This window comes from Nuphar pumila, chromosome 2 (assembly GCF_984573655.1).
Source record: "Nuphar pumila chromosome 2, dmNupPumi1.hap1.1, whole genome shotgun sequence".
Classification (NCBI taxonomy): domain Eukaryota; kingdom Viridiplantae; phylum Streptophyta; class Magnoliopsida; order Nymphaeales; family Nymphaeaceae; genus Nuphar; species Nuphar pumila.
Window position 1 is genome coordinate 124,511,281 of NC_143250.1, and position 72,089 is coordinate 124,583,369.

Genomic DNA, 72,089 nt, shown 5'->3' on the forward strand with positions numbered 1-72,089 from the left:
AACTAAAAAGGAAGAAATAAAGCACAATAAGGAATACCCACAAACCTGAAAGTTTTTCTCTGCGCTGCACCTGCGTTGAGAAAGAGAAGAGAGAGAGAGAGAGGGAGAGAGAGAGCAGTTACGGCTGTCACGATTTCAGCTAACTTGTGTATTTAAGTTACATTACAGTTTGGGTCCGGGTCTGGTGTATCCAGACCCGATAAATGAAAAAATTGTTACATGGTTACGTTACATGTTACATGGATTGGGTACATGGATCGGGTCAGATCCTACGCTTTTCACCCCCCCTCAAGTTGATTATGGTTTTGAACCATGAACAACTTGATTTTAAGCATCCAAAAGCGGTCCTTGGTTAACCCTTTGGTAAATATGTCTGCAACCTGTCTTTCAGTGCTGACAAACTCAAGCTCAATCTTTTTTTCTTCAACCTTCTGTCTCACAAAGTGTTGGTCGATCTCAATGTGCTTGGCACGACTGTAATGTACTGGACTGAAAGACATGTTGATGGCACTTTGATTGTCACAGAGCAAGGTAGGAGATCTTTTCTCCTACTTCAGTTAGAAGATGCCTGATCCATGTGACTTCGGCAGTGGCAGCAACCATGGATCTATATTCAGCCTCAGTGCTTGATCTATCGATAGCTTTTTGTTTTCTACTGCTCCAAGAGACTAAATTTCTTCCAATGAAGGCACAATATCCTGATGTAGATCTTCGTTCGTCAGGATCCCCTGCCCAGTCTGCATCACAGTATACAGTAATTTCGTGCTCGTCTTGGCCATATGACTGTGGTAAATATATCAATCCATCTCCAATAGTCCCTTTCAGATATCGAAGGATCCTCTTGACTGCTTCCATATGTCCAGCACGTGGCGCATGCATAAATTGAGACACTTGATTGACTGAATAAACAATATCAGGTCTAGTGAATGTGAGGTATTGTAACATTCCTATTATGCTGCGATACCTGGTGGGGTCATCACACAGATCTCCATCATGAGCGCTAAGTTTTTGATGAAGTACACTCGGAGTTCCCAGAGGTTTGCACTCTTTCATGTCTGCCTTGCTGAGAACGTCTACGGTGTACTTGTGTTGAGTGAGTGTCAAGCCATGAGCCTGGTTATCAACTTCTACACCAAGAAAATAGCGTAGAATTCCAAGATCTTTCATTTTGAACCTTTGACCTAATAAGTCTTTTATTTCTTGGATGTGGTCCGCAGAATTTCCTGTGATGATAATATCATCGACATAAATTAATAATAGAGTGGTCACAGGCGGGCTTTTAAAAATAAACAATGAGTGGTCCAGCATGGAACGTGAAAATCCATGTTTTTGAATCTCTAGCGAGAAGCTATCAAACCAAGAGCGAGATGCTTGCTTCAGGTCTTAGATGACTCTTTTTAGCTTGCATACATGGGTTTTACAATTTTGTTCTTGATATCCAGGGGGTTGTTCCATGTATACTTCTTCCTTCAAATTCCCATGTAAGAATGCATTTTTTACATCAAACTAACTCAAATTCCATCCATGTTCAACAGCCAGGGAGATGATGATTCGAATCATTCCCATTCTTACAACCGGACTAAAAGTCTCATCATAGTCTTGCCCTGCTTCTTGAGTGAATCCTTTTGCTACAAGCCTTGCCTTGTATCGTTCAATGGTTCCATCTGGCTTGTACTTGATTTTGTAGACCCATTTGCATCCGACAACATTTTTATCAGGTGGTCTGGGAACAACTTTCCATGTTCCACATTCATGCAAGGCTTGCATTTCATCGATCATGGCTTCTACCCATTTCATAGAAGCGGCTGCCTGATAATACATGATGGGCTCTTCCTCCTTGTCCTTATTGATGGCAGTTAAAAACAGTTGAAGATCCAAGGAAAAGTTGTTATGACTGACCCACCTGTCAATAGGATGTCGTATGCGGTTTGATTTTCTGGTTGCAAGAGTATGAGAAGACACAGGATTGGCGACTGAGACATGATCTGAATGGCTTGATGTTGTCGGTCTCTGTCTAGAATAGACAATACCTTTGTATCTGCCAGGTACTTCCTCTGCATTCTGTGACCCCGACGTCCCAGTGTTCACAAACAGCTCTCCTTCTTGTTGCACACAGTCTGAGGAACATGCTTCATTGGAGCCAGCAAAAAATTCTGAGCTCAGCCAAGGATAATAAATTTCAGTTGGCATATTCGTTGTGTTAGCTCCGTGATCAAAATTTTGTTCATCAAAGACAACGTTTCTTGAGGTTCTGATGCATTTGTTGGTGGGATCATAACACCTATATCATTTGTAGTCATATGCATATCCCACAAATCTGCACTTTTGGGCCTTGTCTTGAAACTTGTTTCTCAGGAACTGATCGATATGTACATAGCAGACACATCCAAAAACACGCAGATCATAAAAACTAGGATGAGTTCCAAAAAGACAGTGATAAGGAGACTTATTTTCTAGAACAACCATAGGCAGTCTATTTATCACAGGCACGGCAGAATGAAAAGCTTTTGTCCATAGGTTGATGGGAAGATTGCTGTCATGAAGCATACTCATGGCACTTTCAACGATATGCATGTGTTTTCGTTCAGCAATTCCATTTTGTTGAGGGGTGTGAAGACAGGACACCCTTCTTCCTATTTCGTTATTTTGAAGAAAAGAAATAAAATCACGGGATGAGAATTCCCCACCTCCATCACATTGGAAAAATTGAATGGACTCAGAAATTTGATTTTTGACAAGGGAAAGAAAATTTTGAAACAAAGAGAAGACTTCCGACTTTTTTTTTATGAAATATATCCAAGTGTATCGAGAATAGTTATCAACAAATATTAAATAGTATTTGCTTCCAGATCCAGAGGCAATTGGAGCGGGTCCCCATACATCAGAACATATTATCTCAAAAGGTTTTGAAGCTCTCTTATTAATGGAATGAAAAGGCAATACATGACTCTTGCAGGAAAGACAACTGGAACATTTGTGACTTTTCTCATCCCTATTGAGACTTTCTTTCGGAATGAGATTATTAGATACAAGTTTCTCAATAAAATGACTCCCACAATGTGTTAACCGACTATGCCATAAGAATGGCTTATTACATTCAGAAATACTAAAAACATTAGTAGAAGAGGATGAACACGACTCTAATGAGGGCTTGGAATTCAGGTGGACAGGGCGAACAACATGACAATGAGCTTCTTCAAAGACATACATATTGCCTCGTCTCTTTCCTTCAGCGAATGTTTTTCTCGTGCGTAGGTCCTTGACCTGCACAGAGAAGAGAGTGAATTCAACTGAAGCATTATTATCATCAATAAGTTTGGAAACAGAGACAATATTTTTCTTAATGTCAGGAGCATGAAGAACGTCTGAAAGAGTAAGAGTGGAATATGACATGGGAATGACAGTTTTTCCAACATGAGAAACAGGATGGTGGGATCCATCTCCAGTGACAATCTTATTTTTTCCAAAATAAGGAATGGGATTAGAAATTTTACCTGCATCACCTGTCACATGAGTCATTGCCCCTGAGTCGACAAACCAAGTACCTTTATCACTCTGCTTCAATTTCAACTCTGACAAGGCAGATATTAGCAGATCTTTAATCTCTCCACTATTTGATAACTTCCTTTTGTTTTCTGTCTGTGGACCCTTTCCTTTATTCTTTGGATTATGCCAACAATTCGCTTTGATATGCCCCTTTTTGTTACAAAGGAAACAAGTAGGAATGGTTCTTGATCCCTGCGCATGAGCTGACGTATTTGGAGTGAGATGCAGACCACGCCCTTCGTGTCCACTGCGCCCTTGTCCTCGTCCTTGTCCTCTACCATAAGTCACTCCTGTGGCAAAAACTTCTTGGGAATTTGTGTGAATGTGAGATTCCTCATAGAACCCTTTCAGAGTCATCTCATACTGAATCAATTTTGCTCGCAACTCATTAAATGTAGGAAGGGCAGGGAGACACAATAGTGAAGTGACGATCATATTGTAGTCAGATCCCAATCCACTCAGAGTCTGTTGCACCATATCACTGTCACTCACCGTGCATCCTATAACTGCAAGTTGGTCTATGATAGTCTTCATCTTGTTTAGATATTCCATGATGGTCATGGAATCTTTTCTCAGCATTTGAAATTCCCTCTTGAGAAAAACCATTCGTGCCTGCGAAACTTGTGAATATGTTTGAACCAATTTTTTCCAAAGTTGCAGAGCAGTACAATTGTCGGGAATTACAACAAGGACCTCTTGGGACAAGGTGGAAGTGATATATGCAACCACCGACTGATCTTTCCTTTCCCAGTTGAGGTACTCTACATTCTTGACATACACAATTGAACTTACTCCTTTGTCATCTTTTCTTCTCTCGTAACAAATTCGAGTGGAGCGAGAGTGGTTCCATCAAGGTGACCTAAGAGACCTTGACTCCTTATAAAAGGAATGATTTGTCTCTTCCAAATCAAGAAGTTTGAGGTAGTTAACTTTTCAAAAACGAGTTGAGTGAGAAAACTTGAAGAGAGATTGGATGAAGAGGAATGAAGATCCATGAAGAAGAGCTTTAACAAAAAAAGGAACCCCTTTTTGTGTTACCAGAGTACCCACAGAGTGCTCAGTCTGCAGCCAAAGAGGTTTGCTGACTTTTTTTTTTTTTGACGACTGAGAAACTCGAAAATTGGCGACCAGAGGCTGTCAAAAGAAATGCAGACTGTATTCCAAGATTGAGTTTTTTTTTTTTTACTTTTGTAAGGTCGGATATTTAAGTAATGAAAAGAAATTCAGACTGTAATTTTAATGTGGAAGCAATGAGGAACGGAAGAAAAGAATAGAAAAAAAAATCCAGACTATATTTTCAAAGTGGATCCCACTCGTAACAGTCAAAAGGAATATAATACGAGAGAGGGATCCCACTCATAACAGTCAAAAGGAATATAATACGAGAGAGGGGTTCTGAGAGTCGACTCAAAAGAAGTTGTCACACAGCAGGCTGGACATCAAAGGGGTTTAGAATCCCAGATTTGATGTCGCAGGTCTGCCCCGAAAGCACGATCAGACTTGGATATCCAGCCCAGTAGAAGAAGGGATATCGTGAACCAGAATAGGGGATATCGTGAACCAGGTTTCACGTGATTCCCTTACGTGAACAGCTTAGGGATTCACGTGAGGCGTGAATCCACTAAACAGGAGAAGAAAAGACTGAAGAAAAAAAAAGAAAACGAGAGATGGAAATTGGGGATGGAGGTAGAGAAAAAAAATCTAAAGAAGAAAAGAAGATGGGAGATGAACGAAACCTCAAACCTTTGATCTGTCGTACCTTTGGAATCCCCTTCGACCCCAAGATGGATCTATGGCTCTGATACCATGAAAGTTTTTCTCTGCGTTGCACCTGCGTTGAGAAAGAGAAGAGAGGGAGAGAGAGAGCAGTTACGGCTGTCACGATTTCAGTAAATGAAATCGTGACCTAACTTGTGTATTTAAGTTAGGTTACAGTTTGGGTCCGGGTCTGGTGTATCCAGACCCGATAAATGAAAAAATTGTTACATGGTTATGTTACATGTTACATGGATTGGGTACATGGATCGGGTCAGATCCTATGCTTTTCAAAACCAAACCTCTCAGCGTTACCTTTCCTCTCCTTATATCCAACTAAATGTCAAACAGAATTTCGGTAACACACTCAATACAGAACATTTGCTCATTCCCCACCGAGCAAAACACGAATCTATCCACGAATTCACAATTCTAACCCAACACCATCACCAAAAAACGAAATAAAGGGAAAAAGAAGAAGATGGTGGTTTCAGAAACTGAAGAACTCACCTCAGATGAGGATAAAACCAGAGTTTCTCCCAAGAAACTCGAAAACTCAGTTTTCAAAATTCTTACTAGGACTCAACGTGAGGAACCTCGATGCCCGCGTGATTGACCCGGCGAAGGCAATCGAGCGGCTCCACAACAGGATCTCCATGCTGCAAGCGGTCTCCGAGCTTCGGATCCCGTTGGAGAGCGAGACCTTCGGCATCCCCAAGCAGATCGTCATCTACGACACCGAGACACTGAAGACGCTCGTCGGCCTCGAGTACCCGGTGATCGCAAAGCCTATGGTGGCGAACGGGAGCGCAAAGTCGCACAAGATATCGCTCGTCTTCAACCCGGCGGGGCTCACTAAGCTGAAGCCCCCACTGGTGCTGCAGGAGTTCGTAAACCATGGCGGGGTCATCTTCAAGGTGTACGTCGCTCGTCTTCAACCCGGCGGGGCTCACTAAGCTGAAGCCCCCACTGGTGCTGCAGGAGTTCGTAAACCATGGCGGGGTCATCTTCAAGGTGTACGTCGCTTGCGGGGAGGGGTACTATGAGTCGATGGGTCTCTGAGAGAGCATGATGCCCCCCCGAGCTTCGTGGAGGAGATCGCAAGGGGGTGCGGAGGGCGATGGGGCTCAAAGTGGCATGCCCGTCGAGACGAAATGAACGTTCCCCTCATCCTTGTTACTTTTGTAACAGGGGGGGTGGAACGAAAAGATCATGTTTATAAGGACGCGGTGGACGCGCGGAACGCCGTCCGTCGCATCCAGCGTTTGTTGAAAATCATCATTCTCAGCGAGATTTTCGTCTGAATCACGTTGGGAACGGCGCATCAAGCATACCCTTATGCTACAAAGATTAACAATCCATCTCTAAAACAATCTTGAAGGTAGATAAATAGGAGTTTCGCTAGCATGATAGTAGTAAGAGAGAGTTCTCTATGGCTTAAACAACTTTTCTAGGAAGCCTTTTGCTGGTCCCTTCACACGTGAATCTTGATATCCCCTTTGTCGGGCTAGAGAGCATTGATTTCTTGTTTCTTTGGGATCAGAGAAATATTGATTCAAATCATCACCTATTACTCTTGACCTTTACACTTCTTTGGGAAATGGTCCCAAATGAATAGGTATTGAAGCTATAATTGTAAAACACGGTTGAATCTATCGGGTTATGGCATTCCTTTTGACATGCGAATAAGCTAGATGAGTTGCTTCCAAAGATAGTAGGTCACAAGCAAGGCTACTTCTTTTGAAATGAGAAGAATAATGTAGTCAAATTAGGGAAAGTCCGTAGATTTTTCAACTCTTGGGAGGAGCAGGAAAAGATAGATTTCTTCCTTCTCCAGCTCTTGCTCATCAAGGCAGATTGTGGATCAATATCACAGAATGTGGTCAGTATCGATTGCCTATGCCCAAAAGTGATGCTGTCACCTTGTCCATAGGGACCTCTTGTCATACTACCACTGCGACTCCCACTAAATAGCCATGAGCCACCCAAGAAGCAAGTTGTACAATGAATGGTTGGAACAGTACGGAGACAAGGGTCAAATACCATGCCAAACATTGAAAGTTGAGTTCTCATGTTGCATGCTGCTTCAAGTTCTGCTTTAGGAGAACGGCCACTCCCCAATAATCGCACGTGAGTTCCCATGCATACGACTCAAATGGCTAGCAAAGGCCCTTTCCTTCGAAAAAAGTTATCCAAAAATGAATTTGACCTAATTGATTCAAAATGTTCCATTCTTGGATAATTGCGATGAATCTAGATCACCTTGTGATATAGTCCAAATTCTAGAGGACCCTGCTCCCGATCTATTATCAAGCAAAGTGGATCTTAGTGTAGAGGATCTTGATCCACACTTAGGCCCAAATTGATTTAAGTACTGGGTACTCAAATCCATATTCATATTCATTCCCCCAAGGAACTTGGATGAATCAAACTAATGTTGCTACAAATCCAAGATCCATGGTCCATGCAATTGATCATGACCCATTCTGATGCAGAGCATCAAGAGAAAGAAGCGGATTTGGATCTCAATCCAAATATCCAGACCCGTTCCGGATATCGCTACCCAAGGCGATCCACACACTTGCAGGACATCCCTGGTCCTAGTGGATCTCCCAGTTAGGCGATGCTCATCGTGCTCCTTTAATTGTTTTGATTCCATTGTGGAATCATACTTTGGACTTTGTTTTAGCAATAATTATTTCATGTAATCGTTTCTTTCTTTTTTAGGAGCCGGATTCTATTGATCCGGATAGTTCTAGTACCCTATAGGATCTTTTTGTGGTACTAGAGGGTGTATGGGGTCCAAGGGTAGTTTTTATTTTTTTGCAAATGCCCTTTTCTTTTGTGTTGGTGCAGGATCCAGTTCGCAGCTGATTTGGATCTTGATCATGATCTGTCTCTATAAAAGGGTGCCCTAGGTGGCGCCACCTTGGTGTGATCCATCTTGGACCTCATTCAAAATATGTTGACCAGTCCAAAGTCAAATTAGGCTGTTGGAGTGAGTTAATAGCTCTTGGCAAAAACGAAGCCTTGCACGCTTGTTTTTTGCGCAAGGCTTGGGAAGGCCCAGTGTCTCTTTATTGTGGCTCTTCCCAAGCAAAGGAGGCTTTAATTAGAGAGGTCGACCAGGAGGGAGGAAAGGGGGCTTCTTCATTTTCGTTTTTGGTGATGTGGTTGGTGCTAGACTGAGAAAAATCAAGTTTTTTGTGTGGTTGGTGCTTGAGAAAAGCTTTTGAGTGTGGATGTTTGGTGGAAGGTTGCTTGGAGAAGAAGGTGAAATCGTGTATCACCTTGTGAGTGTGGAGAGTGAGCTTTTAAGAAGTCATTCTCGTGGTGGATGTGATAACTTGTTCGTGGTGGCTGAAATCCAATCCTACGGTTCGTGGTTCGTTTATGGCGTCGGTTGCTTCACAACGGCAGCCATTATCATCTTCACTCCGAATATTATCCTTGGTTTCTTCGTTCTAGTCTTTTGCTCTCTTATTCACATTTGTGTTGCGATTGTTCGTGAGTTATCATTACTAAACTATATTGAATCATTAGAGAGTTGTGAATGCATGTTAGAAGTATTTTTATGTTATGGATTGTCTATTTTGATCTTGAGTTATTTTGGGTTGTTGAGGTGTGTGAATGAACTCGGGTTACTTCAAAAAGACCAAATCGTTGTTCCGTGATAACAAAGACATCTCTGCTAAAACATCCGTGTCGGATTCGTTTCTGAACGGATTTTTGCGTTCTTTAGCTTTCCGGAAATCTAAGAAGATTGTCTCCAACTTTGTAGTTGAAACTATTTCATGATTCGGTCGTTTGAAGCCCTGAAAATTGTTGTAAAAGTCTCGCACTGACAGTGACCCACTGTGATTAATTTGGTTCAGAACACTCCTAGTAGTGTTCGGTATTTTGTCGTTATCAGAAGTTTAACTGCATGAAATTTAAAAAATTTCGATTCTATGAAAAGCTAAGATCAAAACCCACATCTTTCATGTTTGGTGATTTTATTGAATCATTGTCTTTGTATTCCGAAAATATCAATTTTTGTTGTCATCGAATACTTGAATGTTAATTCCTGCAACAATATTTTTATATCATCCCGGATATTCAAAAATTCGTAAAGGATCGTAGAAAATTTTAAAAATTACAATCTTTAGTGTTCTGGAAAGGTTGAGATCTGACCTTCCTTTCGTGAGTTGTGAGTCTTCACAAACTCCAACGTTTGAGGGGTCAAAAATCGCTTCAAACAATCTGTCCCTGAAATACGATAATCTGTGTTGGACTCGTTTAGCATTCCCGGTGTCGAGTCCGTTGATCGAACATTCCTGCTCTGAATCTGGTGTTTCTAGATTCGTTGGAAAGCTGTGTGAATCACACACAACTTTCATTTGAACCGCCTCTGTCGAAACAGAGTGCACAGATCCCGAAAATATGTTTTCCAGAGTTCTGTTCGGACTCTGCATCATATCAGCTTCCGCTTGCATTTGGATTTGTTTGGATCTTGGATCGTGGATCGTGGATCGGTGTGTACCGAGTCCATTGTAACATTGCATCATTTTGATATCAAAGCGAGGGTTGTCGAATTTCTTATATCGACACGATTCCTGGTGTTGTGGGAGGTCAATTTTTTTCTTTTTGAATCCATGCTCCATGTCAAGGAGAACAAGCTATAGGAGTCATAGCGAGCGTAACCCTGAAAATGAAATCTATGACCTTAAGTATGGAACTCAAAATTTGCAGTATAAAATCGAAGATCTAAGTCGTAGGATGAAAGATTTTACCAAGGAGCGAGAGAGAGCATCCGAGCGAAGTCAGTGCAGTTCACGAGAAACACGTAAGACATATTATTATGACTCTAATGAAGAATTTGAGTCAGAACGGAATAAGAAAGCTCGAAATCTGCAAAGTCAACTTTGCGCTGAGCAAATGCGAATTGTAGGGATACAATTGAAGCTTTGTGAACTGGAATTAGGGGAAGAGCTTCATCACAGATTGGATGCGCAGAGGGAATCGAGGCAGAGCCCTTGTATGCCTGTCTCATCCTTTAGGCCCCAACCCAACCCCACCTCATTTAAAATCGATAATTCTAATTCTAGGGTTAGGTTTGAGAAAATCTCGTGTGTGAGTTGTGAGAACAAAGAAATTTTGATTCTTCTGACTTAGGATCTCAATAATTCGAAGATGTCATAATGAAAAATGAGGATTGGGATAGCAAAAAAGAGTCCCAGTACGAAGAAATTAATCGCACTCTTCTTATTTTCACAAAGGATCCTCCCGAGGAGCCTTTTCGTGAAATGGTTGGTGGACCGATATTCGATGAGAAAATCAAGAAGGAAACCTGATGCAATGCTACGGTGGACTCGGTACACACCGATCCACGATCCAGTATCCAAACAAATCCAAATGCATGCGAAAACTTATACGATGTAGAGTCCGAACAGAACTCTGAAAAATAGATTTTCGGAACATGTGCACTCTGTTTCAACAGAAGCGGCCCAAATAAAAGTTGTATGTGATTCGCACAGCTTTCCAACAAATCCGAAAACACCAGATTCGGAGCAGGAATGTCCGATCCACAGACTCGACACCGGGACTGCTAAACGAGTCCAACACAGATTATCGATTTTCAGAGGCAGACTGTTTAAAGCGATTTTTGACCCTTCAAACGTTGGAGTTTGTGAAAACTCACAACTGACGAAATGAAGGTCAGATCCAAACCTTTCCAGAACACTAAAGTTCGCAATTTTCCAATGTTTTTACAATCCTCTACAAATTTTTGAATATCCAAAATGATATAAAAAATATTGTTGCAGGAATAAAAATTCAAATATTAGATAACAGCAGAAATTGATATTTTTGGAGTACAACAACAATGAGTCAACAAAATCTTCAAACATGAAAGTTGTAGGTTTCGATCTTAGCTTTTCACAGAATCAAAAAATTCTAAATTTCATGGAGGGAATCTTTAGATAACGACAAAACACTAAATACTACTAGGAGTGTTCTGAACCAAATTAATAACAGTGTATCACTGTCAGTCCGAGACTTTGACAGCAATTTTCAGGGCTTTAAACGACTGAATCATGAAATAGTCTCAATTACAAAGTTGGAGACAATCGTGTTAGCTTTCCGGGAAGCTAAAGAATGCGAAAATCCGTTCAAAAACGTGTATGACACGGTTGTTTTATCAAAGACTTCTCTGTTATCACGGAACTGCGATTTGGCCTTTTTGAAAACATCCGAGTTCATGCATACATGGCAATAACCCAAGAAAAAATTAATTTCAAATAGACAATCGATGACGTAAAAGACCTCTAATATGCATTCACCAAACAACAACGATCCAGTTATAGCTTAGCAACAATATGTAACGAAAACCGCAAGATACAAATGATAATAGTAACAAAGGGAAAAGAACAAAGAACCAATGACGATATCCGGCTTGAAGCGGATAATGGTCGTCGTTGGGAAGCAACCGACGCCAAAGGAGAACCACGAACAGTAGGGATGGATGAACAACCACCACGAACAAACTTAGAACAGCCACCACGAATAGAACCTCTTCACAAGAGCACCTTCCACGCAAAAACGAAGTTCGTTTTTTCTTTCACACCAAGATAGCTTTTTTTTTAGCACCAATCACACCAAAACTTGATTTTTCCTCACTTTAGCACCAGCCACACAACCAAAAACGAAAATGAAGAAGCCCCCTAACCCTTGGTCTACCTCCCTAGTTAAGCAATTAAGTTGCTTGGGAAGAGCCACAATAAAGAGGCCTTGGGCCATCCCAAGCTTTGCACCAAAAATGAGTGTGCAAGCCTAGATTTTGTCAAATGCTAATAACTCCACCAATAGACCATTTTTTACTTTGGGCTGGTCAATATGAATTCAAATGAGGTCCAAGATGGACCACACTAAAGTGGCGCCACCTAGGACCCCCCTCATGAAGATAGATCAAGATCTGGATCTAAATAGACTACGAATTGGATCCCGCACCAACACTAAGAGAGAAGCGAATTTGCGAAAAAAAAATAAAAACTACCCTTGGACCCCATACACCCTCTAGTACCACAAAAAGATCCTACAGGATACCAGAACTATCCGGATTCATAGAATCCGACTCCTAAAAAAAATAAAAATTACATGAAATAACTATTGCTAAAACAAAGTCCAAAATATGATTCCATAATGGAATCAAAACAATAAAAAGAGCACGATGAGCATCGCCTAACTGGGAGATCCACTAGGACCAAGGATGTCCTGCAAGCGTGTGGATCGCCTTGGGTAGCGATGTCCGGAACGGGTCTGGATATTTGGATTGGGATCCAAATCCGCTTCTGTCTCTGGATGCTCTGCATCAAAACCTCACCTGAACTTGCAGATGTTCCTATGAGTGTGTTCATTTATGATTCAATCTTTGAAGAGATGAATGCAAAACATACCCTCGTTAGAGAGACCAATGAGTTGTTTGATCTGTCTTCACTTTCTGACATAGAAGATCGTGAAGAACGATCTCACTTCATTTTTTACAACCCTTTATTCATAGAGAACCCCGAAGGTTGTCTAAGCTGGTTCGAGGACAACTTCATCTTTGATAATCCACTCTATGGCGATGTTGATGAAGACATCAAAGATGAAGAAGCATTTGCGTGTGAGGATGTTATCGATGACTTCACACTTGTCATTCATAATTCCATTTGTGAGAATGATGTCGAAATCGAAAAGCTCAATCCAAGCCTTGATGTGTTTATGGACATCCTTATCAATGAACCCAACATTTTTGAAAACTCTCATGGTGAACCGATGGATGTTACAGTTTACCCCCGCGTTGCATCTGACATGATTGTCGACATTGTTCTGACAAGTCTCATTAGTATATCCATTGTCGAGTCAATGGTCAAAAAGGTGGATTTTATTGATAAGAATCAACAAGACATGTGTGTCAATGAGTGCTTAGATGTTGAAACTCCTTTTGCGGAGTTGAATTTAGAGTCTCATTTTAGTCATGACGCAATAGGTCTAGTTGGAATAAAAAACTCAAATCTTGTTTATGACCACCAGGGTTTAATGGATAATGTTGATTTTGTCTCTTTGATAAATCCTAATAGTATATTTGGTATGTTGTTACTTTATGTTGCTTGTGACTCATCATGTGATTTTCAAACCAATAGCGCAAAATTTGCAATTTTGAATCACATGCTATATAGTCAATTGATATTTGTTTTTGACCCAAATTTTGGTATTATCTGCAGAGCGTTGATGCAAGGTAAGATCATTAAATATAATGTCTTAGATGCTTTTGAGATTCAATTTCATTGTTCTGCTTTGTATTTGTCTGAATTACATTTTATAGAGCATATTGCATTGCATCAAATATTTTTGTCATTCCAATATTGAATCTTTTGCCATGTTTACTTCACTTCTATTTGATTTGAACAGTGTCTACGCTGATTATATTTTGAACTTGTGCAGGGATTATGGAGTGACGCTTGAGCAGATACAGGTTCCAAGGACGAAGCCTTTCGACCCAGGGGGGAATGATGCAGAGCATCCAGAGACAAAAGCGGATTTGAATCCTAATCCAAATATCCAGACCCGTTCCGGACATCGCTACCCAAGGCGATCCACATGCTTGCAGGACATCCCTGGTCCTAGTGGATCTCCCAGTTAGGCGATGCTCGTCGTGCTCCTTTTATTATTTTGATTCCATTGTGGAATCATACTTTGGACTTTTTTTTAGCAATAATTATTTCATGTAATCGTTTTTTTATTTTTTAGGAGTCAGATTTTACGGATCCGAATAGTTCTGGTACCCTGTAGAATCTTTTTGTAGTACTAGAGGGTGTATGGGGTCTAAGGGTAATTTTTATTTTTTTGCAAATGCGCTTCTCTTTTGTGTTGGTGCAAGATCCAGTTCGCAGCTTATTTGGATATGGATCATGATCTGTCTCCATAAAGGGGGGTCCTAGGTGGCGCCACCTTGGTGTGGTCCATCTTGGACCTCATTAAAAATATATTGACCAGTCCAAAGTCAAATTGGGTTGTTGGAGTGAGTTAATAGCTCTTGGCAAAAACGAAGCCTTGCACGCTCGTTTTTGGCGCAAGGCTTGGGAAGGCCCAGTGTCTCTTTATTGTGGCTCTTCCCAAGAAAAGGAGGTTTTAATTAGAGAGGTCGACCAGGAGGAAAGGGGGCTTCTTCATTTTCGTTTTTGGTGGTGTGGCTGGTGCTAGACTGAGAAAAATCAAGTTTTTGGTCTAGTTGGTGCTTGAGAAAAGCTTTTGAGTGTGGATGTTTGGTGGAAGGTTGCTTGGAGAAGAAGGTGAAATCGTGTATCACCTTGTGAGTGTGGAGAGTGAGCTTTTAAGAAGTCATTCTCGTGGTGGATGTGATAACTTGTTCGTGGTGGCTGAAATCCAATCCTACGGTTCGTGGTTCGTTTGTGGCGTCGGTTGCTTCACAACGACAGCCATTATCATCTTCACTCCGGATATTATCCTTGGTTTCTTCGTTCTAGTCTTTTGCTCTCTTATTCACATTTGTGTTGCGATTGTTCATGAGTTATCATTACTAAACTGTATTTAATCATTAGAGAGTTGTGAATGCATGTTAGAAGTGTTTTTATATTATGGATTGTCTATTTTGATCTTGAGTTATTTTGGGTTGTTGAGGTGTGTGAATGAACTCGGGTTACTTCAAAAAGACCAAATCGTTGTTTTGTGATAACATAGACATCTCTGCTAAAACATCCGTGTCAGATTCGTTTCTGAATGGATTTTTGCGTTCTTTAGCTTTTCGGAAAGCTAAGAAGATTGTCTCCAACTTTGTACTTGAGACTATTTCATGATTCGGTCGTTTGAAGCCCTGAAAATTGCTGTAAAAGTCTCAGACTGACAGTGACCCACTGTGATTAATTTGGTTCAAAACACTCCTAGTAGTGTTCGGTATTTTGCCGTTATCTGAAGATTCACTGCATGAAATTTAGAATTTTTCGATTCTGTAAAAAGCTAAGATCGAAACTCACATCTTTCATGTTTGGTGATTTTATTGAATCATTGTCTTTGTATTCCGAAAATATCAATTTTTGTTTTCATCGAATGCTTGAATGTTAATTCCTGCAACAATATTTTTATATCATCCCGGATATTCAAAAATTCGTAGAGGAAAGTAGAAAATTCCAAAAATTACAATCTTTAGTGTTCTAAAAAGGTTGGGATCTGACCTTCCTTTCGTCAGTTGTGAGTTTTCACAAACTCCAACGTTTAAGGGGTCAAAAATTGCTTCAAACAATCTGTCCTTGAAATACGATAATCTGTGTTGGACTCGTTTAGCAGTCCCGGTGTTGAATCCGTTGATCGAACATTCATGCTTCGAATCTGGTGTTTCTAGATTCGTTGGAAAGTTGTGCAAATCACGCACAACTTTCATTTGAACAGACTCTGTCGAAACAGAGTGCACAGGTCCCGAAAATCTGTTTTCCAGAGTTCTGTTCGGACTCTGCATCATATCAGCTTCCGCTTGCGTTTGGATTTGTTTGGATCTTAGACCGTGGATTGGTGTGTACCGAGTCCATCGTAACATTGCATCACATTCTCTATAAATCCAAGATCCATGGTCCATGCAATTGATCATGACTCATTCTCTATAAATCCAAGATCCATTTTGCAATGGAACCCACCCCTAAGGGGTTTTTTAAATTCAACAATGGATCAAATGATAGTTCTATTGTCCTAAGATAAAGAATCAAGTGATGAAATTTGTGTGTCAATGCCTCGTATGTCAAGGCAATAAATAGGATGCAATTAAGCGAGTCGGTTCATACCTTGCTCATATTGGATCATGCATGGTTCGACATAGCCATGGATTTCATAAAGTCTTACCTCCTTCCAACTGTAAGGAAGACATCTATATAGTCGTTGATAGGTTGACTAAGTTTACCCACATCATGGCCTTACCCCGAAAATATTTTACTCAAACCATAGTTGAGACCTTTCACCAAAATATCGATAAACTCTATAGAATGCCCAAATCATAGTTTATGATTAAGGCTCCCTCTTCACCAATCATTTCTGGAAGGAATACTTCAACCTACTAGGAACCAAAAAAAAATTTAGCACAACTTACTACCCTCAAACCGATGGACAAACAGAAGTAGTAAACTGAATCCTAGAAACCTACCTTCGATGTTTCACCCAAGAAAGACCCAAGTCATGTACCTACTACCTACCTTGGGCCGAGTGGTCCTACGATATCTCATACAATTCCTCAATTAAAATGACCTTATATAAAGCCATGTATGGACAAAATCCACCTAAATCCCTAGCCTATGAAGGAGGAAGTGTTAAATCTATCAAAGTGGACAGGCAGCTGAAACAAAGAGATGAGGTCCTGCGTGAACTCAAGGACAACTTGGCTAAGGCACAAAATAGAATGAAGCAATTGCATGACAGCAACAGAAAGAACCATGAATTTCAGCCAGAAGATTGGATAGGGTTAAAAAAAGACCTAAAGAGCAAAAACCAGATCAAAAGAAGACAGACCATAAGCTCTCACCTCCATATTCTGAACCATATCAAATCTTGGAGCGAGTTGGACCCGTAGGCTACAAGCTGAAGTTACCACCAACTTATCATATCCTAAAAGGCAGGTAAGCTAAGGGACCCTACTGGCAGCCTGACAGATACTGGGATGCACACTACTAGACACTCAAATCAAACGGGGGCTCAACACGAAAAGGTAACTACACTAGTGACCGAGATGAGGCGTTTCACACTGCTAAGGGAGGTTTTTGACCCTCGCTAAGAATCTGGCCTTGGATCACTCAAACACTTTGCTACGGCGTTTCACCGAACGGTTGGTGAGCGCCCGAAAACAATGATGGATTGCGTACTAGAGGGTACGGGTTTCGCATGAACGGATCGTGAATCAACTTCCTGTTCACTCAAAGAACCTCTGAACGACACAGAAACGTGTGAAAAATTGATCCAATGACATCAGACCTATGGACACTAAACAGGCCACCGTTCAGCAGGGTGATAGTCCTGTTTAGCAGCAGGCGTTCAACAGGGATGTCCCAACCTGAACATGTCCCACTTAAAAGTTTTGTTCAGTGTTGAACAGACTAGCAGCAAGCGTCAAACAGGTTCAGACAGGAACCAATTGACGCTGTAAATCAGCAGGACATACAGTAGTTTACAATTTTTTTAAACAGAGAATTTTTTTTTAAAAGCTAAACCATCTTTATATTAAACAAATTTTCACAACAAACTAAAATGGCGTGTGCAGTATCATAGAAAGAACCAATCAGAACACACACATTCTTGTTTTCATAAAGTTAATCAAACATGATCATCAACATGGAATCTGCTGTAGTTTTAACACAGAGCAGATGCAAATCAAACAAACTTGTACGCAAGAATTAATATTGTTGATGGAAAAGAAGATCAGTTCAGAAAAATATTTAACAACAATAATTTCATATGTTCATTTTCTGCAAACAGACTCTCCAATAATCTTAACGTTAACAGGACTTTCAAATCACAAAACATAACAATCAAAGTTATCTATGTTCAGCAGTAATCAAGAAAATCGACCAAAGGGGGAATGAAAAGCTTAGCTCTGGCGTCTAACATGCTGGCCAAGCGATCTTTCCTTTGATCCTTTCACAGTACGTCGGCAGGCCTCACGTCCCCACCGAGAACCTCCACAATAGTGCACGTCACGACCGCCACCACGAAGGAATAATGGGAGTTCTCTCACTCGTACGCACCTTCAAGTGGTAGAGCTCTTCTTCTCAAGGAAGTAAAACCAACACACAAAAAACTACTAACGTTTTCTAGGGTTCATCCTTTTAAAAACCAAAGGAGAGGAGGAGGAATGTATGTTTTAGGGCATTGGAGAGTCGCCCAACTCTGCCCAATGGGTTGGGTCCAACAGCTCTATTACCGCTTAATAAGGGTTCTCTTGTGCCCAATAGGTGGATTTAGGACACCAAGTCCAATCATTTTAAAACTAAAATAAAATATATCCTAGAACCCCATACACATCTTAACGAGCTACTGGATTTAGATTTAAACCCGATGACTTAATAAAAAAAAAACAATCCTAATTCAAACTCAAAAATCAGAAATAATTTCTAAATCCTTAAAAACAATTTTTTGAATAAAAAATAATGCCCAATGTATCCAAAATAAAATCTGAAAGTTTCAAATTTATCCAAAAATACCGTAAATTAGGTGTTTTGGTCTGTGGGCTTGGTTTAAGTTGGGCGCAAACGTGTCTTCATCATGTTCTCTTCGAGCTCACCCAGATGTACTACATCAGTTCCCCCGAGGTCAAAGGCTTCATCCTCAAATCCTATGCCTTACTAGTTGGATTACCATAATACCTGAAAAAACATTCAGCAATAAATATTTTGGATGAAACATTCAACCTGTAAACTAACTTTATAAATTTAACGGGAACGATACAATGACTCACAAAAATTTCATATGTAAGCGGAGCCAAAATAAGCAGACCACAAGGTTCAGAAATTACCTTTTGTTGGCTTTCATTAAAATACCTGTGGACTTTTCAAATGTTTAAAAATAGACAAAATAGAGTATGTCCTTACTGCAATGACCTTCCCTCATTACTTCTGCAAAAAGACTAAATTGCAAAGGATAATCTGGACTACGCAAACAAGTTTCCTTCCAGAAAATCTCATCAAGGAGAGAGTGTTTAACAACTTATCCTTGAGATAAGGCTAACAAAATATTAAAAATTTCTAGATCACCAATAGGCAATGAAAAGAGTTTATCGACCATCATAACCAAGAAAATAAATGATTTTCTACTACAAACATCACATGATAATTCAAAACTCATTTCTGAACAAGAAAAAGTGAAAGGAGTAAAACATAATCTAAAAGCCATCAATTCAAAAGATTTGTTAATTCTAAAAACCAACTTGAATGTGCAATTAACCAAAGATATTGATACGCCACTGAAATAAGGAATAAAGTGATAGCTAACAGAAACTAAATCATGTAAACTACGAACATATATGAAAAATTCAATTCGCAAGTGAGATAAATGATCAGAAACCATAGACAAACAACATGCAGGCACTTCACACGTGTTCTTCCATTTCATGTCTATCTATAAGGGCAGTATGGGTTAACTAAGCTATGTTTTGGTTTGGTTAATGGAGTAGGTAGGTCTCTAGAAGGTTCTAACACATTTTTTTCGCGTTAATGTTCAAATGAGTAGGTGTTGATCTGACCATTGTGAATTACAGATCTATCAAATTGCCATGACCTACCTAAAATGAGATGACTTGTATCCATCAGTAAGACATCACACCAAACTTGAATGAAATATGTATTTCCCACAGAAAATCTAACTAAACATTGGCTAGTGACCTTGACCTCTATATTCTTTTGAAGCCATGACATTTGATATGGCTTAGGGTGTTTTTGGGTTTCTAGTTTCAATTTGTTGACAGCTTCTACAGAAATGGTATTCTCATGACACCCTGAGTCTATGATGAACCTACTGAAATGAAATGGGGATCTTCGAAACACGTGCTTTGATTGACAAGAGCAAGTGTCAAGAATGACACTAAAGCACAACCCTTAAAAAGGGTATAACTGGAAACAAAATAAAAATAAAAATGTATTCTTTATTGATATGAAAAACCAATTGCTTAAGAAGCATTGGGGTAAAATACAAGAGGGGCTGCACCCCTTTATATACACAGTTGAAAGAGGACTCAATAGAGCTGTTGGGCACAGTCCAACAGCTCTATTTAGAGCTGTTGGAATGTGTCAGTCCAACAGCTCTATTAAGAGCTGTTGGACTGTGTCAGTCCAACAGCTCTATTGCTAGTCAAGTCTGGACAGGACTTGACTAGCAACAGTCATTCTAGTTCAAACTGAACTAGATGACATAAAGACAAAAAAATAAAAATAAAGGAAAAAAAATACAGAAAAGAAAGAAATTAAAAATGTATTTATATATATATAATAATATAATATTATTATATATACATATATGTACAGTTTTACATTTTAACACTCCCCCTCAAACTTACGGTACAATGAGCGAAAGTTTGTCTAAGAGAAAGTGAAATCGGGGAGCAGCGAGAGGCTTTGTAAAGAAGTCTGCTAACTGATATTCTGAAGTGACATATGGCAGATCAATTATCCCGTGTAGATATTCCTCTCTGACGTAGTGACAATCCATTTCGATGTGTTTGGTGCGTTCGTGGAATGTTCTGTTACTGGCAATGTAGATCGCACTTTTGTTGTCACAACACATTTGTGAAGCCTTTGTTGCTTCAACTCCCATGTCAGCAAGCAGTCGTCGGAGCCAAACTACTTCCATGGTCGTGGTTGCCATGGCTCTGTATTCAGCTTCGGTGGATGAGAGAGATACCTTCTGCTGCTTTTTACACCTCCACGAGATTAATGATTCCCCTAAAAAGACACAAAAGCCAGTGGTTGAGTGTCTGTTATTGGGATCACCTCCCCAATCAGCATCAGTATATGCAATTAAATCAAGAGAAGAGGAGGAAGATAAGAAAAGTCCTCGTGAAAGAGAGGACTTGATGTATCTGATAATACGCATGACTGCTCCCATATGAACAGAAGTAGGAGCATGTTGAAATTGACTTGCTGTATGAACAGCATGTGCTATATCTGGTCTGGTAATGGATAGATAGGAAAGTGCCCCGACAAGCTGTCTGTAAGGAGTAGGGTCTGCAAGAAGTTCTCCATCATCAATCTTCATTTTAACATTAACAACTTCTGGAGTGTCAACTTTCTTATCATCAGTAATACCAGACCTAAAAACAATATCAAAAGCAAATTTAGTCTGAGATAATAAATATCCTCTAGGAGAATAAGCAACTTCAATGCCTAAAAAATATCTCAACAAGCCCAAATCAGTCATTTCAAAATGAGATTTAAGAAGTGTTTTGATTGTTTTAACTCCCTGTTTATCGCTTCCGGTGATGATCATATCATCCACATAGAGAAGAAGCACAATGATCCCTGCATCAGAATTCTTAATAAACAAAGCAGTGTCAGTTAAACAGAATTGAAAACCAATATCAATCATAACACGACTAAACCTATCATACCAAGCTTTTGGTGCTTGTTTAAGTCCATAAAGAGCTTTTTCTAAGCGAAGGACTTTACCCTTAGGAATACTTAGACCAGGAGGGGGTTCCATATATATTTCTTCAACTAGCTTTTCATTTAAAAAAGCATTTTTGACATCCATTTGAAAAATAGACCATTTTTTGATAGAAGCTAAGGCAATTAAGGTTCGGACAGTAGTCATACGAGCCACCGAAGCAAAGGTTTCTTCATAATCAATCCCATATTCTTGGGCATAACCTTTGGCTACTAAACGGGCTTTATATCTTTCAAGAGTACCATCACTCTTGGTTTTAATTTTATAAACCCATCGACATCCTATAGTTTTCTTCCCTGGAGGAAGATCTTGAATATTCCATGTAGAAGCCTTTTCAAGTGCATCTAATTCAGCTTTCATGGCTTCTATCCATTTGATATCATTTTTTGCTTGAAAATATGTGGATGGTTCTTCATATGAGTGAATTAATGCAATAACTGCCCTATATGTGGGTGAGAAAGACTCGTATGATACAAACTTTTCTGGAGGCCTCGAGATTCGGGATGATTGTCTAGTTGGAATGTTAGAATATTTCTCAAGTGCACATGGAGTATTAGACTCTTGTCGCCTGGAATATTGAATACTAGTATCTCTATGAACTTCTTCATTTTCAACATTAAGATCAATAATTCTTTGATCATCATCAAAGTTACAATCAAGGTCATATTCATCAGATGTTGATGTTAGATCTAGCAAAAAGGAGTACTCAGTGACGTCTTTTAATTTTCTAAAATCAAAGAAGCTCTCCTTTTCAAGAAAGGAAACATTTCTAGACACATATAGTTTATTATTTTTGAAGTCAAAACATCTATAACCTTTCTGGTTTTCAGCATATCCTAAAAAGGCACAGGGAATCGCACGAGGGGAAAGTTTATCATTTTTGTCAGTAAATATGAAACATTTGCACCCAAATATTCTTAATCTAGAGTAGTCTGGAGAAATGTTCATTAGTTTTTCAATGGGAGTGATATTTTGTAACGAAGAAGATGGCATCCTATTAATGAGATAGGTGGCAGTTAAGGCAGCTTCTGCCCAAAAGTCTTTAGAGACTTGATTTGCTATTAATAAAGTTCTAGTGGTTTCTATAATATGGCGATGTTTTCGTTCTGCCAGTCCATTTTGTTGAGGTGTATAAGGACAAGATCTTTGATGTGTGATGCCATGCAATTTAAGATAATTTTGAAAATCTGTGGATAAAAACTCTCCCCCTGAATCTGTGCGAAAAATAGTAATATCATTTTGAAATTTGTTTTTAACCATATTATGAAAAGTTTGAAAGTATGAAAATACTTCAGACTTATGTTTGAGAAAGTACATCCACGTATGTCGGGAGAAATCATCGACAAAAATAACATAGTAAACAAATCCTCCTTTAGAAATTACTGGTGCAGGACCCCAAACATCCGAGTGTATTAATTCAAGTGGTCTTGAAGAGAAAAAGGTTCTGTTCTGAAATGGTAATCTTTTCATTTTGCCGAGAATACAATCTTTACAATCAAATGATTCAGAGTTACAAAATTTTCCTAGATTTGGAAAATGTTGGATTTTGGCTATATGTGGGTGACCAAGTCTCTTATGCCACAGTTCCAACTCTATTTTTTGAATATTATAACAAAAAGCTTTCTTCGGCATTTCCAAAAAATCCATGTAATAGAGTCCTCCTTCTCTATGGCCTTCCCCAATCAGCTTGCCTGACTGGCGATCCTGTACCCAACAACCATGAGAAGAAAAAGAAATATTACACCCATAATCAGAAATTTGAGATACAGATAAAAGATTTAAATTTAATTTGGGAACATGTCTAATTTCTGGAATAAAAAAATTTTTTGTTTTATAAATTTTTTCAAAATTTCCTATTCCTTCTATTTCAAGAGAAGTCCCATCAACAGTAAAGACCTTTGACACACTTGTTTTATTTTTAACACATTTGGATAGACTTTGATTATTTGGGGTCATATGAAAAGATGCACCAGAGTCAAGAAGCCAAGAAATTTTACCTAAATCAGAAAAAGATGAGGCTGCTGCGCCGGTTGAAGCTTCAGATGAGGAAGAGGCACCTTTGATGAGAGGCTGAAGAATCTCCATTAGTTGGGCCAGGGAAACTGGTGCATCCTGATCTTTAGGCTCCGATCCAGCAATTGCAGCTCTTTTTTCTCTCAGCTCCTTAAGTTTGGGACATTGTGACCTGTAGTGTCCCGGTTCATGACAGTGATGACAAATAACTTTCTTCTTATCATAGTCACCATTTTGTCGGTTAAAGTGAGGAGGCCTATATGATCGAACATGATTCCCTGGTCTAGACACGGCTAAAACGGAATCATCTTCAATTTTTAAAGAACCTTTCCGGAGACGATTTTCTTCCATTGTTAACTCTTCAATAGTTTCAACAATAGAAGGAATTTTTCCCCGGTGAAGTAGGGCCGATTTAGTGGTTTCAAATTCCGGCCTTAATCCAGTGATAAACTGGTAAAAATGTTCAGCATCGAGTTGTTTCTGACGAAGCTCGATGTCTTCGGCACAATGCCACTTTGGTTCTAAAAGGGAAAGTTCTTCCCAAAGTTCGGACAACCCATTGTAATATTCACGAATAGTTTTGTCTCCTTGTGTCATCATTCGAACTTTTTCTTGGAGGTTGCACACGTGTGCAATATCTTTAAGGGAATACATATTCTTAAGGTATTCCCATGCCTTATCGGCATGATCAAATTTGGCAAGACTTGAGCATTTTTTAATGTCAACGCTATTGATAAGCCATGACATTATCTTCGCATGAGATATTCTCCATTCTTTCCATTTCTTCTCGTATGAGGCAATAGCCTTGATTTTCTCTTCTTCCGATAGAGGGACCTCTTTATCTCCCTCCTTTTTAGTAAGAGATAGCTTAGGTTCCGAATCGGAACCATCCACAATCCCCCATAAGCCTTTTCCCCATATATGGTGCTTCATAATTGAAGCCCATGTTACATAGTTCGTATCGCTTAGTTTCATAGGCATGATGGTGACTTTATCATTGTCATCCATCGATTACAAGGAGAGAAAGAATAGGGATAGAAGAGAAACAAGAAGGAAAATGAGAAAGAAAAAAAAAAAAACAATACAACAAGATGTGAAATCTTCTCCAATGAAGTGATAAAACACTTCTCTTCAAGTGGCGAACACTTTTGCAAACGGGCACGGAAACCGAGGCAGCTTTTCCTCAAGATTTAGTACTTCCGCGGCTCTGATACCATGAAATGAAATGGGGATCTTCGAAACACGTGCTTTGATTGACAAGAGCAAGTGTCAAGAATGACACTAAAGCACAACCCTTAAAAAGGGTATAACTGGAAACAAAATAAAAATAAAAATGTATTCTTTATTGATATGAAAAACCAATTGCTTAAGAAGCATTGGGGTAAAATACAAGAGGGGCTGCACCCCTTTATATACACAGCTGAAAGAGGACTCAATAGAGCTGTTGGGCACAGTCCAACAGCTCTATTTAGAGCTGTTGGAATGTGTCAGTCCAACAGCTCTATTAAGAGTTGTTGGACTGTGTCTGTCCAACAGCTCTATTGCTAGTCAAGTCTGGACAGGACTTGACTAGCAAGAGTCATTCTAGTTCAAACTGAACTAGATGACATAAAGACAAAAAAATAAAAATAAAGGAAAAAAAATACAGAAAAGAAAGAAATTAAAAATGTATTTATATATATATAATAATATAATATTATTATATATACATATATGTACAGTTTTACATTTTAACACCTACAGACCTTTTCATTTATAGTACATGCAGAATGAAATATGTTGGTTCTCAGCCACTCATCGCCTAACTCTTGTCAAGGTGCTAAACGAAGTCGATGGACGAGTAACGCTTCCCCTTGGTCTGCATACAAAATTTCTTCTATAGGTTCTTCCTCCACTTCCTCATCATAGATGGGTTCATCCTCAATATCCTACAATGGTTCTCTTCGGGCCTCATCCATAAACAATGCCTTCGATCGGCATTCTATTGCTTAGTGTCCCATACCACCACAAGAATAGCATTTAACATTAGTGTTTGACCCGGATGGTTGTGTTTGGGCTTGTGATGGGTTATGAACTTATGAGATGCTTGATGTTTACTCGATGTGGGAACTTATGTAGGTCAACTACAAGGAACAAGTTTGCTAGATTGTGCAGGGGGTGCACTGCTAGGAACCTTAGCCACAGGGGTTGCTCTACTGATTGACCTTCTTTGTAATGATTTTTCCCAAAGTTTGGCATGTTGGTGTGCCTTATTAACGGTCTAGCAATCCACAAAATTAAGCATGTCTTGAATTTGGGAATTCAAGCCACCAATGTATTTTGAGTCGAGTTTATCCTTGCCTTCCTTCAGATTGTTTCGCACCATGAGTTCATGAAACTCGTCAATGTATTGATCTACATTGTGTGTCCCTTGCTTCAAATTTTTGTACCTCTGATAAAGTTCTCGATGATAATTGTGAGGAAGGAATTGGGTGTGAAGCTTGCACTCCATGTGCACCCACTCTGTAATAGGGGCACTTCCTTGGTTTTGCTAGGTTTGTCTTACCTGGAGCCACCAAGCCATTGCCCTGTCTTTGAGGCAAATGGTGACTAGACCAACTCGCTTAGGCTTTGGGATTTCCTTGAAGTTCATAACCTCATTGACATTGTATAACCAATCCAGGAACTCTTCACAGCACCTAAAAAATTTAAAAATTTGAAACTTAATTCTTGCAGCCCAGTCGTTCTGACGAACATGGCTATATGGCCTTCAAAATGAGGCCGACGAACTCAATGAGAGGCAATCATCATCATCTTCATTAATTACATGTGTTCGCTCAACCTCTAACGCCGCAATATGTTGCATCATAGTATCCAACTGGCATCGGAGCTCATTGTTTTGCAGACGTAACTCTTGGGTTATGTCGTCTTCTTCTCTCTCCATATGACCACCTTGACCCCGCCTTTCCCTATGCATCGAAATATATCAGACCGTGTTGAATTGAGAAACTCGGCAAGCCATGACAGCACACCTAAAAGGCAGGTAAGATAAGGGATGCCCTAGTTGCGGCCTGACACACACAAATATTAGGATGTGCACTACTAGACACTCAAATCTAGCAAGGGCTCAACACGAAAAGGTAACTACGCTAATGCTAGTGACTGAGATGAGGTGTTTCACACGGCTAAGGGAGGTTTTTGACCCTCACTAGGAATCTGGCCTTGGATCACTCAAACACCTCGCTTGGGCATTTCACCGAATGGCTGGTGAGCACCCCCAAAACAATGATGGGTTGCGTACTAGAGGCTTCAGGTTTCGCACAAATGGATCATGAATCAACTTCTTGTTCACTCAGATAACCTTCGAATGACTTAGAAACGTGTGTGAGAAATTGATCCAATGACGTCAGACCTGTGGATGCTAAACAGGCCACCGTTCAGCAGGGTGATAGTCCTGTTTAGCGACAGGCATTCAACAGGGATGTCCCAACCTGAACACGTCCCACTTCAAAATTTTGTTCAGTGTTGAACAAACTAGCAGCAAACGTCAAACAGGTTCCAACAGGAACCAATTGACGTTGTAAATCAGCAGGACCTACAATAGTTTACATTAATTTTAACCAGAAAATTTCAGAGGATTTTTTTAACAGCTAAACAATCTTTATGTTAAACAGATTCTCACAACAAACTGAAATGGCGTGTGCAGTGCCATGGAAAGAAGCAATCAGAACACGCATCCCTCTTTTCACACAGTTAATCAAGCATGATCATCAAGATGGAATCTGTTACAGTTTCAACACAGGGCAGATGCAAGTCAGACAACCAACCTGTACACAGGAATTAATATGGACGATGGAAAAGAATATCAGTTCAGAAAAAATATTTAACAGTAATTTCATATGTTCATTTTCTGCAAACAGACTCTCCAATAATCTTAATGCTGACGAGGCTTTCAAATCTCAAAACAAAACAATCCAAGTTGTCTACGTCAAGCAGTAATTAAGAAAATCGACCAAAGGGGGAACAGAAAGCTTAGCTACGGCATCCAACACGCTGGCCAAGTGATGTCTCCTTTGATCCTTGACATCATCTCCAACTCTCTCTCTCTCTCTCTCTCTCTCTCTCTGAGTTGTCCAAAGTGAATGAGCTGGAGAAATATAGAATGACTAAAAGTGAAAAAAACTAAACTAAGCCTAGTCAAAATTTTAGAGACTTATAAGGAGAAGGCTAAGAAAAGTTGTCTAGTTTTAGATAGCAGTTTATGAGCGCTTTTGGAGATGAAGGGGCTGCTGGAGATCTCTTATTCTTCTATATATGGGTATGTTATTGAATTGAATAAAGACTCTCATCAAAGCTCTTAATGTCGCTTTTTCTCTCCAACATTCTCCCTCTCTCTATAATACTTCTCTCCCATCACCAACTCAACCAAGCTTTCTAGAGACCCAAGCTTATTCGACCCAAGCTTAGGAAGCACCCCGACACCAAGTCTAACCCATAATTACCCAAACCTAGTGAGATTTTGTTTGTTGTTAATAACAAAATTTTGGCATACTTGCATAAGTCCAAGCAGGTTATATGTTCCCCCCCGGAACACATAGGTGCGTGTTCTCGGGTCTAAATGAGTGCCACGTATGTAAGCACGTGGGACTCGTTTCCCCTTGTGTGTCTCCATCACTTAGCATCAAAGTCCGGTGCATTTGCAAAGACTTAAGTATCCTTTCCCGCCATTAGCACCATGAAACGACATTTCTAGTAATGTACCAAAATCTCCTCTAACCAGAAAATGGAGGATAACCTTATGTTTTCGCCCTAAACAGTAAACACCTCTGCTTGAAGAGTCTCAACATCGAAATATGTCACTCTCTCCGTTCCGGATCACCCTTACACCTCTGAAGGAGCACCCTTTGTCATCGTATGTTGTTGCGGAAGCACCCTTTATCGTCGTCTGCTGTTGCCAGAACACTTTTTACCGTCGTCTACTGTCGAACCACCTATTACCGTCGTCTATTGTCGGACCACTCTTTATCGTGCAACTGATGATCTATCATATATTAAATCAACAAGAGCAGATGCAAAAGTATACTCTGCAGGTGGTAGCTTCATGTTCTTCTGCAGAAGTTCCGACAACAACTCTATATCAGGGGTCAGATCTCACAGATCATTTGCAAGCAAACAAGCTCATTCGTAATGGCAGCCCATTGCACCATTCAAATCGATACAGTTTCTAAGATGTTTGTTACGTTCAATATTGTTTCAATTGTTGGTTGTACATACTCATCAAAGAGAAATAATTGAAGATCTTTACAAAGAATGGGTTGACCCTGCCAAAGGAAAGGTGATTCAGTTATTTGTAATGATCTTCGAGTTATTATTTGCCATGCCAACCAAGGTAACGATTTATAGTATTAGCATGCTTTGACATGATTCATATGACAAATATCATAATAATTGACACTAGCAAACACATAATATCTATTTACAATGATTCATACATCAAATAATGTACAGCGATGTTAATAGAAATTGCTAACTGAGCAACGATTTGATCACACTAATCGATGTACATATCGCATAATATACTACAAATCGATACGACAATTCAGCATAATCGCTTATTCATATTACAAATTGATACGATAAACCTAAGTATTGTTATGCCTCACAAACCTTGGACAACAACAATCGTGATGACTTCATAAATCATAAATATAAATCGCGGAGCCTGATCCATCAGATATTGAAGCTGAAAACCAAACGAAGAAGGATGAGGAAGAACTAAAGATGAAGAAGAAGAAGAAGGATGACGAAGACAAGGAAAAGCAAAGAAAGAAGGAGTAGAATAACTGCATTCCTCATTATTAAACTGCATTCTCTCTACGGGAACAGAGTCAAGTGTACTACCATGTAGACTTGAGGTGCTTGCACCTTTGTCAGGTGCACTATCATGATCATCTACTTCTGAAATATTCAAGTCAAGAGTGAATCCAATGCCAGCACCCTTCTTATCATGTGAATCATTAGTGCACATATTCAATTCTTCAGGTGCGTCGATAGTACGGATGTTCGTTGCGCCAAGACTTCCCTATGATTGAGATACGTCATCTTCACTGCAACTAGCTGATATGCTCAACACTATCATGTGCAAAATATCAATTTGTGTTAGCCAGCGCATACGTTTACTATGATTTATTCAAGATGCATATAATAACGGCTATTGATTAGTTAAGCATAATAGTTTACAAATCGATATTAAGAAACAACACCGTATCTAACAAATCGATACTCGAAAACACATAATATCTTACAAATCGATAAACAACAATTCAACATAATATATTACAAATCGATATTAACAAACAAAACAATATCTCATAAATTGATACTAGAAAATACATAATATCTTACAAATCGATATACGGCAATTCAGCATAATATATTACAAATCAATATTAATAAACAAAACAATATCTCACAAATTGATACTAGAAAACACATAATATCTTATAAATCGATATACGGCAATTCAATATAATATATTACAAATCGATATTAACAACCAAAACAATATCTCACAAATTGTTACTATAAAACACATAATAGTTTACAAATCGATATACGACAATTCAACATAATATTACAAATCGACATCAACAAACAAAACAATATCTCACAAATCGATATACATGTTACTACAACCGCAATTTGTGTTACATTGCATATACTGAGTGAATGGACGATACCAAGTGGGGTAGAGACCCTTGCTCAAATATGTAACCAAGCATTCTTGTCAACAGATCCCAGCGTCTTACAAATGTCTTCAAGTTTCCAACCGTTCAAACGATATAATCTACCTACAATAACAAAACAACGCCTTAATGACACTCACGATGACACGTTTTTCAACAATAACATGATGACATGGAAAGGTACTCATGACACTTTAATGACAATTGTTGGAATGTTTGTGCGTCATTGCTTTTTTCCATACTACCTAACGAAAATGAAGAAGAAGAGAAGATTGTAAAAAGAGATGGTCGACAAATTCCCCTTTGACGCCCACCAATGATCGAAGCAGTCGTTCAATTTATAGTTATCTCCACGAGGTTGGAATGAACCAGGAAAAGTTTTCTAACACAAGGCAGGAACGAGAAGGCGACCATGGGTTGTAGCACAAGCTAAAAACAAAGGTGGAACATGCAAATCTATATACGGAGAGCGAGAGGACATTTTTGTCCAACGCATATCTATCTTACGGGAGGACAATTCCGTCAAAAGCATATCTACCTTTTTTTGTATGTTATTTTATTATAAAGTCATCGTGGGCAACATTGGCATATGAATTATCATGGGTCCCAAGATATTCTTCCGTACATACAGGAACACGCGAATTTGTGTTCCGAGGAGAACACACAACACCCTCTCTGCATAAGTCATATCTCCCAAACCGTGTGAAATCTGGAGATAAAATTTTGACCATAAACTCTTTCATGTGTCTTCTTTCTACTCATAAAATTTCATGAATATAGAGTAACCCAGTAAAGAAGAATTAATTTTCTATCCAACCTTGTCAGAGCCAAAACACAGTCCAAAACCCAAAAAATCTTAAAATTTTGACATCCCTTCTTAAGCTTATATCTCCCAAACTCTGTAGATTTTAGATCTGAATTTTAGTCAAGATCTAGTTTCACGTGTCTATAGCCTACCTTTAAATTTTTATATTGTTCTACAAACCATTTGGGAGAACCATGTTTGTTTTCTCAGGTTTGTCAAAACCAAACATAACCTGACCCACCTGCCCTAAGTTCATTGAGCCCAGCCACCGTATCAATGGCCAAGGCTAGGTTGGTAACAGTTGGACCTCCAAAATGGCTGCTAACCTAAGACTAAGTCCATGTCCAGCAAAGAGATTGAAGACAAGAGGGAACAAAAGGCATGTATTTCAAATGTAATGAAAAATAGACTAAAGATCACAAATGTAAGGCGTACCACATCTCTATGGTAGATGATAACGAAGATACATGGGTAGAATGAGGAGGATAGTTATAAAGTGGGTGGTTCTAATGAGGAACATGGGTCAGAGATCTCATATCATGTTTTAGCTAGTGTATTCATCCCAAACTTAATGAGGTTAATGGGAAAATTAAGTGGACTTGATATTCACGTGTTGGTGGATACCAGTTATTTCTACAACTTTATGCATAGTGAGGTTGCTAGGGGTGTTGGTTGTGCCATTGTGAAGCACGAGGGGTTTGAGGTAATGGTTGGTTATGAAAGTCACCTAAAATGTAAGGGATGCTATGGAAAACACAAGATCAAAGTGGACCTCTACTTGTTGTCGTTTAAAGGTTCAGATCAAAGTAATGGTCCATTCGAACATTATATATGTACCGATGTTTTAAGATCAATAGTTCATATTTAATATGATATATCTTATGTATTCTGTACTATTATAAAAAGTTTCAAAATATAGCATATTTGTAAAAAAAAAGCATGATTTATTGTTTCCCTCCAAAAGTGCTTTGAAAAAGTATAGTCACATATCTAAGAGGGAGAAATTTTTTTGTTGGTTTAAATAGAGTGTTTATTCTCTATTCTTTATTTTGGTAAACCTTGTGTGTTAAGGTGACTTGCGAACGCTGTTGCGCTTTGCGTAGGAACAGACGCGATGTTTGCACATTAGCGTGTGTACGCAAGGGCACTTAAGGCACAAAGTGGCATTTTGATGGTGCACTTTTCACTTTGCATGCTTGCAACAGTGCAAGGTGCGTGTGAGGTGTTGAGGTCCGCTTTGATCAAGCTATTTTTTGACTTCCCATTTTTTGAATAGTCTAGCCGTTTGAAAGACTTTAAAAATGCATTTATATAACGTTTATGGGAAATTGTAACTGTTGAACGATTTTAAAGGTCCTTAATCATTAGTCAAAGGTAAGTGACCGTTCAGGGTCATTTTCGTCCAATTTTAAAACCATTAGATTTATGGTCTTTGTTTTCATTTAGCACAAAAACGTCTTGGCTTTCCTAAAGTTTATAAATTTCTTTATTTTGTTGTCTTTTGGATCATCGGATATTCTGATTCTCAAGCTTTCTCTTTCTATTCTTTTGTTCTCGATTTGGCTTGCCAAATTCAAGTATACGAGAGGTCACGTGATCTTGCGAAGCAGTGACTCTCTTCATGTTCAAGCCTAGTTGTATCCTAGGAACTCACACATGAGCTCACTCACTTTCTGAAAAAACATTAAAATTGCATAGGGTCAGACAAGACTTGTCTTAGTAGGGTAAAGTTATACTAAACATATAACCTAGAATTCATGAGCAAGAATTGCTTCAGATTTCCATGCATTTAACAAATCAATTACGGTAAATTTCAACAAGTATTGTAAATATCTCAAGTAAGCATGCAATTGCAAAAGTTGACATTTATTCATTATTCATTCAACTTAAACAAGTAAAAAATGCATGAACAGTTAAAAATGCATGTACTTGTCAATGCAGAAGCCTTTTATATGCATGAACCGATTCTTATCTTTAATTATCTTTTTTTTCTTATATAATGCATGGCATGCATTTCTAATATACACATACTTAGGTTCTTCTTCGTAGCCCCATGTGTAAACACATGCATATACCTGGATCAGGGTCGTGGCATAGGAAGTATTTTCATACATAGGTGACTTTGGCCTGGTCGGGCATCTTTCACCAGTACTGGGTGAAGGACAACAAGTATGAGAGAAGCGTTCAACAACACCATCCTGATGCATCAGATTTCTACTCATGAGTTTATTCTCCTTACGATGTAGTCTACTGCAGAGAGTTTTCCATATCTTCATAGTTAGGGAGGAACAACCTTTCATGCTCAAAGATATATTCTCACAAAGTTATTTGTATTGCTTGCCCTATCCTTGCAAGCCCTTACTTTAGTGTTACATGTTTCACTTATTTATATTAAATGTCTTACATGCAATACCATATTAGAATCCATCAACGATAATTCAGCTACTTCATAACCAATGGATACGAGTTTAGAATATTGCATTCGATAACATACTCGTATTTCTTACTTTGCAAACATGTGCACATATACATAAATAATATGATAAACTTTTATAACTTTTCATGCACAACATCAAATACAATTAAGCATCCACACATGTCATATTGTGCAAACTCAGATCTTTGTTAACCCATTTTTGGAAAGCCAATTAAAAATTATAAAAACTGAATTACACTCTCCCAATTTTACTTTGAATGTCCCTATGTCTCAGAAAAACAATTCAAGAAGCAGAATTGAAAATTTTGTTATAATAAAATCAAAAAATTTCTGGGACTAAACCCTGTTCAGGAAAAATACAAGACAGATCTTGTCATCTGCAGAAATTTATCTCGCTTTAAATTTCTCTAGGCCTATAGAGAACTTTTTATAAAACCATTTTTACAGTATCAGCTTATACAGGTTAGCTTTCACCCAGAATTTTTTCAATTTATTTTGATTAGTCTTGGTTGGGTTTATACAACCATAAAAAATATGGGTTGGAACAGTCCTGTAGGTAGGGCAAAAAACCTATGCTCTATTGCAATAGATGTTTCAGCCTTAATACAAATCTAAATAAACCAAAACAAGATTCAAAATTTAAGCCCTGGATGTGTAAAATACTCTAGTATTTTTATTTTAATTTATTGACTTCATTTTTATAGATATATTGATTTATTTCTAAAATAGGTTAGAATAAAAAAATAAGGATAGTAAAGCCAAGATTCAAACTCATGCAAGATCTATCAAGCAAGAACAAGATTCATGATAAAAATTGATACAATTATGATTTTTGATACTCTAAACATTGTTACATCATAATATAATGCATATTTGATCAGATTCATGTTACTCTTGCAAAAAAATAACATACATCATTCAAGAATCACAAAATCTTCAAGAAATAACTTAAATATGATGTCATCTATATAAGAATCATAAGAAACCCTAAATAATAATGAAAACATAGATTCTTTATGCAATAACATACTGTTTAATCATACTAAACATGAAATAATCCATCATACATGCTCAGATCAACTTTCTTTATTAAAAATATTAAAACCCTAAAAATGTTTTTTGTCAAAACCTTCTTTAAAATGATTTTTTGCATACAAGAACATGGATTCATGCATATGACGAATTTTTAGAACTTATAAAACTTGTATTTCATCAATAAAATCTAATATTAACCTATTAAATATGCTAAAACAAATAAGATCTAACAAATAACAAGAAAGAACCTTTCCCCAAAATTGCAAAAGTCTAACTCTATCTGACTGTTATAGAAGATAATTTTTTTTTAGTCAGTGTGGGCAAAGTTGAATTTTTCACAGTTTGTAAAAAATTTTGTCAGCTTTCCAATGCCGTAAACCGTTCATAAAAATTTATTTGTATGAGGGAGTTACAAATGTTTTGGTTCAGACATATACTCTTTTGTTCTGACTGTCACATATTTGTCCTTAGTCCATAAACCGGGCTCAAGATTTCAAAATAGATGCAAAATTTTGTTGGCTTGACAATACAATAAACTGTTTATTAAAACTCTTTCGAACAAGGGAGATACAAGCGATTTATCAGTCGGGTGTCAGGTCAGAAATACGTAATTACCAAAAAAAATTCTAAGAAACCAGATAATACAAAACATGTATTTTCCTATGAAAACGACTATGGAAATCATTCTAATTTTACAACACATCAGTATGAACATAATCTACTAATCCAAATCAAAATATACAGAAAAATAGTTGGGTAATATACGTATTTTGCAGCTTTATGATTTTATTTTTTAAGGAATTGGTTTTGAGAGAAAATGATTTTTAGAGGGTTTTTCTTTCAAAAACCCTTTTCTATCACATGCATAGTCAGACATAAGCCAAACCCACATGTGGGAGGCATGTTTTAGGGTCTATACCTATGAAAAATCAAAAGAATTCATACCCATAAATTTCGTTTTATGTGTAGAGTATAGAACTTCTTACCTTAATTGGGTTCTCAAACATAGATTGGTCTTCATCTCTCATCTTCAAACTTTAAAAGAGCTTCAATGGCTGCTGAAAAATCTTTAAGAATAAAGAAAAAAGGAAGAGAAAGATGAAGAAAGAAGACATACAATTCTAATGAGAATAAGAGAGGAAGAGGGAACTAATATTGTTAATCCCCCTTATGAGGATTTCTATTTATAAACGGACTTAGAAAAGAGTCACATCTCCAGTATAAGAGGTTAATATTTATTAATATATTTTATTAATAAAATAACTAAATAAATTATAGGTCTTAAGTTATTAATTTTTGAAATTAACTAAGCTAGAGAAGAAAAGTAAGGACTTCTTATCCTATCTCGGCTCTAGTGATAAATAGTTGATTTGATAGCCCTCAAAATATAGATCATCGTGGTGGTCTTAGTTTTAATCATGCTCACACAAATCAGTAAAAAAATTAGTCAACATTGAATAGCGTTAATTTTTGACCTACAATTAGGCATGGACTTCAGTCGATGATAAAATGCTCAAATCAACACCAATTTGGGTATGTAAGTAGTTGATTTTGATGCCTTCAAAATGAGGAGCGTTAAGGTTGACTCTAATTTAATAGATAAATCACTTATTAGCCAAAATTTCTGTCAAAACTTTAATAACATTTTTCAGAGCGTCTGACCCTATGGATTGAATCCAATGATATATTATTCAAAATATCATGAGTTATATCTAATCTAATCTATCCTTAAATTGATCTAAATGTTATGGATTATATCCAACTTAATTGGGTTTGATCCAAATATGATTAGTTAAATCCACTACCTAATTTAAGGTTCAAATCCATATAAATTTTTTTTATGATTAAATTTTAATTTCATGCCTAATTAAATTAAAATTCAATTCTTTATAAATTCAAATATAAAATTAGATGAAATGGCATTAAATGACTTTGAATTAGGCTTAAATGTAAATAGATTTCATTTATAAATTTCAATTTTTTATGTATTTAAATTATTTATTTTAAATATTCCTAAATAGGATGATTCAAATTTTTGAGAAATAATTTTTGAAAAATTATAACTCAATATGATCGATGAGACCTTTGGGCGTATAGGGGTGTTTCTTACACTTAGAAAATTTTGTCTAAGTCTGACATACTCTACACTCAACATAAATTATCATTATCTAGACTGTTTAATTTGTTTTCTAAAAATGATGTTTTCTCATAAACAAACTTCAAACGTGATCTCTACTAGGGTCAGTAGGGCCCAATGTCGTTTTGAGTGTTTTATTTTATTAAATTCTGATCTTTTTCATAAATTTGATTCTGAATGCGAATTTTATAAAAATCAGCTCGAATCAACTTTAAGTTTTTATACGATATTTTTTATAATTCCTCTTAGGCTAATTTATATTTTTATACTTCTTTCTCATAAAAAATATTGTTTATTTATTAGAATTACCATAATGAATCATATGTATTATTTTTGAACTAAATTTAAAAACATAGATTCAATTTCAACAAAAATACAATTTATTATATTTTTCAAACTTGAATTAACATTCGATTAAGTCTTAATTTAGATTTGAATCAAACTCAAATCTAATTATAATATTTGAGACATATTTATTAAATCCAAATTAAAATTCAAACCTGATTAAAAATTGAAACCCTAATTCAGAATAATATTTTTACTAAAAATTTATTTGGAATCCCAATAAATCTTTAAATTATAAATCAATTCTCATCTTAATCTTAAATAATATTTTTTTGCCTTAATTCAATGTTATTTCTCATAAAATATTAAATTTTTTGGGGTTTTACAGGAGTAACCTGAAGGTTTTGTAGTACTAGGGCAAGAACGCAAAGTTTGCAAACTTGAGAAATCCTTATATGGATTAAAGCAAGCCCCTAAGCAATGGCATAAGAAATTTAATAGTTCTCTGATAAATAATGATTTCAAAATACATGATGTTGATAAGTATATTTACAGTAAAGTAGATTGTAATTTTATTATTATTATTTGTTTATAGATTGATGATATGCTTGTTTTGGGTTCTAATAGTTAATGTGTAAATAAAAAAAGATTTTTATTTTTCATGTTTTGTATGAAAGATTTGGGTGTTGCAGATGTTATTTTAGGAATCAAAATTGTGAGAAATAATAATGGCATTGCATTATGCCAATCACATTATATTGAGAAAATTCTTACAAAGTATGAATATATTGATTATTCACCTTCATACACTTCATATGATCCAAATTTAAAATTTACTCCTAATAATGGTGTAAGTGTTCAACAATTAAAACATGCAAGTATTATATGTAGTCATATGTATGCAATGAATTACATAAGGCCTGATATAGTCTATACAATGAGCAAGGTGTGTAGATATACTAATAATCCTGAACATCAACATTGAAACAGTGAGAACAAGATTCTTAGATATCTTAAACATACTTTAGACTACAGAATCCACTATATTGAGTTTCCTGTTATTATTGAAGGGTATAGTGATGCAAGTTGAAACATTGAATTTAAAGATTTAAAATCTATGAGTGATTGGGTTTTTACCCTTTGGTGGAGGAGTAGTTGCACGGGGGTCTAAGAAGCAAACATTTATAACTCATTCTATAATGAAATATGAGTTTATTGTTTTGGCATCTTTTTGTAGAGAAACTCAATGGCTTAAGAATATGCTAATAAATATTCTACTAGGTGAGAAGCCCATACATGCTATTTCAATGTTTTGTGATAGCCAATCAACTATGTATAAAGTAGGTAATATGAAATACAATGGTAAGTTTAGACATATTAGTCTATGACATAGTTTATAAGATAAATGATTGATAATAATATTATATCATTGAAATATGTAAAGTCATGTCGAAACTTGGCAGACCCATTTACGAAAGGTCTTTTGAGAGATGTCATGAGTAAAACATCGAGGAGAATGTGAATTAAGCCGATTAAGTCACCGTCTAAAGATACCCAACTTAGAGCACTGAAAATCCCACAAGCCTAAGTTCAATGGAAAGCAAATTGATAAATGACAGGTATTGAGCATATTTATATGAGCCCATTCTTGGTGTGTGCTCATGAGCTGTAACTAATGTGAAAGTTAAGCTAATAGCTCTTAATGAATTTGTAGGCCTTAAGACTAAGACGTATGTTATAAAACACTTAGACAAACTCACCTATGTGAGTATAGAAGTGTGAGTCACTTCTTATGAGAATGAACAATTATCTAGAGTACTCATGAATCCAAGCAAGCATAAGACTCTAAATATGCCAAGTTGAAATCAACACAAGTGAATTTTTGAAAACCTATGTGTGATTGAAAACTCGGTTAACAACATAATGAGATAAGTTCAAGGTAAGTCTACTTAGCACCTTGGTTAATTCAGGTTTTCTTTCACTAAGTGAGGATTCAAGTCCTGCAGACACTCTCACTAATGCTAAGTTTTCTATGCAAGCCAAATATATTTTGAAACTAGTAAATGATTGTTGGAAAAAGTTTCAAAATATAGCATATTTGTAAAAGTTTTTCGTGATTTATTGTTTCCCATCAAAAGTGCTTTGAAAATGATTAGTCCCATATTTAAGAGGGATAGATTTTTCTGTTGGTTTAAATAGAGTGTTTGTTCTCTGTTCTTTACTTTGGCAATCCTTGTGTGTTAGGGTGACTTGCGGACGTTGTTGCGCTTCACATAGGAATAGATGCGTGTGTGCACAAGGGCACTTAAGGCACAATATGAAATTTTGATGGCACACTTTGCACTTCGCATGCGCCCGCTTTAACCAAACCATTTTCGGTCACCAATTGTTCCAACATATACAATATGCATAATATATATTTTTTATTAAGCACTAGCTTAAATGAGCTGAATCAGGTTAAACTAACCATAGTTAGGGATGACAGTGGACAGAGATAACACGGAATCGGTCCGAACCTGCCTCATTGGAGCAGGAATGGAGGTGAAAATAAAAATCCAGATGGACTTACGCTTTTCCCTGCCCCCACCTTGCCTCATTCTCGAATTCCGTTAGTAAAATGATTAAAATATTATTAGTTATTTAATAAAATTACATATAACTTATATATATTCCTAATAATAAACGAGGATGAGATAAAAAACGAAAATGAGAATGGGGACGAAGACGAGGATTGTAAATTTGAGACGCGATAGGGGTGGAGGTCCAAAGTCCCCCATCACAGGGATGGACTGGGGATGAAGGTCGCTATTTTGAGACGGAACGGTGATGAAGACCTTGTCCCCTTCACCCGCACCCGTCCACTACCGTCCCTAGCCATAGTGGCTGTTCAAACCGGCTCGTTTATGAGTCTGAGCTCACTTAATGAACGGGCGAACACGGATCGGTCATAGACCGAGCCGATCCCGATTTGAGCTAGGGCTGATCCGACTCGTTGTGCTGGCCCGTCTATTTTGCAAATCGGCTATAAGGCGGGGATCAATTTGCAAAAAATCCTTTCTTTTTAATTTGCGTTTCCTCTTCTCTTTCTCCCTCTTTCCTTTCACCGGTGGCTGCTGAAGGGCTTTGCTTCTCTTGTAAGTCCTTTTTTTTCTCCCTTTATATGTGTCCAGTCATTTTAAGTATGCGTGAATTACGGGAAAAACATTATGCATATTAATATTTCTTCCTTCTCAAATGCTTATGTGCACAACCTGCATTAAATGAAAGTTGGTCGGTGTGCTTACAAAGTTTCTCATGGAGGGGCTTTAGGTGCACCCGCTCAGCTTATCCACAGAAAGTAGCATAAGTGGAGAAATTGCAATAGGGTATGGGAGTTACTTCTAGTCTCAAGGATTTCATTCATGCTGGTTTCATTTTTAGGTCATTTGATTTGTTTGCTAATCATTAGGTCCATTTGTGATATTTCAGTAGGATTCGTGCTTGGTTTGGGGGATGCCCTGTAGGTTCAGATTATTGCCCCGTCTCTCTCTTTAACTTGATAAGATTTGTATTGACCAAACAATTTCATGAGTTGGGTAAGTTCAAGTATGTGAAGATATTGAGTTTATCCCTTAGATCTTTGTTCTTATGTCTGAATTCACTCAATTTCATTTGAGTTTAGTCATGCTTGCGGTTGGATTCAACTAGATTTTCATTTCATGATTTCCTTTTTTTTTTCATTTTCTTTTTTCTTAGCTGTGATGACAAAAGCGTGAGGTTAACTTTAGTTATTGGCCAAAAAAAAAAAAACTAGATGCTGCGAAGGTGGAGCAGAAACTGTTCTGACACTGAGATTTCTCTGTTTGGCCAGTGGTATTTTCAGCAGACACTTCATTGTTGTAGCTTCTTCTTTGATGACCCTACCTAAGGGCTAAGGGACAGTTTTGATGAAAGAAACAATGTTATAAACTTTGGATTGAAAACAAATAGGAGCACGATTAAAAATTGAATAACTTATTTAAAACCATTGAAACTGCGAATGGAATGTTAAAGCAAAAATTGATGGAATGGTCACCCTGGTTCACCAGAAAAAACACACTGCAAATGTGACCCTTAAAAGTTGTAATTAAGCATTTGAGGTTGGATACAACAATGAGGTATGAATATTCCTCTAGAGCACTACAGTTTTTCTGTGAATGATGCATTCTTCAACTATTGTTAGGCGACCTGATCCCTTTTTCTTGCCCTTGTGCATCAATTCTATTGATTGTGTCCTTGTATCCACTAAAACAGGTTGGGGGAAATAGATGAGGTCTTGTTACATTGTCGATCATCTGCAGTGTATGTATTTTTGGCTCCTCTCGAATACTATCGGTCAGGTTTCCGCTTGAAACTATAATATCTTCTTTTGACTGGTCCCAGGTCAATGCCAACAATGCACGATGTCTAGGAGTAAACAATTCATAAGACACAAAATACGGAGGAATAGGAACTCTAGAGCTTTTACTTATCTGAGTAGAAGATGGATGATAGGAAGACAAATTAGATGGAACATCTAAGACCGAGTGATCAAGTTCGGTTGATGAATGAAATCTTAACAATGCTGAATCAGATTTAAGAGAGGAAGAGTTTGAGAAGCAAACCAAGAAAGAAGATGAAGAGTAACTTCATTGAGTAGCTATTAGGGTTACAACAAGATAAAAAAGGGGTGTCGACCCCCATAGAGCCCACTACAAGACAAAACAAGATAGTGGAGTAGTGAGATATAAGTTAGTTTAGAGTAATACCATATACTAGAATGTATGTACAAAATGATACAAAAAAGGGTATTACACACAAATAAAACTATGACATTTCCTCAACACTTCCTCTCAAGCTTGACGTGACGAGAATACAATTAACCTAAGCTTGAACAAGAATGATTGGAAAGCCTTAAAGGGTAAATTTTTTGTAAAATAATCAACTATCTGGCTCTGAGTTCCAATGTATGCCAATGCTATAACTCCATCACGAGTAAAGTGACAATCTATCTCAATGTGCTTAGTCCTCTCATGAAATTCTAGATTTTTGGCGATATGGATAGCATTCTGCGGTGTTTATGTTTACTCTCATGTCCTGCAATAACCTCAACCAAATGATTTCTACAATCACTTGAGCTATTGCACGATATTCTGCCTCAGTAGTGGACAAAGCAATTCTTTATTACTTCTTGCTCTTCTATGATATTAACGATTCTCTTAAAAACACAGAGAACCCTAAGGTAGAATGCCTATCCTTAGAAGCTCCCCCAAAATCTGCATCAGAATATGCATTCAATTCCAATGATGGTGTAGCATAATAGAACAATTCATAATGTATGGTACACATAACATATCTAATAATACTCATAATTGCTGCCAAATGAGATGATTTAGGGGCACTCATAAACTGACCTACCATATGAACTGCAAACATAATATCTGGCCGTGAAATGGTCAAGTAAATCAAACTCCCAATTAACTGCCTATAAACTGTAGGGTCAGGTCACTGAGAAGTTCACGACTCGTATGCTTTAATTTGCAGTTAGCTTCTATAGGAGTATTCACTTGCTTTGTATCATTTGCAAGTCTTGCCTTCCCAATCAATTTTGTTGAATATTTGTGCGAAGTCAACAAAAATTCTCGTTTGGAGTATAAAATTTCAAGACTCAGAAAATATTTCAATTTTCCTAAATCTTTTATTTCAAAGTTTTGGGTTAACTGCATCTTTACTCTGGCAATCATTGCCCTATCATCTCTAACAATAATCATATCATCTACATAAAACAAAAGAAGACACCGACCTTTAGCAGAAGATGTCACAAACATGGCTGGCTCATGATAACTTTGTCTGAATCCCAACCTCATCATTGTAACACTGAATTTCTCAAACCAAGCTCTTAGAGCTTGTTTCAACCCATACAATGTTTTTTTCCCTCTATACACCCTGACTTCCTTATCAACAATTCCTTGAGGTAGCTCCATATACACTTCTTCCTCCAAGTCCCCATTTAGAAAGATAGTCTTCACATTCATCTGCTATAGTTCACATCCTCTTGCTGCAACCACAACTAGCAGGGTCCTAATAGTAGTCATATGGGTCATTGTGCAAAGGTTTCAGAAAAGTCTATCCCACTGCTAATTATATCCCTTTGCTACAATACGAACCTTATATATCTTTCAAGAGACCCATCTGCTTTAGTTTTGATCTTATACACCCACCTACAACCAACTACATTTTTGCCTTGAGGCAGTTCAACCAACTCCCATGCTTTCATTCTCTCCAAAGCTTCGAACTCCTTTGCCATTGCCTTTTACCACTCTGGATCTGATGCAGCCTCAACATAGGATTTTGGTTCACTATAGGACTAAATCATAGCTAGAAGTGCTTAATGAGTAGAAAAAAAAGAATCATAGAAAACAAATCTAGGGGGAGGAACAGAGGGTCTAGGACTACTATGCACCCGAGGATCAAGAGGGGACAATGGTGTTGACTCGTGAGGATCAACTTGGAGGACATCGGGACTTGTCTCAATCAAGGGCTCTTCTCCTTAATCACGCTGCTCCAAAAAGGACTATACAGGATCCTGTAATGATCTTCTGCTCTATGTGATACATTCCTTGTCATTCCTTCTATCAGAAGTCTGTGCCAAAGGCACCAAAAAGAATAAAGTAAACTCCATAGTCTTCTTTGACTCATTTTGATTGTACAATTACACATGTTCTCAAAATTCTACATGATGTGATGTCCACACTTTCCTACTTACGGGATCAAAACATTTATATCCTTTTTGTCCTTCAGGATATCCTATAAAACAACACTCTACTGCCTTAGGGGACAACTTATCTCTGAATTGCTGAGAAACTAGAAGTCTAGAACAAAACATGTAATTCTAAATACCCTTAGCATGTCATAATCTGGTTCTTTTCCAAGCAGTCTCTTACGGGGAGAGATCTTCCCAATTACCTTGGAAGGCATTTGATTTATCAAATATGCAACTGTGCTTACCAAGGTTGTATGTATCATATCGTAACCCGTATCGGTCAAGCCCATACACCGTATCGTATCATAAATTTTAATATATATATATATATTTAAATAAAAAATTAAGAAAATAAGAAAAATTTAGCAAAAATCAACACATGAGACAATAATGAATTGCATAAAATACAACCATAAAATCACATGTGAAGCATTTATGTCTCTATAAGCCGCATAAGACTGTCACGAAATGGTGTGGATTCCAATGCACTCTAAGATGATCTCCAAGATTCAAAAACATTATACAAAACTTAAGAATTGAAATACACATATCAAAATATAAAAAGATAATTTTATTGATAAAGGACATTAAAAGAAATACAAAAATAAAATTACATTCAAGCCTCACTGCAATACACTCAACGAAAAATACTGAAAAACTGATGCAGTCCACGTTGGAGGAGAGGAGAAAAAAATGGCCCACTGTGAATCGGTGGGACTGATCTTCTTTATTAAACTCAGAAATGCTTCAATAAACGATAGGAAAATGCAATAACAGGGGAGGAAGTAAAGAAAAAAAAACAGTAAACAAGTAAATGAACAGGAAACTGCTGGAAGGAAAAGACGGCTGGAGCTTTTCAGTAATCTCTGCTTCACGCAACCCTAGGCAGGGCCTTTTAAAGGTTGTTTACTGGACCGGGTCGTGGGTCCAGATCTGGATCCGACCCACGATCCGGGTCAGTCTCTCTTTGCAGCTGGTTCTGGGGCGTGCGAGCTCCACCACGCCTGACGTAGGTGCGCAGGGGTACCGCCCTGCGTCGTGGCTCCGTCCCTGCAAGTGAGTCATATGCGCGAAGTCCTTCATCTGCCCTTTGTGGCAGATCGGGTGGCACGATGGACCCAATCGGGTCCTGCCCTGCATCATTCTCCCCTGGTTGGGAAGAAGTCAGCTCTGTCGACTTGTTGTTGCCACAATAAGCATATAGATCAGCCACATTGAAAATAGGGGAAATATGCCAATCATCGGGCAGCTCAAGGAGGTAAGCATTCGAACCCAATCGCTGAAGGATCCTAAAAGGGCCATACTTCTTAGGACTTAATTTGCTATAGGTGCCTATAGGAAAACGCTCTGGACGCAGATACACCCAGACAAGTTGACCGACCTCGAAATGGACATCACGACGACCCTGATCTACAAAAGCTTTGTAGGTCTCATAGCTTTCAACAAGTTTGACCCGGACTTGTCTGTGAATGTCACGCATATACTCAACGGCATCAAAGGCATCCGGAGCTGAGAGATCTGACACAGGGGCTAGGTCAACGACATGGGTGGGAGACCGACCATACACTACTTGGAACGGAGATTTACCAGTAGAACGGTTAATGGAGTTGTTATAGGCGAACTCGGCTTAGGGCAATACGAGATCCCAAGTCTTGACATTTTCGCCCACTAGGCTCCGTAACAAATTTCCTAAGGTGCGGTTCACAACTTCGGTTTGGCCATCAGTCTGGGGATGATACGCACTACTGAACTGAAGCTTAGTTTTCAACAGGGCCCATAACGATTTCCAAAAGTGGCTCATAAAACGCGTGTCGCGATCGGAATTGATTGTGTGAGGTAGACCGTGGAAACGGGCAACATCCTTGAAATAATATGAGGCGACTAAAGAGGCATCGGTGGTGCGCTTGCACGGGACAAAGATAGCCATTTTGGAGAACCGGTCAACAACTACTAAAATTGAATCAAAACGACGTGGTGTGCGGGGAAGGCCCACGATAAAATCCATGGATACATGCTCCCACGGTCGTTCAGGTATGGGTAACGGGGTGTACAGACCACTATTCTGACGATGACCCTTGGACACTTGACACACATGACAGCCTTGGATGAACTTGACAACATCTTTGCGCATTTTGGGCCAAAAGTATCGTTCATCTAAGAGAGCGAACGTCTTATCATGCCCGAAATGCCCTGCTAATCCTCCTTCATGTAATTCAGAAATCAACTGAAGTCTAAGGGAGAAATTGGGCACACATAATTGGTTACCACGGAAGAGGTAACCATTATGAATACAAAAACGGGGGTCGAGGTTGCGATCTGAAGAAGTGCACCCTTCCCAGACTTTGTGAAAATCAGGGTCCGTAGGGTATAAATCTTTGCATTGCTCAAAACCAATGACCTGTACCGACATAGTCATCAGAAGGCTGTTCTTCTTACTAAGAGCGTCAGCCACCTTGTTCAGGGTACCCGATTGATGCCGAAGCGAAAAGGTGTACTCTTGCAAGAAGCTGACCCACTTGGCATGACGAGCACTAATGCCTCATGGTCCGTGTACAAGACAAATTCCTTATAAATGAGATAATGTCTCCAATAACGAAGGGCTTGTACAACGGCATAGAACTCAACATCGTAGGTGGAGTATTGGCACCTGGCCTGAGTCAGCTTCTCGCTAAAGAAGGCAATGGCACTACGATTCTGACTCAGGACGGCGCCAATCCCCACTTTAGAGGCATCACATTCAACCTCAAAGACTGCACTAAAATCTGGGAGGGCTAAAACAGGAGCACTGGTCATTTTGTCCTTGATGATCGTAAAGGCTTTGCTAGCCGCTGGTGTCCAATGAAAACTAGTACCTTTTAGGCACTCCGTGATAGAGGCTATAAGGGTACTAAAATTTCTCACGAAACGTCGGTAACAAGTGGCTAACCCGTGGAAACTACGGATCTCTCCTATAGTCTTTGGGGTAGGCCAATCGAGAATCGCGCGGACTTTAGCAGGGTCGGCCTTGACGCCATCAGATGACACAATAAACCCTAAGAACACGACACTGGATGTCATAAACTCACACTTCTTGGCATTGGCATACAAATTTTCCTTTCTCAAAATATCTAAGACTTGACGCAGGTGACTCAAATGCTCGGACAATGAGGAACTATAGATCAAAATGTCGTCAAAGTAGACAACAACAAACTTCCCAATACACGGACGCAAGACCTGGGTCATCATGTTCATAAAGGTACTTGGGGCATTAGACAACCCAAACGGCATGACTAACCATTCGTACAATCCATCACGCGTCTTGAATGCTGTTTTCCACTCGTCCCCTTCGCGTATACGAATCTGGTGATACCCGCTTTTTAGGTCTATTTTAGAGAAAATGGAGGCACCAGATAACATATCAAACATATCGTCCAAACGAGGAATGGGAAAACGGTATTTGACTGTGATGCGATTGATCACACGACTATCGACACACATGCGCATGGACCCATCTTTCTTAGGAGTAAGTAAGGCGGGAACGACACAAGGACTAACACTCTCGCGGATGAAACCCTTTTGCATCAATTGCTGAACCTGTCTTAATAACTCAGTATGCTCAGTGGGGTTCATGCGATATGCGGGAAGGTTGGGTAGACTCGACCCTGGCACAAAGTCAATGGCATGCTGAACTACCCTTGCCGAAGGTAATCCATCAGGTAATTCATCCGGCATAATGTCGCGGAACTCCTCTAGAAGAGGGGCAACGTCCGCGGGAATGGACACGGACGAACTCATCACTGGCTTTGCCACTAGGGCATAACAATAGCCATCTTCCTGGCAGTGGTCCAGGAAGAGCCGGTACGAGAGTCCTGCGATTCGGGGAACTCGCTCAGGTTTGTCTACAGTGGGGAAACCAGTCTCCCTGATGGGTAGAAGGACTATTCTATGGCCATTAAAGACAAAGGAGTAGGTGTTCTTGCGGCCATCGTGAGTTGTCTGGCGATCGAACTGCCAGGGACGTCCCAAGAGAATGTGACACGCGTGCATAGGGGCTACATCACACCACACCTCATCGTGGTAGTGTTCCCCCATGGAAAACCGGACTAGGCATCGCTGAGTGATGGGAACCTCATTTCCTTTCTTGAACCAGGCCATCTTGTAGGGTTGGGACAACTTTTCTGTGTTAAGTTTCAAGGTAGACACCACACTCTCAGACACCATGTTCTCACAAGCTCCAGTATCAATGATGACGTCACATGCGTTCCCTTCACAGTTGCACCGGGTCCTAAAAATGTTATTCCTTAGCCATTTCGATGGGGCCGATTCTCGGGGTGTGGTCAACACATGACGGATGGACAACAAACTTTCGACGTTGCCGTCGAACTCTATGACTCCCCTCTTATCATCAACCTCAACTAATGAATTATCATCACTATCACTCTCACTTGCGGACTCGACAATCCCTTCAACCAGATGGGTGTTCTTGCTCACGGTCGGACACTTGGACGCGACATGTCCTAATTCTTGACACCTAAAGCAACGAAGGGTCGACTCAGTAGGTTTGGCTTTGGACCGGGTGTGGAAAGCTGGACCGGACTGGTCAGGTTTGCCAAGGTCTGTTCTAGGTTTTGAATCACTAGGGGAGCTTGCTCCCCTGGTTGGGAAACTTGGCTTGGGTCGGCTGGTGGGCTCATTACGGGTAGTCCGATATTCCTGCCTCCGCTTCAGCTTGTCCTCGATGTTCATGGCATAACTGCTGGCTTGATCTAATGTTTCCACTGTGACACAACTAAAATCATCAGAGATAGCAGGGCAGAGACCCGAAATGTACCTCGTGACCTGCTGACGAGCTGTTTCCTCGATCTGCACACGCAGGGAAAGGCGATGGAACTCCGCAGTGTACTCTGCTACAGTTCGGGAACCTTGGCGCAGGGTCAGGTACTCCTTGTTGGCTCGCTCGGCGTGATCCGAAGGCACGAACTTTGACTGCATCAGTCTTTGCATTTCCTCCCACGACTGTACGCGCTCTAATCCCTGCCGCTCCCTTGATCGTTGTAGCTCCACCCACCATGTCTGTGCTAGGCCTCTCAATCGCGTAGAAGCTAACGAGACACGACGATGTTCAACAACTGTGTGATAATCGAAGAAGAACTGCACTGCATAAGACCAGTCGAAAAACTGCTCCGCGTCGAATCGCCCCGCAAACTCCGGAAGATCCAGTTTCACGCCATAAGTGGAGGAGTGGTCTGGTGCTCTCTGTTGTCGCGGCTCCACCATTCCGGCAGGATGCTCGTTCCAGAAAAGGTCGTCGTCCCAGGCTGCTTCATTGTTTGTAGGGCGGTATTGCTCGCCGGGATGTTGGTGCTGTCGAACTCTCCCTATGGGGGGTCGGTGGTCAGGGTGCGCCGGTTCTTGCTGACATTGCCTCGGTCTGGTTTGCCTGGGGGCGGGCACCATCTGCGGCCGGTATTGTGGTACTGGAATGACGGGAAGGCCAATGTAGGGGGGAGGGTTCGGGTGAGTTTCTGGTTCCTGGCGGGTAAAGTTGGTATAATATGGTTGTGGGTTAGGAGTATGGTGTTGGGCTGGAGGTTGAGTTGGGTTTTGGGTCAGGGTTGGGTAAACAGGTGGATTTGGGTTTGGGTATGGGTATGGGTAGGGTGTCTGGTGGTGATATGGATGGTTCGATTCGCCCGATGGGATATGGGTCAGGCCCGCTCCTACACTACTCGTCGGACCCAGATATGAGTGGGTTGGATCGATGTTCGAGTTGTGGGGATAAGAAGCTTGGTTTGAACTTGATCCCCGATCCATAGCATTATGGGTCTGGTTTTGACCCGGCTCAAATCCAAACTGGAGCTCCGTCCGGGTCCGATATGGGTTAGGGTCGGTCTGGGGTATATGTTGAGGGTCAGAACTAATGGGTTGGTTCTGGTTCGGGGCTGCCCGCGAACCGGAACCAACTAGGTAGGCTGGGTAAGGGGTGTCTAGACCCAAACCCGTTCCCTGAGACCTAATGGTTGGTCCCAGCGAAACAGGCCTGGGTCCTGTTGCATTACAAGCTGGATTGGGTCCTCTTGGATCTGGGCCCATCAACAAAGGTTCGCCAACTCCAGCTCGCAGGGATGCGGCTACGGAGCCTCCCCGTGTGGGGTCGGGGAAGAGATGCACGTCTCTCCCAAGCTGGGCTGATAGGACCGGGCCAGCAGCAGGGTCCAGCGTGACGCTGGGCCCCTGCCGACCCAGCTCACTCTGCGACACAGCCCGAGCGAGGCCCTGCCACGACCCTGGGCCCGCAGGTGGACCCAGCGCAACATTGGGGTCCTGCAGGCTCGGGTTGACCCTCAGCGCACTTGCTGTTGCGCCTGGCCACGCACCCTGGCCTGCAAGTGGACCCAGCGTACCGCTGGGGCCCTGCAGGCTCGGGTCCACCTGTGAAATAGGCGCAGTCACCCGTTGTCGGGAGTGGGGTGCTCTTACCAGGGCATCGTTGTTCGCCGGGATCCCCTGGTGCTGTCGAGAGATGTCCGGACCATACATGGATGCTGGAACTACTGGGTAGCCCGGACCATTCATGGAGGCTGAAACAGGCACATTCACTCGCCGTAGGGGTATCGGCTGGGATGATTCAGCCCCTTGGAGGTTCAGATTTGCAGACACGCCATCAGCGAAGTCTGCATCTGGTGCTGCGCACGGCCCCTTGCGCGACTCGAGTGCTGTCAAGCGATTATCCATCCCATCCAGCCTTTTCGATAGGCCTGCAACATCCCGAGTCACGCGCAACACATTCTCTTGTATTTTCGTCAACACCTCCATGACACGCAGCATGGGATCTTCGCTGCTCGCCTCCTCACGCACTTCGCCTTGTACCGGATCGGTTCCCTCCTCAAGAGCCATACCGCTGATGAAGGTGGAACGCCCGCTGCTCTGATACCACTTTGATGCAGTCCACGTTGGAGGAGAGGAGAAAAAAATGGCCCACTATGAATCAGTGGGACTGATCTTCTTTATTAAACTCAGAAATGCTTCAATAAACGATAGGAAAATGCAATAACAGGGGAGGAAGTAAAGAAAAAAAACAGTAAACAAGTAAATGAACAGGAAACTGCTGGAAGGAAAAGATGGCTGGAGCTTTTCAGTAATCTCTGCTTCACGCAACCCTAGGCAGGGCCTTTTAAAGGTTGTTTACTGGACCGGGTCGTGGGTCCAGATCTAGATCCGACCCACGATCCGGGTCAGTCTCTCTTTGCAGCTGGTTCTGGGGCGTGCGAGCTCCACCACGCCTGACGTAGGTGCGCAGGGGTACCTCCCTGCGTCGTGGCTCCGTCCCTGCAAGTGAGTCATATGCGCGAAGTCCTTCATCTGCCCTTTGTGGCAGATCGGGTGGCACGATGGACCCAATCGGGTCCTGCCCTGCATCAAAAACCCTAATACCACCTTGTGCAACACAGACATGTTAATCACTTTCCCATGTGAAAGTGATTCCACCTTCCAAACATGCAGTAAAAGTTATGATTTGCAAATGTTGATCTGTTGATCGCTTACTGTAAACATATCAACATGTGACATGGTAAACTAATTGATACCAAAAAACAAAGTCATGCTAAAGTTTCTGCATATGGTTGGGTTTTTATGTAAAGTTGATTTCTTGTGCTAATGGTCCTGTTTAGCTCTGGAGAACAATGGGTAAAGCTGGCAAGCTTTCTAACCATCTACATGTGCCAGGCAGTTCCATTTGTCCTTATATTTCTAACTATTAGAAAATAAAGGAGTTAAAATCAGGTTAGAGGACCTCTTACAGGATGAAGCCAATAGTTCCTTCCCTTTAGAAGAGTTTGTTTGCATATTATTTTTGTAATCAGATGGGGAATGTCTTACAAACTAGGGATTTCATTCCTTCCAGATTTGCTTGCTTTTTTGTGTGTTTTCTTAATGTTTCATCTTGCTTACATCGCTTTTCTCACTATTTCTGAACAGGTGGCTTTACATTTGCACATTAACATTTTCCTATCATTTCTTTCCATTTGGTATTACACTTTTGCTAGATTGTTATTTTTGTAACTATATGAAAAATGTAATTCCCTACCAAAGTAGGAAATTGATCATTCATGTAACTCTCTTCTTACTATTTCTGAAAGTGGCAGACATGGAGAATATTGGTTCTTGCCCATCATTTGCTTCAGGCCAAAAACTTGCAAAGGGATAGCAGTTTGGTGGCACTGAAGTACTGTTCTCTTTCATATTTAGGTCATCTACAGTACGAAGGAAGATGCTAGGGAAGGAAATGAATGTTGTTTGTAATCTTGAAAAGGGAAATTCTGTAAGGGCTACCAAGCACCGTAGGCTCTTTGAATCAATTTAGTGAATCATTTTCCTAACTAGTGATCACCTCACCACCAAGAAAACGACTGCTCACCAAATGAGTGTTGATGTCGCAATTCACAGTGGTGGTTGCCACTGTAAACGCATCCGGTGGCAAGTTGAAGCTCCTCGACACGTCATTGCATGGAAATGCAACTGTTCTGACTGTTCCATGCGAGGCAATATTCATTTCATTGTTCCAGCATCAAAGTTCAAGCTGCTCGATGAGTCTTGTAAGCAGTGGCTAACCACTTACACCTTTGGCAGCCATACAGCAAAGCATACATTCTGTAAAGTTTGCGGCATCACTTCATTTTACATCCCAAGGTCCAACCCAGATGGCATTGCTGTAACAGTCAACTGTGTTGATCCAGGTACACTGTACCATGTTGAAATCAGACATTTTGCTGGTAGGAACTGGGAGGCTTCTTATGAAGCAACGTCCATAAGTTCGTGTTCAAAATCAGAGTGAAAAAAATCTGTTTTGATATGGTTGTGTAGCCAGTGGTTTCAAAGCAAAAACCTGAGTTCTGGTGTTATTGAATTTGGTTTTGAAAGCTGCAGGTGGTGGATTATGTTGCCCTTCAAGTTGGGTTTCCTTGCTGTCCTTGAGCGATGAGTTAGATAAATAAGATTTAGCCCTTTCTAACTTTCAAATGGTAGACAAGCATAAATGTAATATCATGTGTTTTTTCATAGTTTTAAATTATGAAATTCTTAAATTTTAGCCAAGTGTTTTATAAAGTTGATAAAAACATAGAAAATATCCTTAATTATAGGCAACGTTAGCTGGGTTTGGGCATGGCTCAGGCCCACTGATAAGTCCAAAACGATGTGAATAATATTTGATAAAACCAATTTTTAACTTTTAAAATTAAGCAAAATTCAGGTTAAATTTAGGTAAAATTTGAAGATGAAAATTAGGTAATTATATCATTAGATGTGTTTCATAATTTTAAGAATATTGATATTTTATTTTTTTGAAATCGGGTTACTGTTGGCTTGAAAATCATATTTTTTAAAAATGACCCGTTTTTATTTTTATTATTTTTTAGATTGGATTGGATCGGATTTATTTGATCTAAGTTAATATGAATTTGGATCTAATTCAAGACTCATGATAAATAGGATCTAGTCCAGGTTGGGATTCATATGGATTTGGATCTTGGATTCGAAATTCAAGTTTAACCAATTTAAAATTTTAAATTCAGTCTAAAGGTTAAATTAAGTAAGAATTTCACGTTGAGAGGACTTTCAGAGGGGGAAGACATCCTCTAGAATATTTTTAAAATTTATTATTTAATAATAAATATATTAATTAATGAATTTTATTTATCTAGATAAGATGGAGTTTTATATTTGGTAGAACTTTACCTAGTAAGGGGTTCTAGATGAGGCGTCACCCTCTAGATAGATCTTAAAATTGGTTTATATATATATATATATATATATAAAATCTAGAAAGTTTATTTAAGGGTTAGATCTTTTTCTCTCTCTAGAATCTATATTCTAGAGAGAGAGAGAGGGAGAAAGAGGGAGTGAGTAAAACTATAACGACCTAAATTCATTCTCATGAAAAGTGATTTTTTTTTAAACAATTGCGAAAACCAAAACCCAAGGATCCAGGTTTTTAAAGACTTAACTTTCAAACCACAAGTGATCTTTACATTGAATCAACCAATCAAATAGCTAACTTTATTAATCAATAAATCAATGTCTTAGAACAGAATTAAATTAAAGTGTAAAATCATAGAGCCACACTGTCTAGAAATAACAGAAGTCACGCGATCTCGCAGGCTTTCTGTGACAGTCATCTCCATCACTGAGCTTCAGGTCCTAAGAAAAACATTAAAAATACTGGGTAAGAATCAAAGATTCTTTGTATGAATTCTTTTAAAAATTCAAATAGATAAGAAATGAGAATAAATTAAATTCATGCAAAATATTCAAAGGAATATAAGAATAACAATCTCATAATTCGTTTGTCATTCAAGCATTTAAAAACAAATATCATGCAATAACAATTTCTCATATGAAACATAACAAGTAAGAATGCATGAACTAATGCAGAACAATAAGAATGTATGATTCAATGTATATGCATGAATAAATTATTAAATTATTATTAGAGTTCTCTTTTGCATGCATGTCTCTATTAAATGCACATAAGTTTAGTTCAACTGTTCATTAAACCCGTGAATACTCAAAATGAGCACAACAATTCTCGATGTCCAAGATGAGTTCTCAGTTATAGCTTAACACATAATTTATATTTTATTATTGGGTTCAATACTTGTTCTTTGATTTATATCAGAAATCAACATCATCCATCGAAATAATAGAAATCAACATCTAATGTTGAGACACTAGAGAAATCAACATTCACTGATGTCACTTTCTTGGTATACCAATAACAACAGTTGTATCACAATACCACCTTAAGTAAAGTTGCTAAAAACTCTCTAAAATCGTGGTCCAGAGACGAACCACCATATTGGATTCAGGAGCACAAGCACACACAGAGTTTTAGTATCCTCATATTTTTCCAAAATTGCCATTCAGAATTCCCACACTGTGGAAGAGACATGTAGGAAGAAAATTAATTACACTATTTATCTCTTTTATTTTTTTAACAAAAGTTAAGTTTTTTACACAAAAAATGTTTTGCAAATCAATATGCAAAACCCAACACGAGACCTGACCCGTTATAATTTAACAGTGCAATTAAATTAGAAATTCAATAATTTCAAGAATGAATTTTGCAATGCATAAACACTAATCTTGGATCTACATATACTCTTGACCCACATGGCCTACAATGGTTCACATCTAACTACCAATGCATTTTATGCAAAATTCTTAGTGAGCATGCACACGCCGTCATTAAAACATGTCCACAATGCACATTCATTCACACACAATACGAATCTATATATAAAATAAATTGCATATGCATACGAACAAATGCTTGCAACATGCATTTTTCTTTCATGATCCATCTTATATATAACATCCAAACATGCATATAATCATGTTAATGCAACATCAAAATAACTTCAGAAATTACGTGTTAACGATATGCACATTTATGTCAACATGATATTTAGTTGCATGAGCATATATAGCCAATCTAAATATAGAGTAGGACACATAATTCTGCAGCCCATGTGCATGTGACCTGGAGCATAGTAGAAATATGAAATCTGGTTCACGTGCAAAAAGTTGTTTACATAAAAGTCTCTCTCGTGTTTTCATTAAAAAAAAATTAAAGTAAATATTCAACAATCACTGCAAACCTGGGAGATCTAAAAATTTTCAAAAGAAAATGCACATGTATAAACCAGCACCCCCCACGTATCCCATGTGTGTCCGTGTAATTGAACTGTAACACCCATTTACAAAAAGAATAGGCTAAGGGTGTAAAACTCAATTAAAAAGTTATTTTTTTCATATATAACATTTGTGCTTGCGCATACTGATTACCTACTCATGAGAAAATCATAACCCATGTGAATGAGGTGCATGATTTCGAGCATAACGACCAATAGGATCAGCCCATACACCGGCTAGTAAAACAGATGGTAAAACATGATTTCCAATTGCCGACTGTTAGCTGGTCATAACAAAACAATCATGGACAGATCTGAACCAGATCTGTCCACCCTAATGTGAGTCGGCAGCTCGATCATTTGCTGCATTACCAGCACAACAACATGTTAACATCATGCTGTGTGTTGGTTGGTAACATGATGTCAGCAACATATTGCTTCTATAGAAATTTGCAGCAACACGCTGTTGACACTAGTGGATATTCATAACAAGTTTTGCATCTTGATGCTACTAAAAACAATATTTCCTTTTTACCAATCGGGTGTCGATATTAGACTGGTTTTGACAGTCTATCACTGTCCAACAAAAGACGTTGATATAACATAAACATGTCAGCTTCAAACAACACTTTATCATGAACATAGATAGTGCTGAAAAAAAATAAATCTGCTGAACAATATTAAAAACACATTCAATATGACCGTTCTTAAAAATACATTCAATATGACAACTCTTAAAAATAAGCACAGGTTGATGAAAGTTTTGCAAACATAATTATTTCTAGAAATCGTTTTTTAACAGTCATAGATTTTCTGCACATATCTAAACATAGTTTGATGATAGTTTGCAAACATAGTTAGTTTCAGAAATCGTATTTAACAGTCATTGGTTAAGAAACCGTAATTTGATGATGTCAGCACTATGTTATTAATGGGTTCACGTCTAGTAACAGAAAATACATGAAAGGAACCTATGAAGAATAATGAGAAGATAACTTTAATGCAAAAGAAATAACAATATAAAGGAAAGCTTTAAAAACAAAGAAAACTTGAGAGGAAAGAAAAGAAATGGTAACGTTAATTCAGATATGATAAAACAGAACCATAGAGTAATGATTTAGATCTAAACACACATCTGATAAAAAAAACTAAAGAATATACTCGGATCTAAAAAAAACATAAAACATAAAGTAACATTTAGATCTCAACACATATCTGATAAAAACCAGAGAACACCAAGGTAAAAATCGAATAAGATAGGACAATCATGTATTTTTGCTATATATACACAAGAAATCAGAAAATCGACATGTTTATTCTTGGGTTCTCATCAAATTTGATCTTGAAATAGACTATACATGATCAATACATGAATTCAAGAGATCGACAAGCATAAATCAAGTTTTTGGTACATAATGAAAATCGTTATAAAAGAGTAAATATGCACATATATATATATATATATATATATATATATATATATATATATATTCAAAATTGTGTATTTTTATATATACATATACATAAAATTAGATCTCTTTTTTTTCTACTAAAATATTACATAAACTTGATCTAGGCTATTTCTTCCCATTCGAATCAATAGAGGAACCCGTACTTTCAATCAGAGATAGAAAAAGAGCAAAAAAACTTCGTTGGATGATCGAAACAAAAAGAGATCCTCCTCTCCTTCTTTCCCTTTCCTCACTTCTCTCTTTCTTTATTTTCTTTCTTTCCCTCTCTCTCCCTAGAAAATGAAATCTAGAGAGAGGGGAGAGTTAGACCCTTTTATAAAATTTTTTTGGTCTTCTAGAGAGAAGGTGACGTCCCTTCTAGTTTCTTCTATAAAGGATAGAATTCTACCAAATGTGGATTTTCCCCTTATTCAGGTAATCAAAATTTATAATTTATTAATTGATATAATTTATTAATTATTTAATTATTAAATAATAAAATTTTAAGAATGTTCCAGAGGGTATCTCACCCCTCTGAGAGTCTTCTTAACATGAAATTTACTCAATTTAACCTTTTATATTGAATTTAAAACTTTAAATTGGTTGGACTTGGATTTTGAATATGGATCTAGATCTAAGATTTAAATTCATATCCAATATCCATATAAATCTTTTGGCCAACTTTGTCACCATTTTTTTGCATTGTCTGATAAGCCATGGTGATTTGCCAACTATCTTTGACATCCCTACTGCACCATGAGTATAGAATTTTCGGTTTCCAGTCAACCAACAAACTATTTGACAAACCCGAGTGAAGTGGTGCATTTGATTCCAGATGAATCCGGGTTTTAGTGGGTAGGTTTGACATATTTTTTAGTGACTAGGTTTTTGTTCATATATATATAGAGAGAGATGCTACGACACATACTATAAAGCATGTTTGTAAGTTGTATCTTCTCAATTAAACCTTATGGATGTACTCAACATAGTTTATTTGATAATAATCGTGCTTTGAATCAAGTTTTTTGGACATAAAACTAGAATTTTTTAAGTCAACTCTTGAAGCTTTCAATTCCAACACATGGGTGAATTTTTATAAGGTTAAAAAAATCAATGGTCCGAAATCCTTGTAAATTGTTTAGGCTCCAAATATCATTTTTTTCATCAAAAACACATGATCTAAGTGTGAATTCCTCTAAATCAACCATGCATGACACATTTATGAGGCCAGAACTATAAAAAAAACATAGAAAGGTTAGAAAAACTCATTTGGCACATATCATTTTGCACCTAATGTGTGAGTAATTACCAATTTCTCTCTCTCTCTCTCTCTCTCTATATATATATATATATATATAGGAAAACTAAAGCAAAATATATAAACTAGTATGAACCGAGATTTTTAGAGTTTTTGCAAATCTAACTTTGCAGATGCATTCACCATAGTCCATTTGCTTGAAATCGACTATTGAATCATCGTAATCCAATCAAGAAATATGATTTTGTATGCCTGAATATTTATGAAAAATTTGAGTCATTGATTTTTAAGCCTTAAAAGATCTTAACAAACCTACCCACTAAGAAACATTTGATCAGATTTCTGATTTTTTTTAAAAATTTTGACCTTACATATGTGCTCAGCATGATTGATTTACTAGAAATTGACACTTGGATAATGAAAAATTTGTATTTGGAGAATAAAAAATTTATGAAAATTTACATTGCAGCTGAAGGTGACAGAAAAGGTTGCCTTCTTCTTTTATGGAGGAAATCCACCCCCTCATTTTCCTCCATGAGCGATATGAGACTAAAAAGTTTGCTCCCATATGTATTAATGTGCGTATTTTCCTACACTTTGTGTTAAAGTGGACTTATTTGCTTTTGTTATAGGTGTTCCTAGTTCAAAACTTACTTCTTTTTTCTCATCGTTGCTTTCTCTTATATATATATATAAAACTTTTAATCAAAGCATAATACAAAATTGGCTTGAGAAGCAAGGGACCGGAGTTTGCTTAACTCCATGTTATAGGTGACCAATATGTTCCTTTTACTTTTCTTTCAATGCAAGACAGAGGATTTTTGCTTTACTCCTTTCTCTTCATCCATGGTGTTGCTTTAGAGTGATAGGATTTGGGGAACATGTAGTTGTTGGTTGTCAATTAATATTCCAATGTCGTTACTTTTAAAAGGCAAGATTCAATAATAAATTGTCCGATGTAAATCCAAATCCAACTCCAAATTAGATTAGCCCAGATCCAATTATGTTGGATTTGTGATGCTTACATCCAAGTTTTTCTTAGAAACATTCTCTCTCTCTCTCTCAATTCTAATATGTGGATAGGTTTCTATAAGCTACAATTTTCATAAATATTCAAGTAGAAAGAATCACATTTTTTTTCATTGTCGTTTTCTAATAAGTCAATCATGCTACAAGGTCAGCTTTGTGAAAACACCCTAAAAACTTCATTTGCTCACAATAAGATCTTAAATTTGGTAGGCACCTAATGTGTTCCTGTGACCCTGGGTTAGGTAGGCTAGGTTAAGTTTAATGTCAAGTCAAAAAGTCAATTCAATTGACAGGATAGGCGGGTTCTGATAGGGTTTGATAAAAAATGTGGTACTTTCAAATGTTGTGACAGAAAAATTCCAAAAATTAGGGAATGATTATAAACACTTAAGGAATGAACGTGTCAAATTTCAGGATCACGGGATTTGTATTTTAAAAATCAAACAAGTTGCAAGTCGAGAATAGATTTTCTATAGGCTTCATTGGGTTTATTTAAAACAAACCCATATTTTAAAATTAATATCTCCATGCAGAGATATGATACATTTTTTATTTTAAGAAGGTCTGATATATATATATCCTAAGGGTGTTTTGATCAAAGTTTTATACCCAAATGACTAGCGGTTTGGGTTGGGTGACTTATTCAAGTTTGACAAAAATTCAGCATCGTCAGCAAACAAATTCTGGATAGGTTGAGATTTAGGAGAGGTTAACGCTTGAGAGGGAGCTTAGAAAAAGGGTTATAATAACACATACATTTTAGGGTGAGTGTTTTAAGGTTGGGGAAGGGTTTGGTCCATCCAAGGTTGTCTAGGGTTCCTCGTACAAGATTGGGTAGGGTCGGTTCCTCCACAATATTGATGCAGTCCACATGAACACCAAGTAAAAGTTGTCCTACTTGGTACTTAGGTAAATCCAGACCCAAGCAAGTTATGAATCACCTTAAGCTGGTGAAGAGATGATCCCTTAGAGAATGGTGAACGTGTCAAGGGGTAAGGACTCACCGGAGTAAAGTAGGAGAGAGAGAGAGAGACTTCCACAAGAGGGGGATGCTAACTAGAGAGAGAGACATTTTTTAGAGAAAGAGTTCAAATTTCAATTTTCATATATCATATCATAATAATATATAATGAGCCCCTTATATAGGCTAAGGAGGCTACACAATCTATAAGGCATATTAATTTAGAAAAACTTAAAAATAAATAACCATACTCAGATGGAACCTCCCTTGACTCATTCAATATAGAGCCCCTTCCAAGGTCTATATAAAGAAGGGAACCCAAAGGGCTGCATGGTTCCATGGAGAAGACCTTTAAGAGGGCTACACAGTTCACCAGGTCCATTAACCATGATTGGGGCATCCAAGGGGTGAGGTCCTGTGAACACCCCAAATTTTTCAAAGTTTTGTAAAAATGACCCTTTTGCCCCTAACCCCGTTTTCTGAGAAAATCAAGTCATTTCTTCAGATTCTCTGAATTAAAATCCATATTGATATATTCAAAATCAATTCCGGATCCGAATCCAGTGCTTTAAGTCCATATTTCTTCAAAATCCGGATCCAAATGTATTTTCTGAAGAAATTTTCTCAAAATAGCTTTTAAATTCTCAGAAAAATTCCCTTTTGTAAATATTTTTGCAAAAACACAAAAAATTAGTTTTAACCTTTGTTTTCTCACAAACTTTAGGATTTTATTCTAAAAATACAAAAAAATTGAAAAATAAAACAAAAACAAAAAAAAATTGGAAAATTCCAAGAAAAATGAATGTGTTTAAACTTTTTAAAGTCGATTTTGCTAAAAAAAATCATTTTTTAACCATTTTTATGAAATTTTTTGTTAAGGGAGCCTCTTTTTGGAAAAACCAAAAAAATTCACAAATAAACCCTTCTCCCTCTTTCCTCTCTCGCCCGATTTCTCTCAGGGTTTTCCTGAGAAACCCTAATCTCGGATGGCTTCCAGTCGCCCCCTCCATCTCTCTCAACCCTCTCTTCCTCTAAGCCCTCCATCGCACGAACCCTTCCTTCCTCCGCTCATCTCCAACGATCTTCTTCCCGAATCCTCTTCCCCTCCCTTAAAAGAGCACGCAGGGCTCTCTCTTCACCATCCGTTATCACCCCAGCACCCCTCTTCTCCTTCACGATCGCTTTTTCATCCCTCCATCTCGACATTTCTTCTTCCTCTACTTCTTTCTTCTTCTTTGTTTCTGATCCCTCTGGTTTTCTCCCACCCGATTGAAGAAAGCCGATCATCCTCAAGCAAGCCAAGCTTTCTTCTAGTTCTACCCAAGTGATCCAGAGGAGATCCACCACCCCTGCTGCAGTTACAGGGATGCAAAAAAAAGAAGCCTGGTATTAGGTCCTTTGTTTAAATCCAACAAGGGTATGCTGCGTTGTGGGCACCTCATCTGTCGTTCATTCATAAGGTTCATTGACAACTACTATAAAGGAAGCTGATCAATTGCCCCTGCGATTACAGGTAAGTAATCATTTCCTTTATTTTCCTATTTTCTATGAATAACTTTTTTTCTTTATCGTTCAATATTCCTCCGTTCTGATTTTTGTTCATCTTCGTTTCTTTTATTTTGTTACAAGGCAAAGTGGTGGAATCGACCTGCATGTCGCAGGATCGATCCATCCATGGCAACATTAACGGAATATACTGATTCCAACACCAAATTTACTACTTTTTTTTTCTCTTTTGTTCATCTTTCGCGTTGATTTCTCATTTAAAAGCATCAGATGGCCTTTCGTTTGCCCTAATCTGTTATATTTTGTTCATTTTCACACAAATTTCCTTGATTTCTTTGGTATTTTTCATATATATATATAAGCGGTAATTCATTCCCTGTATCTGTTTTTCCTTTTCTTTTTATTTTATTTCATACAATATGTCCTTCTCCCGATTTTCATCTCAGCATTCTATCGCTTGGATTTAAATTTTGTAAATAATCTTTGATTGAGGTCTCTGGTTCGATTTGTGTTTAGGTTTCTGTTCTATCAGTTTTCATTTTATTTGCCTTCATCTTGCTTCTGTTGTTCATTGCATCGTGAATCCATAACTCATCATAAATTCATTTTGCATCCTCTTATTGAAATGATGCTGCAATATCAACCCTTCGGCATTACCATCAACTGTATCATGGTGTTGAGATAGAGTAGCATTGGATGTAATACCCTTTTTTTTATATATATCTCCTTGAATGATAGTTGCTCCTTTTGGAGTATTGTGGAGTCCTGTAAGGGATTCATCAATGTATTCCCCTTTTTGGTTGGGTTGATATGAGAACTCCTGATGATATCACAATAAGAGTAACAACCAACCCCTTTTTTTTTTCGCTTTGAGATCATTGATAAAGCCAAAAGCATCCCAAACTATTCTGAAAAATCTTAACCATATGCAATGGACAATGGCAGCCTTTCATCAAGAGATTCCTTGCCAACGAAAATATCCCTGAACAAAGATGGCAAAAAGTCAGTTTCCACTCTTATGAGTGAAGAGTAGGCTGAAGAAGTTGAAATGACGTCCTTCATCACATGGTCAAGCATCACGCTGGTAATTGACAATTCTCCTATTTTTGGTTTGTTATACTCAAGTTCGTTTATGGCTGCAGGAGATCCTTTGTAGTTCATGGTTGCCTACACTCTAGCACACAAAGCGTCATATCTGCTTCTTTGGTTATGTACATGGTTCATACATTTCTCTTTTATTTGGTGCCTCTTACTAACTTTCTAATCTTCCATATTCCACTGAGACAGACATTCAATCAATTAGTCGTCAAAACTTTCAACATGTCAGTTTGCACTGTGAAGAATAAGACATATGAAAATACAGTGGAAATTTTGTCAATGGCATTGATGACCATTCGTAGATTTGATGTCCTTCTGCAAAGCATATCCCATGTTCAAGCTTGATATACATGTACATTGTCTCCATGGATGGTCACGGTGGTACCTTTGCCACCTCTATTCAGTGGGTAATGAATGGTGAAGGGGCTGAAGCAAGTCAGCAACAACCGGAATATCATCCTAAGAGAAAGAGTTTTCGCAATACTTGCTGACATGTTTTGCAACATATCATCCTGCCGATGAGCATATCAGATATACAGTTCGCAGCAAATGTGATGCAGGGAATATCCAGCTCACAGGAATGAATCAGTTCAAATGATGCTGACAACATGTTGAAAAGTCATGATTCCCCTTTCTTTAGATTCATTAATATCATGAGATACTGTCTTGCCAAGATGGTATTGAAACCGGTACACTCCTGTTAGAACTTTAAAGGTATGTATATAAGTCCTTTGATATGAAATACAATCCAATTCTGTAAGGCCAAAATCAGTTAATGAATGAATCTCACTAAGTTGAATATGTTACATTCATGAGTTACATATCCTGTTAGGCATTCTTAAGTACAGTAATTCGTCCACTGTTACTTCTGCATGTCAATTGATATACTTACAACACACTTTGCAGAGCCAATATAGCATTCTTCCACAACACTGCATCATTACATTTCTGCATTTTCCCATTATGCGTTTCATTATCACTTCTGCACCTATGTGTTCATTATTAGCTCTGCACATTCTCACTAGCACAAAGTATACAAAAAAAAAGAGCTGCATCGGTACAAGGGATTTGCTGAGTAACTGATTCCCTTTGGGCAAAGTTTATATATATAGTTTATTTCATTCATTAATGAATGCCTTTAAATTGTAAAATCATATTTTATGTATTTGTGGATATAATTCATGCTTATCTTGCAGGGAATTTCTATTGGTTAAGTTGCTTGCCTATAAAAGAGTTGATCGAAGCCAAATTTGTACATGATTGATCAACTTTGTCATATGGTGAGAGGTAACAACAAACAATAAGATTAGTTAAATATGTGGAATATTCTTTTTTTTTTAACTGAATAGAGCTAGTGACAAAAATAGTTTATGCGCATCAAGGGAATGGAAAGTAAATATGCTAATGGAGATGCTCAAGTTCTTTTGGCTTTGTAGAATCTTGTAACAGCAGAGGAAATGCCTTGATGCATGTTAGGGGATTTTTTTGTTTCTGGTTACTAACTCTCTTTGAAGATGCTAAATAACGGTTTTAAATATTGTCCTTGAAGTCTTGTTATTGAACTTTGACTCATTGTAAAAATGGGCATCATGCTTGTGCTTCGCAGCACACAAAGGAGCAATTGAGAAAGCGAAAGTGCTCACAAGTTTAGTGCTTGCCAACCAAAACAACAAACTTCCTACTTCTTAGGTATTGGAGAATTTGTTGCTGAGAACTCACAATGGATTCATTTGTGCATATTTTGGAGTACTGTAAAATTTCTTTGTAAAGTTTGTCTGGCTTTGATTCTGTGGACTTGTTAAGTACATATTAAGATATACTTTACATGGGTTATTTGGTTCGGCTGTCGAGGGGGCCATTAGCCCGTTCCTGTTTGTAAAAGGAAATGCTCTCTGATTTGTTCCTGACATGCCGTAAAATCTGCAAAATTTTCTGTGTTACTTGTTTTGACTCTCAATATAAGCTGGGTTATTTCAGACATTAAATCTTCTGTTTCCGTAGCCATCTGCCGCAACATCTATGGCAATACCTACAACTGCCCAACACCCTATACCTATCACACACCAGCTACCCAGCAGTACTTTGCTGTGTTTTGCTTTCCCCAATTGACATTGTCTATCCCAGATGTTAAAATCGCCATGCCTGAGTTATGAGATTAGCTGTCAGGAACCAATCCATAGGCTTGTTTATGGGATAATATCCCAGGTTTCTGTGGGCTCACTAGAAATTTCTTAGGACCATTGTGAATAAATTGTTGAATACACCCTGGAGTTCATGATATGGCTTGTAATATATTCTTGAAGATTGTTCAGAAGATGCCCTGGTTGGTTCCGATGTTGAATTCTTATGGAGCTACACTTGGAGAGTGAATATATTATTGCCTCTTGACACCGAGACTGGACCCGAAATTCAGCTAGCTGCACATGAAGCATTGCACTGATGGGAGATTAGCACGCAGTCGACAAGTTTTTTTTTTAAAAAATTCACTGAAAGTGGTGCAGTTTGGTTTCATTGTTGTCCATCCCATATCACATATTTGACAATGGAGTTGAGCTGGAAGTTTTGTTACACTTGGTGATGAGGACCTAAGCGTGGGGAAGTCAGAGGCACAGAGATGGGCCAGGATGCTCTTCCTCAAAGAGAGCCAATTGGAACATATATTTGACCATCGTCTTCAGAATATGCGGACAACATAAGGGCCAACATATCCTCTGCAAAGTTGAAAAGCCTGGGAGCTTCCCCAAGTGGATCGAACCTCAGCAGCCTAGGAAAAAGTCTGTCTGCAATATTTACTGCTACCTTTGTGATCTCTGATGAATAATAAGAATGCAAGAACTATGATCATTCATCAGCTAACTGTTCCATAATTGGTCTGATTGAAGGGTCTGATGTGAAACAGAAAGAGAGTTTTTCAGATAAATATGATAAAAGCAGGTAAGCTTGAGCATGCTTCAACTTCAACACCTTCTGTCACTTTTTGGGTGGGGCCCTGATCAACTGAGCTGCAACATCACCTATCTTCCATAAGTATGCTCCATCGGTTGAGGTAAGTATCACCTTAGATTCTATGTATATTTTCCATATGAGTATAACCCCTTAGATTCGGTTTAATGTTGTCTATCATCTTTTTGCAAATCTTGCCATATACTAAATCTGTTTTGCAGAAATCTCTAGAATTTGTTGAAATTCCCTCTTAGATTAGGATCCTATCATATCATTTTCAATTCTAGAGTTATAATAGTTAAGATATTAAAGATGATTTTACCTTTTCAAAAGTATAGATTAGAATGAATGAGCATTGTAAATATCATTGAATTACTTGTTTTTCATGCATTTTGCCTTTATTTTTCAAATTCTCCCAAATGGGAACACGAATGGCATGTGCACCATTTCGTAAGAGATAATAAATACTAAGTTGATGATCCACATCAATGGCCATAGTCAGGGTGTGGACAAAACTTAGCATTTTTATCTTTTACAAAATAACACTGGATCCACACTGGATCCATTTTCAAAATTCATCATATTTTTTCCTAAAATATTTTATTCTTTTATCAAAATTTAACTTAAAATTAACTCAAAATATATACCAATGGCCATAGTCAGGGTATATTGAGAGTTAATTTCATTTTAAATTCTATAAAAGCACTAAAAATGTATTCTATTCTTCTTTTGAATTTAAATATAGATTATCATATAATACATTCAATGACCATAGTCAAGGATTATATTTCAATCTTATTTTAATTCATTTAAAGAATGAAATAGCTTTTCAAATTCCAATTTCAAACTTATTCAAATTTATTCATCATATAGAATAGAATTGCATCATATTTTCAAAACTTCCTTTTCAAAATTCCAAGTGATTCTTCTTCTTAAATCAAATCTTATCCAAATCCAATTCTATCTCATTTCAAAGATTCAAAATTCAATTTCAAAGTCCAATTTGACTTTGAAATTCCAAAATCATTTTATATTCAAACTTCAAAATTCCAACTCAATTCAAAATTCAATTTCAAAGTTCAAATTAACTTTGAAGTTATCTTCTGATTTCAAAATCAAAGTCCATCCTCTTATCTTCAATCAAGGCTTGGATTTGAATCTCAAAATTTAAATTTAAATCTGGGTTTCTCAAACCCAGATCCATCTTTAAAAGGTCCTATTTGGACTTTTCATAATCCAAATCCAAAATTAAAACTTAATTTCAACTTGGATCCAGATTTCCAAGTATAAAATTCAAATCCCACTTTCGATCTTAGACTTCAGATCCACATTTCATCTTAGATTCCAAATCTTGGATCAAATCCGTTCTAGGATCCAAGATTCTACTTCCACTTTGGATCTCAGATTCAGATCCAAAACTCTATTTTAGATTCCTAGATTCCACTTCTTTGGATCTCAGATTCAGATCCAAACTCTATCTTAGGATCCAGAGTTTAAATCCTCCTTTGGATCTCAGATTACAGATCCAAAATCCATTCTAAGATCTAGATCCCCATTCTACTTTGGATCTTAGACTTCAGATCCAATTCTCCTTTGGATCTCAGACTTCAGATTCAAATCTATTCTAGGATCCAGAACCCAATTCTACTTTGGATCTCAGATTTCAGATCCAAAATCCATTCTAGGATCCAGATCCCCATTCTACATTGGATCTCAGATTACAGATCCAAATTCCACTTAGGATCTAGATCCCCATTCTACTTTGGATCTCAGACTTCAGATCCAATTCCATTTTAGGATCCAAAAATCCAACTTCATCATGGATCTCAAATTGAAGATCCGAAGTCCATTTAGGATCCAGAATCCAACTCTATCTTGGATCTCAGATTTCAGATCCAAATACCATCTTGGATTCAAAAACCTTAAATCCAGTTCCATTCAAAATTCCAGATCCAAATTCACTTTAATTTTAAATTCTTAAAACCAATTCCTCTTCATTCCAGATTTCAAATCAAGTTCCCATTTCGGATCCTAAATCCAAAAAAATCAACTCAAAACTCTATTCAGAATCCAGAACTTGGATTCGGATTTCACCTTGAAATTCCAACCTTTGCAAATCCCATTTCTCAATTCCTTTAGATTTCCCACATTTCCTTCTAAATTCAAAAACTTCAAAATTAGAATTCAATTCCATTCCAAATATTCATCCAAGTTCAAACTTCTAAATTCAAAGTCCATTTATGACTTTGAAAACTTCCTTCCTTCTCTTTTTATCTCAAAACTTCAAAATCATTTTCCAAATTCCAGATTTATTTTCCCAAGCTCTTGATTATTCTAAAAAACTTAGAACTTTAATCTTAAGTTCTAAGTTAAAATCATTTCTTCACTTTATCAGATTCATCTCAGAAACACTTGGGTATTCTTCAAAATATTTTAAAAAGAGCGTACATCTTTGCATTTGCACAAGCATGATTCATTGTGCATTTTAGACTTAGGATAAATACTTAGATAAATTCTTTGCAAAGCAAAAGGCATAAAATTCGACCCTTGGTTCGATTACCCCTAGTAAAGGCGCCAGGAACGGTCGAACCTCGTACCGACGAGCGAATCCCGTCTCATAGTTTTCCCGCAAATATTTCAAAAACAGAGGCGAGTTATTTCAAAAATTTTCAAAATTAAGGTCAAGTGAGACCCGCAAAACAATTCCTCTTCTCTTCTTTCTTTTCTCTTCTCTTTCTCTTTTCTATCTTTTTATTCTTCTCCATTCAAAAAGGAGGAAAATAGAGGATAGAAAAAGGAAAAGAGAAGGAAGAGAGAGAAACCAACAAGAGAATAGGAAAAATTTTGCGATGATCACAGGTCCACATGTCCTTCGAAGCCATTCTAGAGGGGATGCCCAATGTGGGTCTCACTTTCATTTAATGCTCCAAGAGGAAACATGCACTCAAGGCTAGGTCCCATACAATTGATGTAGCTGCTAGTTGACGTGGCTTTCATGGTTGATGTGGTGACATTTGGCTTGAGTTCCACTTGACTGAGGTGGCTTGCTTTGGATGAAGCTTGAATTTAGGGTTTGGATCAATCATACTTGAACCCGTTTGCAAGATTTGGATCATTGGAGTTGGAGTTGGAGTTGGACTTGGACTCTTCCACCACTTGGTCTATATCAAGGACTTAGGCAATAGATTTGAAGTGGGGTCTTCAAGAATTTGGTTTGCATCTACACCTATTTTTCCACACACACACACACACACACACACACACACACACACACACACACACACACATATATATATATATATATATATATATATATATATATATATATATATAGATGTGTGTGTGTGTGAGAGAGCTTGAGTGTGTTGGCACTTAAAAGCACACATGCATATTTGTTTCATTTCATGATTAAATTAAACAAAAATACAAATGTGTTGTTTTTAAGACTACAAAATTGACCTTGCAAAGTTTTGGAAATGATAATTTACTCTTTGGAATAAGGGGTGTGCAGTCTAGTTTGGTTAAACCAAACATGGTTTACTTCATGTTGAATGGAATCTTTCTAGATTGAGGCCATTGGTAGGTATTGATTATGGAACCAAACATGTTGAAATATTGGAAAAAATAGTACTCAAATTTGAATCTTGATCGAGAGAAAAATGAGAATAGATTGGATCTGTTCTAGATTGAACTCTCATGTTTGATGCAATTTCCCAACCTATTATCAAACCAGGTATTACCCAAGAAATTTTATGGATCTAGAGTTGACTCCTTTCCGTGAGAATAGGTCGAGTTGACTAGGGGCTTGAGTTAGGAAATGGCTAGATTTAAACTAACCAAGTTGTTATGTAACTTGAATTGGATAGTACAGTCTTGAACAAGCCAACTTAAGTCAAACCATGTGAGTTCTTAGTGGCCATGGGTTGGCTCAAACCAATGTGGATTTGGTCAAGTCAATTTCAATGATCCTTGGGCATGTCTAAAGTATGCATAGGAAAGAAAATCTAATACTCCGCAAAGTACCTTGCAAAGGTACTAGTCTCAATGACTAGATGCCATGCCATGCCCATTGAATCAAAGTACTCAACCTAAACATTGGATCATGCCTTTGTGATGAAATCCTTGGGTTGTGCTGACCCCTTTGTCCTAAGTTCGAAATTGCATCGAGTTTGCAGGTGCCTTTAACTACAGGGATCCATAAGGGCCTAGGTGTCAGTGACTCCACATGGGGTTTATCTCACAAGGAGGCATGCCCATTGAGTGACCCGGTTCTCAGTGAGGGTTTCTCATCATTAAAAAAACATTCAGTGTTTAAACCAAGTTGGCAACTCGACACTTAATTAGCGTAGCTTGACTCCTCTAAAACTCGGCTGACGATCTATTTTTTGCTAACAAGTTTTGTCATGTTTAAAGGAAGAAGCAACCAGTTGAGACATGAAATCTTGTGAGATAAAACATATGGTGAGCCAAGTTCACAAGCTGCAATAAGGCATTCATCTGTGTTTCTCTCGTGGAAGCAATTGGGTCCAGAGAAATAATTTACCAAGAACCAAATTTGACTAGAACCATGGCTACAATTGACTTCAATCTTTGACTCTATTTTTCAAATCCTTAATTTTAGTAAAATTTAGTAAAGAGTTTCAAATTTGATTGAATAATGATAGACTCGGTTGGTGCTTATGCGTTGGGTCAGAAAGGCTCCGGGTTCGGCCCAGCTACCTTGGTAGAGAGCAAGGCCATATAACAAGGGTGGGTGGGGTTTGGGAACATTATAAATACCAGAGATGTGGGTGGGAGTTGGATCGGGGTAAACTAAGGTCAATCCGAATTAAGACCAATTAGGGTATGGGATGTAAGGGGATATAAGAAGCCTACAAAAATTAGAGAGAGGCATGAACATTGTATTCCCTTGGGGTTTCTCTCATCACAAAGAAAAAACTCTCATTTCCTCTCTCTTTCTCGTTTCATGCCTCTTCCATCTTTCCAGTGGAACCTACTCAATCAGAAATAAGGTGAGGGTCCTGGGTAGAGAATATGAGCCAATTTTGGGTGGAAAAGAATCCTAACATTTGGTATCAAAGTGGTGGTGTTTTGCTAGTATGATTGTACAAGATTTGCAAGTAGAGCTCGAGGCCTTTAAGGCCTCACATATGGAGGAGATCTGTGCAATACAAGAAGATATTCAAGGGGGCTACCATAGCAAGTCACGCCAATCACCCACCAAGGGACATTGATCAATAGAGATGTCGACGGGTGTATTAAGATCCCATCCAGAACATCAGGGTGGATTTTGTTGTCAATGACAATGGGCAACAAAGGCTGGTGTAGATTTATTTTCTTAAAATTTTTAGTAATGATCCTCAAAGTTGGTTTTACAAGGTGGAATAATATTTTTTGTGGTCGTGGATTGCAACCTGATGGCTACAATGGTACGAGACCTAAGTCAGAAAACCCTTATGGGAGCATCTGGTTAGAGTAATTACCGTGTGATTCAGGCCGCCCTTGGCATATCAAAACCTCAATATCCTCTAAAAAATTTCCCAAACAGATATTGTGCATTAGTTTCAAACAAAATTTGAAAAATCTTAGCAATGTGGTAAAGAGGTGGCCTCAAAAGACATTGATAGGCACCTTCATCAGTGGCTTGAGTGAGGATATAATGCTTGAGGTACATGCAACACGTTCATAGACATTGTTAAACTACTTCGACCTTGCCAACATTACGGAGGAAAAGCTCAATCAAGCTCATTGCTATCACTGGTCAAACAAAAGTAAGTGGAACAAAAGAGGTCAGGGATGCTCTCTAAATAGGGGTCTCGAAGTCAAAATGCCCATAGAGAGCCGAGGCAAGGGAAAGCATTACTGGACTAAAACTCCCAAGGAATGTGATTATATAATGGTTCACAAAGGACCATATAGGAAAGCACTGCAAGCATGACCTGTGCTACAATTGCAATGAAAAGTGGGTCTCAGACCATAAATACAAGACTCTATATCTATTTTTAGTAGAAGAGGATGATGACCTAGATTCGGAAGATCAAGAGGCCAAGCAAAAAACCCCAAAAGAGATGTTGGAGATATCACTCCATGCCTTGTTAGGGATGGCAACACTCCAGACCATGCGAGTGATTGGAGGTCTGAAACATTCCAATATTTCAGTTCTGGTGGACATAGGGTGCACACACAACGAAGAAACTTGGATGAGGGTAAAGCCGTCACACAATTAAAGTTAAAGTGGGAGACAACAACCAACTAAGATATTAAGGCATGTATCATGGATTAGAAGTGAAAATTCAAGGGCAGTGTTTCCCAATAGAGATATATGTTTTATGGATGAAATGAGCTGACGTTGTGCTAAGAATGCAATGGCTGCGAGAGCTTGACCAGGTCATAATGGGTTTCTCAACTATAAAGATGTTATATATAATGCAGTGTATGCAGAGATTAAAGCAAACCAGTCCACACCATTGTCCACAGCCAGGAATCTTGTTCTTCTCAAAAAAATGGGG

At 38.1% G+C, this 72,089-nt stretch overlaps 1 protein-coding gene and 2 long non-coding RNA genes across 5 annotated transcripts in view; 2 read left to right on the forward strand and 1 right to left on the reverse strand.

Annotated features, from left to right (window-relative positions):
* Positions 1-5,982, reverse strand: part of LOC149847002 (uncharacterized) — a 7,962-nt gene extending 1,980 nt beyond the window's left edge. The window contains exons 1-2 of the long non-coding RNA XR_016430581.1: positions 5,599-5,982; positions 1-45 (exon numbers count right to left, since the gene is read on the reverse strand). The exon at positions 1-45 is cut by the window's left edge and continues 1,980 nt beyond it. This is a non-coding gene — a long non-coding RNA (uncharacterized LOC149847002). The remainder of the gene's footprint in view (positions 46-5,598) is intronic.
* A 34,019-nt stretch (positions 5,983-40,001) lies between these two features.
* On the forward strand, positions 40,002-52,593 carry LOC149847003 (carbon-sulfur lyase). 3 transcript variants are annotated; one of them, XM_089998250.1, is made up of 3 exons: positions 40,222-40,270; positions 40,374-40,480; positions 51,622-52,593. In XM_089998250.1, the coding sequence occupies exon 3, from the start codon at positions 52,064-52,066 to the stop codon at positions 52,475-52,477; it is 414 nt and encodes a 137-aa protein (XP_089854376.1). In that variant the 5' UTR covers positions 40,222-40,270; positions 40,374-40,480; positions 51,622-52,063; the 3' UTR covers positions 52,478-52,593. The 3 variants fall into 3 exon arrangements, with proteins under 3 accessions (XP_089854377.1, XP_089854378.1, XP_089854376.1); XM_089998251.1 differs by lacking the exons at positions 40,222-40,270; positions 40,374-40,480 and adding an exon at positions 40,002-40,039 and having other exon boundaries at positions 51,789-52,593; XM_089998252.1 differs by lacking the exon at positions 40,374-40,480 and having other exon boundaries at positions 40,203-40,270; positions 51,789-52,593.
* Positions 52,594-62,376: 9,783 nt separating this feature from the next.
* Positions 62,377-64,494, forward strand: LOC149847004 (uncharacterized). Its single transcript, XR_016430582.1, has 3 exons — positions 62,377-63,351; positions 63,834-63,924; positions 64,244-64,494. It is a non-coding gene; the product is annotated as an uncharacterized LOC149847004 (long non-coding RNA).
* The last annotated feature ends 7,595 nt before the right edge of the window (positions 64,495-72,089 follow it).

Bases quoted from the DNA above. Each gene is read 5' to 3' on its own strand.
- LOC149847003 (XM_089998251.1), top strand. From the start codon at position 52,064: ATGAGTGTTGATGTCGCAATTCACAGTGGTGGTTGCCACTGTAAACGC.